We start from the raw sequence: 72,089 nt of genomic DNA on the forward strand, positions 1-72,089 counted from the left end.
GGAGATGGGCCCAACAATTGGGTCTGCTTGTCCTTCATGACCTCAGGGACAGTGACATGTTAGTACCAAAGGGGCAAGGTGTTTATGGTGCATGGACCTAATCTATATTTCTTTATTTGCTTGTTCAAAGTTTTGCAATTTCATTCGTGATAGTGATCCACAAAATTGCACTGTAGACAATAAAAATAAACAAGCGCATTTAAATATGGGAAAGCTCTCAACCATAGGCTGACTTGATGTCACATGTCATAGGCATCTTATTGTGGTAAAAGCAACACCTTGATGCAAAGGTGGTACAGGGAGAAGCGATGAAGAAGCATTTAGACCATGGTGATATATCAGAGTAATTAAGCTCCGACCAAGTTTTTCCTTGTGTCTACCATGGTCATTAAATAAATTTTTTATTATGGAAAACATGTTGTTCAGTTTCAACCATGGTCATTAAATTATGAATATGATATTATATAATTTCAGAATGTTTTTGAAACTTGTTAGTATAGTTTATTGTCACAGAAATTATTATTTTTTTCCTTGTGTATTTGTGCTCACCCTAGCTTAAATTTCTGGTTCCCTCCCAAAATCCAAGCATTACAAATTAACTCTCTCTCTCTTTGATTACTCGTTAAGACCTGATCTGTTCTGGATGCTATCTTAGTCCTTCTCAAAGTTTGAATAAATTGCCAAAATCCTGGACAACTATTTACTATCAAAATGCTAAGAAAGTCTAAGATGTGGATATGAATGGAAAAACCAAGTTGTTGGTCCCAAGACTGAAAAGGTACACCCCAAAAGTCATTGTTCAGTTTTTTTTTTATGCTGCATGGTATCGGACCTGTATCGTTTGGTCAGTTGAATCGACCAATACTGATTTCCAAGTGAATCATGCTGAATCGACCAAAAAATAATTAAAAAAAATATTATCTGTCAATCAGAACTTGGCACATATTATGTCAAAATGATAAGGATCGGTACTCTGGGTACAGTTGTGATCACAAGATCTCATATGTAATATCTATTGAAGGCAAGTTATATTGCAAAGATCACCCATGATTTGATCTTTGTTGCTTCGCAGGCTCATCTAGTCTCATTTGGCAAGATTGTATATTCAATTATAAATTCATTATTTTCATATCAATCCCTATTATCAAGGGATTTGCCATTCTTTTTTATATATGTAAATGTTTATATTCAAATGAAATTATCCAATTTTCCCTGAGCCATTAGCTTTTTTATGGTATCAAAGCAAAGAACCGAGTCAACATTCTTCATTGCCTTTATTGACCTATTCTTCCTTTAACACTGACATGGTTATCATATTCACCTCTCTCATGGGTGACAACTACTTTACTTAGAAATGAGCGATGAGAATAATGCTGAATGCGAAAAACAAGCTTGTATTCATGGATGGTTTGTTGCTTTAGCCTAAAGTCACCTCTAACAAGTACCTATTGTGGAATCGATGCAATGACATGGTGTTATCCTGGATTCTCAATGCAGTCTCAAAAAACATTGCAAATAACATTATTTATGCGGACCTTGCAAGTGAGGCATAGAAGGATATTGCAGTGAGATTTTTTTGAGGCAATTCTACTCATATTTATCAACTTAAAAAATTGATATGTAATTTACGCCACGATCAATCTTCTTTGGCCATATACTTCAATACTTTAAAAACTTATTGAGAGAAATTGAGCTCATATTCTACAATTCTAACTTACACGTGTAGTGCGTTCAAGAAGTATAGTGAATGTCGACAGAAGGAGAAGGTGTTTGAATTCCTCATGGGCCTTAATGAATACTTCTCTAAGATTCGTAGTAACGTTTTGGCCATAAACCCTTTGCCTAATGTGAACCGAATATATTCGTTGGTAAGTCAAGCAGAGACTTAGCATCTCTTGACACCATCCACAAATGAAGTTTTTAACTCAGCAACATTAATATCAAAAGACATTGGACAACGCACTGGTCACCTTGATGATAATCAAGGCATTGGGAGGGGTCGTGGATGACCTTGATGTGATTATTGTGGCATGCTTGGACAGCCTTGTAGGCTATTCGGTCAGTCATTTAAAGAGTCAAGTTGTCACTGAAAAGATGAGTAGTCGGGCAAATATTGTAAATCATAAAGAAGATGCCAACATAAGCCATAAACCAACCCAACCATATTAATGGGTCGTCAGCCTTGTCACAACTAAGTAAGGATCAATTTAATCAGATAGCTGAATGACTCAATCTAGACTCTAAACTGGCTTCCACTAACCTTGCAAGTGATACATCATGCTTATTCTTTTTCCTCTTCATCACATTTTCCTTGGATTATTGATATAGGGGCATCAAATTATATGACTCCTCACTTAAATTCTTTGTTTGATATCTAATATGTGTCCAAAGAAAAACTCATTAGACTACTTAATGGTCATACTATCTAGGTATCCCATTTTTGAAAAACCCAACTATCACCAGATCTGACCCTTAACAATGTTCTTCACATTTCTCATTTTCATTATAATTTGTTATATGTAGGAAAACTAATTGAATCATTGGATTATGCTGTCGTGTTTTTTTTCAAATTTTGCATTTTTGAGGACCGTTCGACGAAGAGGCTGATTGGAGCGGGTAAGCTTCACAATGGGCTCTACTATGTTGACCCTCTCTTTCAACTTAGTTGTGCCCTTCATGCTACCCAACCACCAAACACCCAAGTTTGACATATGAGACTTGGGCATCCATCTTATGATCAAACTATACATTTATCTAAAAAACTTGGTGAATTATCTACTTATTTTAATCATTTGTATGATGTGTATCATAGAGCTAAGTAGACTCGACTTTCTTTTCAAATAAGTTTTAATAGGAGCAGTGAACAATTTTCTCTTGTGCATTGTGATATATGGAGACCCTACAAAATACAATCACACAGGTGCACATTTTTTTTCACTCTTGTCGATGACTTCTCACGATGCACATGTGTCTTTCTTATGCGATATAAGTAAAAAACATTTTTTTTGACAAAATTATGTGTCATTGTCAAAACTCAATATAAAAGCCAAGTGCATCACATTCGATCTGACAATGGTGTTGAATTCTTGTCATAAGATATGCAAGATTTTTTTTCACTAGAATGAGATTGATCACCAACGGTCATGTGTGAGAACCCCCCGACAAAATGGTAGGGGTGTAATGAAAGCATCATCACCTCTTTGAGGTTGCACGTGCTTTACGATTCCAGGCCAACTTACTTATAGATTTTTGGGAAGAGTGCATTCTCACAGCCACACATTTGATCAATCACATCCCTACCCCTATTTTGCAAAACAAGACTACACATGAGGTTCTTTTCAAAAGTAAACCCAAATGTGATCATTTGCGAGTATTTGGGTGTTTATGTTATGCTCCAAATTTAGGACCCATCAAAAACAAACTTTTTTCAAGGTATAAAAAATGTGTTCATTGGACATCCATATAATCAGCGTGGATATTGCCTTTATGATCTGGACACTCATAAATTTTTTCTAGCCAAGATGTTTTATTTTATGAAAATGAATTTCCTTTCCTTACCAAACCTCCTCACATAACACCTGTTATACCTAACCTGATTGAGGATATATTCACCAATCCCACACCTTCATTAGCCACTGAAAATGATTGAACACCCACTACCTCCAAATCCATATATATCTCTAGAACCTGATACCACTGCACACTCAATAACTTCAGATTCATATCCAAATCTAAATACCCCTCCCAAAATCATTTCCAACACTCGACAATCGACCAAGACCCATACCCGCCCCACATACTTACTTAATTACATATGTTCATCAGCAATGGTGCTTAAGCAAGCATTACCCATGCCTTATGGTCATGCCTCTTCGGGTAAATTCTATTCCATCCAAAACTTTCTTTGCCTTTCTATTTTTTTTGGCTTTTCTTTTCGCTATTTTAAATGATGTTGAACCTAACAACTATAGTGAAGCCACTAAACATCCGCATTGACAAGAAGCTATGTTCAAAGAGATCCAAGCTTTAGAAGCAAATGACACTTGGATTGTTGTCCCAATAGCACTAGATAAAAGACTTATTGGATGTAAATGAGTTTATAAGGTCAAGCATAAATCTGACCCATCTGGTCGCCAAAGAATACACCCAAGTTAAAGGATTTGATTATCATGAGACGTTTGCACTGGTTGCCAAACTCACCACCATGTGTTGCCTGCTCACTCTTTCCTCGATTTACCAATTGGACGTTAACAATGTATTTTTACACAGGGATCTTCACGAGGAAGTTTATATGGATTTGCCACTGAGATACAACTATGAGAGGAGGCATCATCATGTCTGCAAATTAAATAAATCAATTTATGAATTAAAACAATCATCCAAAAATTGCTTCAATAAACTCATATTTGTGCTCAAAGAAGTTGACTTTATACATGCATCATCCGATTACACCATTTTTACCAAGAAAGTGGGATAAAAAACTATAGTCATCTTAATATATGTAGATGACATTATTGTGGCAGGGAATGATGGCTATACCATATCTTGGGTCAAACGTTTTTTGAATTCCTGATTTGAGCTTAAAGATATAGATTGATTAAAATATTTTTTGAGAATTGAAGTGGTTAGAGCGCCATTAAGAATCTTCTTGAGCCAAAAGAAATATGTACTCGATATACTATCTGATGCAGGACTTGTGGGTAAAAAATGAGTTGATTTTTTGATGGATCAAAAGTTGAAGTTGAATGCACAAGATGGAGAACTTGTTTAAGATCCTACTCACTACAAGAGACTAGTAAGGTGTCTAATATACCTAATAGTGACTCGACCAAACATTGTCTACTTGGTTCACATATTAAGCCAGTTCATGTAGGAGCCCAGAGTGCCATATTACAATGTTGTTGTTCTGGTTTTAAGGTACTTAAAATCATCTTAGGGTCATGAAATTTTGCTACCCACCAAAAGTGAAATTAAGTTATCAAACTTGGATTGAGCTAGTTGCCCAATGTCTCGAAGATCTATAACTGACACTACAAGAAAAGTGTGGATTAGTGACAAACACTATCCACCGCTAATCCATTGCTAAACAGTTTAGCGACGAATTAACGATGGATAGCGTCCGTCGCATAATCCTGGTCGCTAATTAGTGATAGAACTTATCCGTCGCTAATTTATGACAGATTAGCGACAGACATGATCCGTCACAAGTTTGTCGCTATTTTAAATTAGCGACGAATATTATCTGTCGCTAATCCGCCACTAAAATTAAAAAAAAAAAACTAAAAAAAAATTGCTCCCTTCTCGGCGGTATTCCGACAGCAATAGGCCAGACTTGTACCACACCACACATGCATTGCACCCGAGCGGCCCGGCCTGCCACTGCGGGGTCTTTTGCACAGAACCGACATGCTCTCCATTACGCTCTTCGGTTTTGCACAATGCAGTGGCTGGTAAGCCAGGAGCCCGTCCTCCTCAACGACACCATCCACGCCAACATTGCCTACGACAAGCACGACTCTGTCTCTGAAGATGAGATCGTCGCTGCCGCGGAGGCGGTGAACGCTCACCGATTGATCTCGACGCTCCCACAGGGCTACAACACCTGCGTGGGCGAGCGCGACGTCCAGCTCTTCGGCGGGTAGAAGCAGAGGATTGCCATCACCAGAGCCATCATCAAGGACCCCAAGATCCTCCTCCTCGATGAGGCCACCTCCACGCTCGACGCAGAGTCAGAGCGCGTAGTCCAAGAGGTACTGGACAAAGTGATGGTGAGCAGGTCAACCGTCGCCATCACCCACCGCCTCTCTATGATCAGAGGCGCTGACGTGATCGTTGTGGCAAAGAATAGAGCGATTGCTGAGGAGGGTAGCCACAAGACGCTCGTTGGCGTCAAGGATGGACTCTTCTTCCTCGCGTTCCTCCTCCACGAAGTCGTCATCGTTCGAGAAGTCATCGGTTTAAATTTTGAATGGGAAGAGAAGGAAAATTTTGCGCCTTAGATGAGACATTTTAAATCGAAAATTAGCGACAGAATTAGCGAGGGATTTTTTTTCTCGCTAATTTCGTCGCTAATTAGCATTTTTCTTGTAGTGGTTGGCGACAAAAAAGTTCTGTCGCTAATTTCATCGCTCATTAGCGACGGAATTACGAGGGAGATATTTTTGTCGCTAATTTAGCAAATATTTTGAATGTTATCGACAAATAGTTTTCTCTCGCTAATTCGTCGCAAATGTCCATCGCTAATTCACGTTTTTCTTGTAGTGTGTTTACCTTACTATGTTATGCACTAATTCAATTTCATGAACAAGTAAGAAACAACCCATCATTTCGAGATCTTCTACCAAAGCAGAATACCGATCCATGGTAGCGGCAACATGCGAGTTAGTTTCGTGGAAAGCACTTCTAGCAGATTTTGGAATCATTTACAAAAGCCTAATGATATTGTATTGCCATAATCAATCCGCCATCCACATTGCGGCAAACCCAATATTTCATGAGCAAACCAAGCATATCGAACTATATTGTCATCTTGTTCATAAAAAAGTGCAATCAAGAATCATATGCACTAAATATATTTTTACAAAATTATAACTTGAAAACATGTTTACAAAAGCCCTTAGATGAGATTAGTTTCAAATTCTCACAAGCAAGCTGTGAGCTCCTCAGCTTGAGGGGAGAGTGTCAAAGTCATAAGAATCGGTATTTTGGGTAAAACTGTGATCACAACTAAGATCACACATGATTTGAATCATGTGTGATATCTGGTGAAGGCAAGTTATATTGCAAAGATCACGCATGATCAAATCATGGGTGATCTTAGTAGGCTTAGCAAATCTCATTTGACAAGATTGTATATTCTGTTGTAAATTCATTGTTTTCATATCAATCCCTATCATCAAGGGATTTGCCATTCTTTGTTGTATATATGTAAATGTTTACATTCAAATGAAATTATTGAATTTTCCCTAAGCCATCGGCTTCTTTATATTAAAGCTATTAAAATAATATTGAAAATTAATTTTAAGTCATTTTTTATATTTTATTAAAAATAATCTATTCAGGTCAGTATCATAGCGATTTTCTGGCGATACTTAGGCCGATAGGCACCGATACTGACAAAACTGCCTACAACCATGGAACCATTAATAGACGGCAAGCATAATGGCAAGAGAAATAGATGATGTAGTGAATGACATTGACTACTAAGGTCCAGCAAATGCTGTTTGAGATTTGTCAAGTATCAGAACAATATCTGTGGATCTGTTTTTCAAGATATGTCGAGCTTGCGATCACTTTTTTTTGGATTTTTTTTTAAAATTTATTTGCAAAAGGTTTGCTATTTTCCTATAATTGTAACTTCATTGTTTTCCTAAAAATCAAAGAGAAAATCAGGTTGTTGCAAGATTTCCCCATGACTACCGGTGGTCAAGGTTCTATTCTCATGGTTGTCTCCTCTCTGCGCAAGCCAACACCCAGAAATTTCAATGGCTTTTAGACCATTTATCTTTCAAACCATCCTAGACTCCTTTAAAAAATGTATTTGCATGCATTTTTCACTTAATCCAAACTTATAGATGTGTTTATCATTACTTATTCACTAAAAACCATGCTTTGGTTCAAATCAATTTAATAAGAATTCTTAATTTTTAGTTAATTGATTTTTTTGTGTAATATGAGCCATTAATTTTTTAGCTAAAAACACATCTAATCATGAAAAATGTTTAAACTAATACATATTTTTCACTAAATAAAATATAGAGATCACATCTATGAGTTTAGATTAAGAAAAAAACACACATGCCATCATGGTTTTGTAAAGGAATCTAGGATGGCCTGAGACTCTGAAAGCTACACATTTCCCCTTGTCTCAAATTAAGCATAAAAAATATATAATATTTTAAAACTATAAAATGGAACACCAAGGAGTTTTTTGTGCATTATTTGTCACACCAAAAGATATCCAATTCCTGTTAATACGATCTCCGATGACCCACAATGCTTATGGGCACATAAACAATTGGGAGCTAGACTCCTACCACATTGTAAGTTTGGAACTTTTTATTCATTCTTTACTGAAAAAAACAGGGGAGAGCAGTTGGATATCCGGCAGGAAGCTTTAATGGTTTTAATTTGTCCCTTTCTCTTGGATGGTAAAAAAAAAAGCTCTGCAAAAAAAAGAATTAAATTTCAAACTACAAAGGCACTTTGGAAATTACCTATATCTTGATCTGTACAAGCATCCTAAGATGTTAGTCTGCCTCTATTCAAAGAATACTTACAATGGCAATTTCAATATAAAACAATCTGTCACAGGGACACGCCATTTTGGCCACGTGACCCTGGAGACATGAACCGGTCATGTTATGACATACTGACATAATTCTCACATGTATATACATTGTTTTAATATATTATATTACTTTTAAAATTATTATAATTATATATTTTTTAGAAGACACTTTATATATTGATATATTCAAAAGATAGGCTTTTATTATTAGATAATTAAAAGAATCCCTGTCCTCAAGTCCTATTTTTTTTTTTAAATTCATGAATTCGCATCTCAAACTCGTGTCATAGGGTGGTACACATATCTTGGTGACATAAATGACAAATCAAAGCTTGAAACTTTGAAGACACCGTGGGCTCCAAAACAGAGCAGGCAGACCAAGGTCGGAGTAAATCTACATTGCATCTGGTCTTGATTCTTAAAGCCGAGTTTAAACTTTTATGACGAACCAAGTCTGATGGAACTGTACCAGCCTCAGACCACTCTTGTCTTATAGCACCGGTTTCTTGCAAACAAAGGAGTGAACTCACATGGGATGGTTTTGGTGGATCCATAGCTCCAAATTTGTGCAGCTAATGACGACAATGGATGCAGTGCAAATGGATGATCATCCAAAATTTCAGGTATTCATGGACAACAAAGACAGATACACACTAAAAAAGTTGTGTACCTTTTTGCATGCTCATAGAATCTGTGGGTTTGGGTGCATCAACAACTATGATTAATACCAGCATGGTTTTCAATATTCATAATGAGGCATTGCATTTCAAGCATCATGGTTATTACCGATGAATTCCAAGTGGGAGGATGAGTTTCCCTTTCAACACTAAAAAAACCACAAGTTGCCAGACAAACATAGTGACTAAAAGTGAAAAAGAATACTCCTTGTGGCCATTTCTTTCATTGATAACAGAGAGATGGATTATAACCATACTGTGGTTGACAAGGATGCCAAAAAGGCATAAGTACATGCTATCTAATGGTAATTGGACGAACATGAGCAAAAGAAACATGGTATAGAGAAATGGATCAATCTGATGCTGGATTAAGAATTTGAACTACATGGGCTATAAAAAAAGTAACCATCATCAAAATAACCATGCAGCATCGATAATTTCAAGAATCCACCATATCTCAATCATAAAAAAAATTGATCCCTCTTTCCTCTGGCTTGGACAGTCAAAACTTCAGGCCAGACCAAATTGCAGTTAAGCTCTCCTCAATTCTTCACGGGAGGTGCTTTGGATGACCATCTTAAAGTCTCGAACATTGCTATGCATGGGGTCACTGGCACAATGCGAAACCGTGATAACTGATCATTGATGACAGACACTGATTGTGGACCACTAAGTTGTTGCAGTTGGATGGAAGATGAGCTTACTCTTTGAATGTCTTCTAATTCTAAGTTCATTCAGATGCCAAGGCAAGTACCTCTGATCGTTGGATGCCAGGCTGGGGAGGTACATGAAAATGACATCATCAGTTTGATTGTGAAAGACAATAATACTTCAAAACTAGACTGTGGCATGCAAAAGCTTAGTGAGTCGATGCTTACAGGAATGTGGAAACTCAATAGAGGCCCCAAAACTTCCACCAGAAGGTCCCCACCACTCCCCAAATCACAGCAGTAACAAACCCCAGCTTGAAAACATCCGGAAGCTCCACATATCCCGCTAGAGATGGGAAAAGAAAAGTTTTAGTTTTAAATTACAGGACCAATTGCAGAAATACAATTTACATCGTTCAAGGATCAGCTAATTTTTGCTATAAAAATTATATTTATAGGGAACATACAAGTTAATACAATTTTACAAAGCCAAACAGGGGGATGAGGAAGGAAACACTTCCAGTGCAGTGAAGGCTACTAATTGTTGCATCTAGGCCAGACCCATGTGGACTTATAACCAGAACTGACTATAGTGATAGATAAACTTGGTATGGTTCAGAACTAATGAGGTGTATATATATGTATACCTAATGGTCATTTCGCCATTACCTACAAACGCCTCTTTTTTTTGTTTTTCATGAAACTAAGCCTTGCAGATGCGATCTACATGTTTCACTTAGTGGGAATCAGCAGGATTTTATAAGGCTTCAATGGCCTACAATGTGATACTTTCCTGGGTCATAAAATTGTGTTTTTTCATCAAAAAATTGTTATCCAAAAGCCAGTTCCCACTATTTTGAACATGATGAATCCATCCATGAGGTCAGATTGGATCAAAACAACCTACACATGGGAGATCAAGAGACGTTTGTACGTAATGGAGTCATTACAAAATATTATCCCTATATATAGGGTAAATATTTGGTGCCTTTGAAGGCACCAAATTATATGGAACTATTGAGCTAAAAATCATAGGTTCAAGCTTTATCAACTCAATCTGACCACATAGTTGTGTTAAGGAAGGTTTGTTTGCTAAGGATCAAGCCTTGGATCGTGTTATTTTGATCCAAAAATATGATTTTTGAGTCATAAAATTTTGGTGCTTTGTAGACCGTTCATTTTTAAGCTCTTAAAAAACCTGCTTGTGTTACAAGCATATGATTCAAAACTCATTTTCCACTAAAAAAAACTATAGATCACATCCATAATATTTAATTTACAAAAAAAAAACTTATGTTTTTCAGCTTAATAGTTTCATATAATTTGGTGCCTTCAAAGGCACCAAATATTAACCCACACACACACACACACACACACACACATATATATATATATATATGGGTTAAGATTTGCTATAGTCGTTTGTATGTGCAAATGAACTAGCAAATGGGGTGGAACCCCCTTGTTTGGCTTTTTTGTCGGAACTGGCTTTTGGATCGCCAGAATCCGACCTGTATACAGGTTTTTCCAGCGATCCAAAAATCAATGGCTATGAAGGCATCAATATTGTCCGACTCATAAAAACATGTTTTCCGGTGAAAAACATAATCCAAGAGTTGATTCCTACTAAATTGAGCATGTTGAACACATCTATGAGGTTAGATTGTGTCAAAACAACTTGCATCATGAGATTCAAACTAGATTTTAGGTACCATCGGTTGTACTTGTACCAAATATAAACCCTATATATATATATATTCAAGTCGGTCAGACATGGGTCATACCTTATACACAGTCCAAGGCATGCCAGGTTGTGATAGTCTTGGGTTACCAAACTATGGGCAGCAGGGCTACGCCCACCCCCACCCACAGGCCAAACTCTTACAAGTGTGGTGAGGGGTTCGAAAGCATGACTTCTTTTGATGAAACAGGTCTAACCACCCCAGCCCAATTTTGTGGGGCTTTTTAATAACTTTTATTACAGGAAAGTAATTGACAGAATGGATCTTGATTGAATGAACTAACACATGACTTAGACATGGCTCAGGTTTCATTTGAAGGGTCTAGATTGTTAAATTGTAATCCATAAGACAATGTATTTTATAATATATATTTTATATGTATAAAAGAAGATACATATATACATATATTTCATATATATGTACATGTATCCATCTACTTATATATACAACAACAACAACTACGCCTTCATCCCAAAACAATTGGGGTCAGCGATATGAACCAAAAAAGAAATTCATTTTGGGTCTTCCACATGAATCCTTTTCCTCCAATCATTTCTATCCAATGCCAGGTCCTCGGTGAGGTTCAAAGCATTCATATCCTTTCCTATCATCTCCATCCAAGTCTTCCTAGGCCTACCCCGACCTCTTTTAACTAATATATTTTCCCATTTCTCCAACCTTCTAACTGGAGCATCATTAGGCCTTCGCCGAATATGTCCAAACCACCGTAAACGATTCTCTCGCATCTTATTTTCAATGGGTGCAACACCTACCTTCTTACGTATCTCCTCGTTCCGAATCTTATCTTTTATTGTATTTCCACACATCCATCTAAGCATCCGCATCTCAGCTACACTCATTTTTTGAATATGATGTCTCTTGGCAGCCCAACATCCCGTACCATAAAGTAAAGCGGGTCTAATAGTCGTCCTATAAAACTTTCCCTTCAACCGCAATGGCATTCTACGATCGCACAGCACTCCAGTAGCACTTTTCCATTTCATCCACCCAACCTTTATCCTATGATTTACATCTCCATCAATTTCTCCATACTTTTGAATGATGGATCCCAAATATTTGAAATAATCATTCACCGGTATATCTTGCTCACCAAGCTTCACTACACTCCCATCACTACTTCGTTGCTTACTAAACCGACATTCCATATATTCAGTCTTACTCTTACTCAACTTAAAACCTCTAGCTTCCAATGTCTGTCTCCATAATTCTAACTTAGCATTAACCACAGCTCTAGACTCATCAATCAAAACAATATCATCAGCAAACAACATACACCACGGTACATTTTCTTGAATTGATCTCGTAAGCTCATCCATCACTATCGCAAATAGGAAAGGGCTTAAAGCAGATCCTTGATGTAACCCAACCGTTATCGGAAAATTGGTTGTCACCCCTCCACAAGTGCGGACATTGGTTACTACTCCTTCATACATATCTTTAATTATACTAATGTACTTGAGAGAAACACCTTTCTTCATCATTGTCCACCAGAGAACGTCCCTAGGTACTCTATCGTATGCCTTCTCTAAATCAATAAAAACCATATGCAAATCTTTGTTTCTCTCTCTATATCTTTCAATAAGTTGTCTAAGAAGATGTATAGCTTCCATAGTTGATCTTCCAGGCATAAAACCAAATTGATTCTCCGATATCGTGACAACCTTCCTCAACCTAGACTCAATCACCCTCTCCCAAAGTTTCATAGTATGGCTCATGAGTTTTATACCCCGATAGTTTGTGCAATCTTGTATATCACCCTTATTCTTATATAAAGGCACCAAAGTACTCTTCCTCCACTCATTAGGCATCTTATTTGTTCGCCAAATCAAATTAAAAAGATTTGTCAACCATTCTAAACCTTTCTCTCCCAAGCATTTCCAAGCCTCGATAGGTATACCATCTGGGCCAACTGCCCTTCTTGATTTCATTTTCTTCAAAGCCTCTACAATTTCTTTCTTTTGAATCTTGCGCATGAAGTCACGATTTATCTCATGAAAAGGAATGGAGAAGTCTCCAAGATCTTGAGCATGACTATCATTAAATAGCTTATCAAAATAATCTTTCCATCTCTCCTTAATCTCCTCATCTTTGACTAAAACCCTTTGCGTTTCATCTTTGATACATCTAACCATACCCAAATCCTTCGATTTCCTATCTCTCATCTTTGCAAGCCTATAAATATCCTTCTCGCCTTCTTTGGTATCCAACTTGTCATAAACCTCTTTATATACCTTAGCCCTCGCGTTTCGAACAACTTTTTTAGCTTCCTTCTTTGCTATCATATACTTCTCCAAATTCTCATTATCACGACTCTTACTTAGATTTCTATAACACTCTCTTTTAACCTTAATAGCTAATTTGACATCCTTGTTCCACCATGATGTATCCTTACCTAGTGGTGCACCGCCTTTAGACTCACCCAATACCTCCTTAGCCACTTTTCTCATGCCACCCGCTATCTTATTCCACATTGATTCTGAATCCTCCTCGAGACACCAATCAGCTTCCTTAACTACCTGCTCTACAAACATTCCTTGTTTAGCTCCTTTCAGTGCCCACCACTTAATTCTAGGATCTATCCTATGTCTATCCCTTTTGCGACATTGTCTAATTCTAAGATCTAAAATTAAGACTCTATGTTGTGTAGCTACACTCTCTCCTGGTATAACCTTACAATCGATGCAACAACCCCTATCTCTCTTTCTAAGTAGGAAAAAATCTATCTGACTCATATTAACCCCACTTTTAAATGTTACTAGGTGAGACTCCTTCTTCCTAAACCAAGTGTTTGCTAAGATCAAATCATAGGACAAACAAAAAATCTAAAATTCTTTCTCCACTTTCATTTCTTTCTCCTATACCATAGCCTCCATGGATACTCTCAAATCCATCCCTACTAATGCCTACATGTCCATTAAGGTCACCGCCGATGAAAAGCTTTTCTCCATAAGATATCCCTTGTACTACTCCATCTAAATCTTCCCAAAATTGATGTTTAATGGAATCATCTAAACCTACTTGAGGTGTATAAACACTAACAATATTAATAATATCCGTACCTAATACTAATCTAATAAGTAAAATTCTATCACCCTTCCTACAGACCTCAATTACATTATCTATAAACTGACGACTCATAACAATCCCTACTCCATTCCTATTCCTATTTATTCCTGTATACCAAATCTTATATCCCCAAGGTTCTATCACTTTTGCTTTCTCACCTACCCATTTGGTCTCTTGAAGACATAAAATATCAATCTTTCTCCTACACATAACATCTACTAACTCTACCAACTTACCAGTTAAAGACCCTATGTTCCAAGTGGCTAACCTAATTTTATGGTCTTGGACTAACTTATTTACCCCCACCCATCCAACAAAGTGAGGGAACCCTTGCCTATGTGACCCCACACCCGGGTGTCGGTGTGACGCGTCGCTTCTGGGCGACGACCTAGCAACCCTTGCCCATTTATCACTGCCTCCGGGCCTAGAGAGTACAGCGCGTCGCTCAGTAGGGAACGCCCCACGAAATTCTCATATTGGTTCATTTTCATAGGGTTTGACAAAGTTTTTATGCTGGCTGTCACAGGCCTACCGCAACCCTCCTCCTTTATCCGGGCTTGGGACCGGCGGTGTATAACTAAACAGTTATACACAGGCGGAGTTATCCATCTACTTATATATATAATATATATTTCTTTCTTGTATTAGCTGTAGGAGTATTTTAGTCATTTTACGCATATTCATGTCGTTGAATATGATTGTAATTCTTCCTTTTAATTTTTTTTATTTTTGTAACTTTTTATTTTTATTTTATCCTTTTTTTATGTACTATTTCTGTACACAGTCAGTAGAACAGTCAGCCACTGTTGTACACAGGTAAGAATACGAGACGTTGGGCTGACTCCCAACGACTCTAATTAGAGCTGTTGGGAATCAGCCCAACAACTCTTATGAGTTGCTAAAGCTTATAAATAAGGGCTGTAAGCCCATTGTAAAGGGGGAATTTCAGTAAGGAGTTGTCTCCTTAAGCTTATAAACACTGTGCATTTATTGCACTTCTTTTGTGGTGTAAAACTTATAAACACTACATTTATTGCATTTCTTTTATGGTGTAAAGCTTACAAACATTGTGCATTTATTTTGTGTCTTGAGTATTTGAATTATCAAGTTATTTGAAAACTTGATTGTTTACAAGGATTCTTCACATGGTATCATAGCAAGGTTGGAGAAAGAAAGATCGTGTGGATTCTCAATTTTTTGGGTGCCTTGAAAAGTGTGCTCTTGATTTTTTGGTGATTGGAGTGGATCCTCTTGTTCATCCAATATTTTAGAAGACTCTTCTATCAAGAAAGGTCTAAAAATCCTTTGTGGTATGTATTCTTTTTCATTATCTCTCCTCTCTAATGGGTGAAAAAGACTCATTTTTCTCTCGGCTTCAAACTCAATGGGTCCAACTATCACGTTTGGGCCAGAAACATGGAAGCTCATATTAAAGGAAAAGGGTTTTGGGGCTATGTCAAAGGCTCGATTCCCGAACCGGAGCCAAAGATAACCTGGATGGAGAAAGGAGAAATAAAAATCCTTAAAGGCGAAGAAAGAGCCAAGGCTCTTGAAGACTACACCAAAAATCATGAAGAATGGGAGATGAGAAATTTTAAAATCCTCTCATGGATTTTCTCATCCATAGAAACAAGAATTAACGTCGATATTATTAAGTTTAAGAAGACTTTTCAAGCGTGAGAGTACCTTGAGAAGATGTACACCTCTATGGACTTGTCCCATAAATATTACCTCCAAAAGAGGGCGCTAACTCTTCATCAAGGAGAAATGACTATAAGAGAGTATTTTGCCGAACTCTCTTCCATTTGGGATGAGCTTGCTATGCTCGAACCCAAGTGGAGTGGAGAAGCCATAGAGCTTCGTCATAAACAATTGGAAGAAGATAAATTTTTTGAATGGGCTTAGGCCTGAATTCGAACAAATCCGGTCTTCTCTTTTATCCGCCTTCACTTCCCCCTCTCTTGAAGATGTAATTACTAAACTAAGTGGGGAAGAGACTCGTATGGGTATAAGAAAGAACAACCCAAGTGTTCTAGCTACACCTTCCAATAATGAAGAAAATGAAAAAGTTAATGTCGTCTAAAGACCGGGGAGCAACTTAAGGACTTACAAGCCTCATCACTTCAAGAATCAAAACTCAAGTGGTCAAAGAGGGAAGAAGGATTATAGCAAGCTTTTATGCCATTTTCGTAAGGAAACAGGGCATATCAAGCCTATTTGCCTTAAGTGAAAAAAGTTACTTGCCATGGCTACTACATCCCAACCTCAAAAGGAAGAGTGCTCGTCATCTTCAAATGGAGCTCTCTCATTGCAACAAATGGTTGTTGCACTTCAACCTCTTCTAAAAGGGGCTATTTCCGGAGCCGCCATGTCAACATCTGTAAGACCTACTATATCAATTCTCTTCAAATTCTAAAGAACCTGTTTTGTAATGTTGTCCAACAAAAGGATATTAATGTGTGACACAAGAGACTTGGACATCCAAATATTGCAAACATTTCTCATTTACCTTTTGTTAAAAGTCTATGTAAAAGTGATTTCACTTGTAACGACTGTATTCTTGGGAAAATGAAAAAATTGCCTTTTTGTCAAAGATCTATGTTTACAACAAGACCTTTTAAAATTATCCATTCGGATGTATGGAGACCGACACCCGTCCTATCAAAAGGAGGCTTTGCATATTATGTCATTTTTGTTGACGACTACACGAGATATTGTTGAATTTATTTTCTTAAACACAAATATAAAGTTTTCTTAATTTTTAAAATCTATCATATGATGATTAAAAATCAATTTAATGGGAATCTAAAAATTTTTAGAACTGACTCTGGTGGAGAATACCTTTCAAGTGAATTAAAAAATTATCTTGAAAGTCATGGTATTCTTCACCAAAGATCTTGTCCGAAAACCCCTCAACAAAATGGATTAGCCGAAAGGAAGCATAGACATATAATAGAGACAACTCGAACATTATTTGTTTCTCAAAACATCTCAAAAGGTTTTTGGGCTGAAGTGGCTTTAGCATCTGTCTATCTTATAAATCGACTACCTTCTAAAAACTTAAACAATATCTCACCTTTTGAAAAATTGTATACCAAAGAACCCGACTATAGTCGGTTGAGAATTTTCGGTTGTAAATGCTTCGTTCTTACTGACAAGAACGACAAACTTTCACCAAAAGCCATTGCCTGCACTTTTCTTGGATATTCCGAAACCCCAAAAGGGTTTCGTTGTTATGATATTAAGAATGACAAGCTATATGTTTTCAGAAATGTGAGTTTTCTGGAAAATGTTAATGGTTTTGAAAAGAGTGAACCCTTTGAAGAAAACATGGATTACTCTTTTTTATTTGAAATGTTAGAACATGATGATGACAGTGATCATAGTGATGACGATTTTATTCATAATGATGTCAATGACAAAGAAAATGACTCTTCTCATCCACCTATCTCTCAACATTGAAATGAAAGAGCATTGAGAGATCCTATAACATATACCCATAGAGATAGAAACAATTTTAGGAGTGCAATTGAAAAATTCAGTGAACCTAGTGGGTCCAATTCAATAAATAATAAAAACCTACGAAGATCTGAGAGAAGTAGAAAGATGCCTTGTAGGTTTATTTCATATGATTCGTTTACTCCTAAACATATAGCATGCCTTAACGCTATTCATTCCTATATAGAACCCAGAAACTTCGAAGAAGCCAAAAAGAATGATGAATGACTGAAAGCAATGGAATGTGAGCTTTCTGCTCTCAACAGGGCAAAGACTTGAGAGTTCCAAGATCTTCCTAAGGGTAAGAAAACAATAGGGTGTAGATGGGTATTTAAGGTAAAAACTAAGAGCGATGGATCTCTTGAGAGATATAAGACTCGATTAGTTGCAAAGAGATATAGTCAAGAATATATGATTGACTATGAAGAAACTTTTGCCCCTGTGACCCGAATGGTTACTGTCCGATGTCTCATTACCGTTGCCTCAATCAACAAATGAAACATCTATCAAATGGATGTTAAAAATGCCTTCTTAAATGATGATATGAATGAAGAGGTATATATGGATGCTCCACCAGAAATGGAGACTCCCAAAGGGAAAGTGCTCCGCCTTCGAAAAACACTTTATGGTTTAAAATAAGCCCCCAAGGCTTTGTACAATAGATTTAACTCCGCAATGTTAGAAAATGATTTTTCTTCCTGTTTCACTAACACTGCCTTATTTGTTAGAAAAACCAATGCAGGGATTGTCATTCTGCTCTTATATGTGGATGATATGCTTATAACCGGAAGTGATTCTAAAGGGGTTAAAAGCATAAAATCAATTTTGAAGGACAAATTTGAAATGTCTGATTTGAGATTTCTAACTTATTTTTTGGGTATTGAAGTAGCATACTCTCATAGAGGGTATTTTTTATCTCAAACTAAGCTTGCCTCTGAGATTATTGACAGGTCAAGTATTACTGATGATAAGGTTTGTGAAACTCCTGCTATAGTAGGAGCCAAAATGAAGATTGATGATGGTATTCCTCTCTCCGATCCCACCCCCTACAGACAGCTTGTGGGATCTTTGATGTATCTGAGTATTATTAGACCAGATATCTCTCATACAGTTCATACTGCAAGTCAGTTCCAACATGCACCAACATCAGTTCATATGAGTGCCATCTTGCGGATTGTGAGATACATAGAGGGCACACTAAACAAGGGAGTATTCTTATCCTCTTCTTCTGAATTAAAATTAATTGCTTATACTGACTTTGACTAGGGAGGTGACCCAAATAACCGTCACTCCACCACTGGTTTTTGTGTGTTTTTAGGAGATTCGCTGATTTCATGGAGATGTAAGAAGCAACAAAAAATGTTTCTATCCTCAACAGAAGCTGAATATCGTGCCATGACGACTACTACCATGGAGATTGTATGGATTCATCAGCTACTAGAAGATATGAGGATTAATGTAGAAGAGCCCACCAAGCTATGCTGTGATAACAAGAGTGCAATTTATATTGCCAAAAACCACACATTTCATGAGCGGACCAAACACATCGAGATGGACTGCCACTATGTCCGAGAAGCATATCTGAAAGGAGTCATAGATCTTCCATATGCAACTTTAGAATATCAACTGACAAATTTCTTCACCAAATCGTTGTGCTCTCCGCGATTCAACTTCCTTCTTGGCAAACTTTCGGTCATTATGCCCTAAGTTTGAGGGGGGGTGTTAAATTGTAATCCATAAAACAATGTATTTTATAATATATATTTTATATGTATAAAAGAAGATACATATACATATATATTGCATATATATGTACATGTATCCATCTACTTATATATATATAATATATATTTCTTTCTTGTATTAGCTGTAGGGGTATTTTAGTTATTTTACGCATATTCATGTCGTTAAATATGATTGTAATTCTTCCTTTTAATTTTTCTTATTTTTTGTAACTTTTTCTTTTTATTTTATCCTTTTTTTATGTACTATTTCTGTACACACACAGGTAAGAATAAGAGACGTTGGGCTGACTCCCAACGGCTCTAATTCGAACTGTTGGGAATCAGCCCAACAACTCTTATGAGTTGCTAAAGCTTATAAATAAGGGCTGTAAGCCCATTGTAAAGGGGGAATTTCAGTAAGGAGTTGTCTCCTTAAGCTTATAAACACTGTGCATTTATTGCACTTCTTTTGTGGTGTAAAGCTTATAAACACTATGCATTTATTGCATTTCTTTTGTGGTGTAAAGCTTATAAACACTGTGCATTTATTTTGTGTCTTTAGTATTTGAATTATCAAGTTATTTGAAAACTTGATTGTTTGCAAGGATTCTTCACATAGATCTGAGGTTATCATAAGGCCAGGTATCCAGCCCATACCTTATCAACTGTCGATCCTAAGCAAAGTGGCATCAGGTTAAAATTATGGCCAAGCAAAAACTCTAGAATAGAATTGAGGAAGTAAACTTGGAAACACAGGTCAACAAAGCCATGTTGCAGAAGAAAAATTCAAATTTAGAATAGTTGAAGAATGAATGCTGGATGCAGGAAACCATCATACCTCCAAAATATACAGCGGCTTGCCCACTACTATAATGTGTCAGTGTGCCAAAGAGGTTAGTGTTATAGGCCAATGCAAGAGCTGCCAGGACACTAGGTACCCCTGATGCCAAGTGCATGGCCAAAAATGCAGAATATAAGGCACCCAAATGACCCATCCGGCTTGCAAATAGATAGCGTATGATGAAGTAAGCAGCCTGAAGAGCACAGAATGCAGCAGGCCAGCTCAATGAGAAGACCTGAAGTGATTTTGCCACACAATTTGACATCCATGACACGATGCCAAGATTTTTTAGCTGACCAGCCATTCCGACAAGGACAGCAAACCAAGCCAACATGTCCCAAGCTGATTTCTCCGTCAAGCAGTCATCCCAATTCAGCACCCCAAGAAGCAAAAGGACAGACAAACCAAGCATTGCAGCCACAACCTAGATACACCAATAGACTCTCTGCACATACAGCAAACAGTGTCAGCTCCACTGTATTCAACAAGGCACACATCAGACAACCAGCTGCTCATATCTAACATGTACTGGTAAATTTCAAATGTTCCACCATGTAAGAGCAATCTTTTCTTAAATAACCTATTGGCACACATTCAATGGCTGGAATAGCACCTGTCCCATATGAGTGTAGATAACAACCACATAATAACAGAAAGTACAGATGACACACATTGAATACAAGCACAAACTAGAATAGACAAAATAATTGTTCCCATTGATTTTCTGGTTTCAATTTATGACTGATTATGAGGCTTGGGAATATCAACAAACATGAGCATGGGTCAGATATCTGACAGACCAAAATCTGTTTAGTTAGACATCAGATGGCCCTTTCAGATCCAAGGTGATAAATGGCAGGGTCTGATAGAAGGTCTTCAAATCCATGGCCAATTAAAAGACCAAAAGATCAAATTCTGTTAAGGTATTAATCCAAATAAGACTGTTTTACAGTTAAATTTTACATCTGATAAGGTATGGTCATAAGTGGATTTGGTATGACAAGGGCTCTGGCAATCTGATTCCAAGTGTGAATCTGTATCCAAATATGCAAATAGCCAATTAGAGACTTGGTTATACCTATATATGGACCCAATCTGAGCCATTAACATCCCTGATGAGGTTAAAAGAAAAGAAATGTTAGCTTGAACTTAGTGGATCCATTGATGAAGAAATACCTTTAGACTTATAGGCTGCTTTGGAAAGCAATCTTTCGGCATAAAAGCCAGCAATTAAGAACCCTTTATCACAAAAGAACGAGACGAATATGAACCCAATATTGTAGAATGAAAATATGAAATGGTCTCTAAATGAAAAAGCAAATGGGTTTAGGGGAGGGCTTAGCATGAAACCAATAAATTGAAATCTTTCAGTCATAGGGCACAACCCTTTAACACATTTGTGTAAAAGAAAAAAAAGAAGGAACGGGTCAAACACTGTTTCAATGGGAAGAACTAATAGGTAATAGTGGGACTTCTAGCTATTCAGCTATAAAGACACTTGAATTAAGCAGGAAATGTAACAGTTCAATCCAGAGGTGCGCAAAAATAGAGAATGGAAGATAAAGGCAGGTTTATAAGTTCCCACCCCAAGAACATGCACAAATATGCACCAGTGGTTTCATTATCTTAAATATAAGTATTCTTAAACTTCTATGCTTGTCAAGCCATGATGGATGAACTCTAGTGGTAGCATTACTATTAACTGGTTGTCGTCCAAGACTAATTTATGATGCAGCACGTAATGGTACTCGGGAAATGCAGATCAGCTAGAAGGTTCGACCAGATGAGAAGGTGAAACCAATTGGCACTTTGTTGAACTATTAATTAACAGCCACACAATATGCTCATTTGTGCGGCAATGAGTAACGGGATGGAGGAAAACTGTTAGGTTGCACAAGGTCAAAACACTAGAGTTGATTCTTCCTACTGCACCCCATGTCTTACCAATAAATGGTTGAACGCTAAATGGACAAGCAACAGGGTGGAGGAAAACCATTAGGTTGCACAAAGTGAAAACACTAGAGTTGATTCTTCCAACTGCAACCCATGCCTTACCAATCAATGCTTGTCCACTGAATAGACACGTACAATTTATTGTCATAAGCTTGGTGAGTTTAGTATAAATCCTCTAACTGTCCAGGCGGAACTGATGCCAGTGTGCACACAACCAAGACCAAGATGGAATAACGAGAACCAATGTTGTGAAAATTCTATTGAATTTTATCATATTATCCTAGGCCCCCTATGTCAAACAAAGAGGTGTCTTATATTGATGCATATTTTATTATACAGGGGTTGGAATGTAGATTATTATACACTATGCCCCATGTTCTATAAGTCAAACCTTTCTTAAAATTTGTTGGAACTGAATGTTTTCCAAAAACTTCTGACAAAAAAAATGACCACCATCACTAGATTTTGATATCTATGCAAGGCTGCTCTAGCCACATTTTCACCCAAACACAGAAAACAAGATTGGCCCCCTTCTTTTATGGTTTATGGGTGGTTGTACTTTATGTATTAGAAACTGTTCAGGGTGAGAACTAGACCATAGATTTGGAGATAACCCCATGAGACATAATGGAAAATGCTGTTGGACACCCATAAGAAGGCATCCGTCCAAATTTTGGAATATTCTGCCAGATATACCACAAAGTGAAATGAGACAGATAAAGCATGAGGTTCCAGATTATGGATGAAAATATCTAAAGGATTTCAAGTTGGCTCTCCAAAAAGTCCAAGAACCTGTTCCTTTCTTCTTTCTTTTTATTTTCTATGATGAAAGTATGGTTGTTGTTTGTTTAAGACCATAGGGCTGGGTAACAGACTGGCTCTGCCTGGTTTATTGGATGGGCTGACCAGCCCATTGACAGGTTAGGCCTTGTCAAGTCCAGCCTAGGCCTAAGCCCGGTTCAGGCCAGGCCAAGGGTTAAAACCCCGGCCCAGGAAGGCAAGCCACCTGCTCTTTTAAAGGAGAGCTGCAAGGCTGACTGGCCGGGCTGAGGTCCAAAATGGCAGCCCAAGCCCCGCCCAGTGCCCACCCTTAACTATGTTCATCAATTATATAATGACCAGAAGAACAAGCAACATAACATAATAAAATTCATTGTGGCACATAAATAAGCATTTACTAATAAAGCAAGACTATAAGAAGGAACACCTCATGCAACCGGGATTTCTTCCTCTTCCCTGATTTGCAAATAAAAGATGCCATATGCTAGCACGAAATGCCAGCAAAAAGTGTGAAACATTTGATTTGCTTCAGAAGTTTTGAAGTTATGATCACAAAGAATTCCATATTCCATTACATTATTCTTGAATAATTTTTGAAGCAGAAATAACAGAAACATTCTGTGCTTACAGGCATATCTTGAACCCACTTCAAAAGGAAAAGTAAGAGGAGGGGTGGGGTGGGGGAGCAGCAGTGTTTGGTTGGCAAAACTTGCATATGCAGTAACAAGCTCATAATGTCTTGCCAGCCTTGTGTTGCAAGGGACATACTATTTTTCGAAAAGGTGAAGGAACAGAAATCAATAAGAAAAAACTTGGACACATGGTCGTTGTCTCACTGATGTATTGATCATCAAGATACCATAGTGATAAAGCATTAATTAGTCAGAACTAGACCATCCTGAAGGACAACTTACTAAAGCGCTTTATCAAATATAATAAATAAAAGAAGACTAAGCTTGTCATTTGCTATTTCAGCAATATTCAAGAACAATAAATAAGAATAAACCAGAAATATATAAAGCATATGTAAATACTTCTCCAACACCCGGCATCCATGGCATAAGCTGACTAAGAAAAGTGTGCTTACCCAAATATCCACAGTGAGACTGCAAGGACCATTGTGCCAACCATCACCCATTCATTTCTTGTAACAGGTCCCATCTCCTTCAGCTTCTTTTCTGCTAGAGCAGGTGCATCAGGAGTATCTTTGGTTCCAGGCAGAAAGATTTTGTAAAGCAAATAAGGAGTAGCCAGGAGACACACAATTGCAGGTAAACTTGCAGCTTTAAACCAGGAAACCCATGGACTGGCAATTTTAACACCAAGTTCTTCAGCCAATCTCAAACATAGTAGGTTTTGTGCCGCAGCAGTTAAGAAGAGAGCACTTAAATTTCCAGCAGACTATAAAGCACAAACAAGTGTCAAGCAACCAAATGAGTACCACATTAACAAACATAAAGGTTGTACATGACAAGAAAGATTAAAAGACTAAGGATAAACTGAACCTCTAACAAAATATCAGCTATGGAATTCCATAAATGCCATTTAGCATCATGAACCTTCCTCCCAAACACTCACTTTACCAAAAGCAATGAAACTGAGTACTTTTTAAGAAACAATTCACACAACACTTTTCCTAAAAAGAAAAATCACACTCAACTTGGCATATGTTCAATCTGCATTAACTTGAAGCTCCATGCAGCTCTGTTATTCGTTTTCTCTTAAATAAAATAAAGCAAAAGAAAAGAAAGATATAAAATGGCAACAGGAGTGTATAGCATGTTCAAGTGCCTAGATATATCAACTAGTCCAACCAGCAAAGGATATCCACAACTTGGGGTCTGGATGACTTAAAGGTATTGCAGATGCAAACTTTCCAACTATTGCAGTTCAATGTCAGTATTTTGAGAAACATTTAAGTTGATGCACCCCAGTAGAAGTATTTACGGGAAATCCCAGCATAAATAATTGGATAATCAATCAAATACCAGAATGAGACAAAATAAATCCATAAAGTACTGCAACAAGATCTTTGTTATTCACATGATTGTTAAAATGTACTCATCAATTATTGTAATTAGATATATTTTATATATATAAAAGATGATACATATACATATATGGTATATATGTATATGTATCTTCCTATTTATATATATAAAATATATATATTCCTATATTAGCCGAAGGGGTAGTTTAGTCATTTTACGCATATTCCATTTTGGAATATGATTGTATTTTCTCTTTTATTTTAATTTTTCATTTTATTTTTTCTAAATTTATTTTTTGTGGTTTGCGCCACATTGTAGGGCTCCCCAAAGAGTCGTTGGGGAGCCCCCAACAGTCACAAATGTGACCGTTGGGGGCTCCCAACGACTTCTTTGGGAGCCCCCAATGTGGCTCCTCAAAGGCTTATAAATAGGGGCTTTCCCCCATGTATTTGTTACTTGTTGGAGGAGCTTTTGCTCCATTGTAATGGGTGTTACACCCTTCTTCTCTTCAATAATATTAACTTATGCCTTATAGGCATTTTTGCCCCTTTTGTGGGTTTATGTGTTAGCACATTATGCGCTTGTGGTTTTCCCTTTAGTGGGTATATCCGCACTTCATGTGCATGTGTATTGGTTCATTATTGAACCTAATGTATTCAAAGCCGTTTTCTTACATGGTATCAGAGCAAGGTTGGGATCGAGTTGCTCTTTGTTGCATTGGGAAGCGTGCTATTCAAGAAATTTTAAAGAAGAATGGTGAAGTTCTCGTTTCTCTCTTTTGCTTCTTAAAATTATTTGGTATGCATTATATTTCTTTAAGTATTGTGCATTATGAAGAATTAGATATGTTTTTGCATATGTGTTTCTCTCTTTTGCTTCTTAAAATTATTTGGTATGCATTATATTTCTTTAAGTATTGTGCATTATAAAGAATTAGATATGTTTTTGCATATGTATTCTCCTTGTCATTATGAGTTTGGATTCTTAACATTCCATTGAACTTTTTATATTATTCTCTTTCGTATGTCTTTTCTTGAAAAATAAGTTTTTTAAAGAAAGTTATGTTAGAAGTAAAATGTTTGTGAGATATGTAGCATTGCTCACATACTCTCATCATAATTATTTCATATTAAAGGTATGTGTTTACCCTCTAAAATGTCCTATATGAGGCTTTTCATAATATCACATGTCTTTGAAAAATGATGTTTTATTTTCCTACCTAATGAGTTCTTTTTCATACGAGCAATGTTTGATTAAGAAGGCATTTTATAATACCGGTTGAATTAAGTTTTAAAAATGATCTCATAAAATATGGTTATTCTCTTTACATTCTTCAATTCAATTTCAAGAATATGCTTTATTATAAAATTTATGGTCTTCATTAATGTTGCATACTTATTACATTAGGAGTTTGTTATAATCTATTAAGTTATATAATATTATGAATTTTTGTTTATAGATTTATGCCATAACGCAATCCTATTATTCTTTTTGGGATTTTCTCCACTTTAATAAAGTTTTCCCTCTTCCTTTCGTATGTACCTTCATTTGGGGATTTTTTTTTTTGTTGGATCTCTCTTCGAGAGGCCTTTTGATCCTTGTGAATCTTCTTATGAGTATATACTCTTTGAGAAGATTTCATGATTGCTATAAGCTTCTTTTTAAATAACAATATTGGTTTTTATGAGACTTCTTAAATATTATCATCTTTATGAAAGCTTGAGAGTCTCAAGCATTTGCTCCTTTTTATGAAATACATGCATTATTGCATGTTTGTTACTTTTACGCTTTTTTGCGTATTTTGTTCAAGTGTTGAGAGAGTGTCTTCGTGCACTTCTTTTATAAAGTATTTATGCTTGTATGTGTATTGTCTCTTCATAGACATTTTCACATGGTACTCTCTTTTCAATAAAGAGATGTTTATATTGCCTTCTTTAGGGCTTGTTTTTTTGTCCCTTAATGGACTTGTGAGATTGTTTCTTTTATCGTTATAAGTGCTTTCGCAATACCTTGTTACATGTTGTCCTAAATTTGCTCATTTAAGATTATTGCTATTCTACATCTTGGTATGCATATAATTGCAATTTATAAAGGCTTGATTTGATTCTTGGATTATTTCAAATCCGTTCTCACACATAACATTGCTCATATATTTCATGTGTTTATTAAGTCTTTTTGATAATGATCATGATTGAACATAATTTCGTGTTTATGCAAAATTATTGTTATAAGGCATATTGTTGTGATTAATTATGTTGGACCTTTGAATCAACCCTTTTTGTAAAATCACATATTTGGAAAATGATTTCCCTAAGAGTTCATTGCCTTTTTATGGCATTTATCTTCTATCCATCACAAGTTATATGATGCATCAATCATTTTTTATGGCCTTATTGTTATATTAGAGATTATTGTTGAGGTGAGTTATGAGCACCTTGTGTTATGTCATTTTAGATTGTCCACTTGCCATATTATAGATGGTTGTTGAGGTGAGTTATGGGCACCTTGGGACTCTAGAATGATTTGTTATATGATCTCTAATTATGAGTGTGTTACTCGTTTTCTTTTGGCCATTGATCTTATGGATGCTCTTATCTATACATAAATGTGATGGATATATGGTGTTTGGAACCTTAAATGTTTTAAGGCATATTAAATTCAAGGGTTTTGGGACTATTGCTCAACCTTTTGTTTCTTATGAATCTTATGAGTGCATTTGCACATTTATGAGTTTGTGTTTTGTGCTTTTTGTGCACAAGTGTTTTAAGTGTTCTTGTTGTGCGTATGTGCACGTATCTATTTTCAAAATATTGTCCAAGGTTTTATTTATATGTTTGTCATTACAAGTTTTATTGCCTCAAAAGTCTTCTCCTCTTATACCTTTTATCTAAGTGTCATCATATGTAGACAAGAATTTTATTACACCTTTGTGTGTTGGTAGCCCTTTGTTGGTTTTGTTCTCTTGGTCTAGTAGTTAAACACACTTGCCTTGAGTGTTATTATATGTAGACAAAACACGTTGATTCACACCATGGTGTGTGATTTTAGTCCATGTTGGCATTTGTGTCCTTCTTCTAGTCGCTGAGATGTATGCCCATGGTTGACTTCTTTCACTCATTTCAAGTGTCATTTTATGTAGACAAGAGATGTATTGTGTTTTAGCCAAGGTTTTAAAACCCGTGACTCGGAACTCGACTCGTTCTTTATTGACTCGTGAATCGGCGGGTCAACTCGGTGACTCGGACCGGGTTTTGTTAACTTTTGATTTTAAAAGAAAAACAATATATAATTTGTCTCAAACCATGTTTTTCAGTAAACATATAGTCTAAAGAGTTGACAATAAAAAATTGCAAGTTCATAGTAGAAAAAGTACAAACTTCTTCATAACAAGGTCACATGGAAAGATCAAGTTACATGAAGAAACTTCTTCATAACAAGCATGTCTTTGGTATTCAATGAAGGCCCCATGTAACTGAGTCTAGAAACATACTTAAACTCAAGTTTCTAAATAGAATGGTTTAGGAATTTCAGCTAAACTTCTCCAGAAGACACTCTAGCTTTTGTTAGCTTTCCTTTGATCCTTTCTAGTGATCTCACCTCATTGAGAACAGCAACACATCATCTTGCATAAAAAGCCAGATTGAATTAGTTGCAACAAGGTAAAACAACAATAAGAAAATGAATCACCAGAAGAAATTCCAATTATGACCAAGGGAAATGCTGTCACATGGATACATGTACAAGCATACTGTACAAGATCAGCACAACTGGTATGATATAGGTGTTTCTGTCAAAAAATAAGGATGACAGGGTACAGATTGTTATGCACAGGTGTGATACAGACTTTGTACAAAAATGTATTTTTATATATAATGAAGGATATGATATGTGTTCATAAAACAACACTCAAAGGCACCCAACACCAGAACATGAAGTACAAGCACCGATACGTGTATGCTTCACTTTTTTGTTAGATCTTTGAATCATTTTTTTGCCAATATGTTTAATCAACACATAAAGATTGATAGATTATTGTATCTTTGAACTGGTTTGTCTTGTAATTTATTATTTATTATTAAACTGTTATTTTGAAATACCCAAAAAATCAAATTTCAAATATCCCAGAACTCGGCCGAGTCAGACCGAGTCAGGCCGAGTCAGACTGAGTCAGGCCGAGTCATGGCCGAGTCAAGGCAAACCGAGTTTACCCTGCTGGGTTGACTCGCTGGAGGGCCGAGCCGAGCCGAGTCAACCGAGTCACCGAGTTGACTCGGCGAGTTTTAAAACCATGGTTTTAGCCCATGGTTGGCTTAATAGTCTTGTTCTATTAGCTAAACATACTTGATCTTGAGTGTATTTTTACGTAGACAAGAGATGTTTTTGGTCCATGTTGGCGTGTATTCTCTTGTTCTTGTCGTTGATGCACTCATTTCAAGTATTATTACATGTAGACAAGAGGTTCTTTTACACACCTTTGTGTGTCTTTGGCCTTTAAAAACATTATATTTATGTTATTGATCTAGTAGCTTATACAGTTGATTTATGGGTTTTGGAGGACTAATGAGGTAGTTGCTTGTAGTGAATGAACTATTGTTGAAATTTGCAAAATTTCATTCATAACTTGTGTTTTAAGATATTCTAGTGAATCATATCATTGATATGCATATTTGGAAACCAATTTAATATTTTGACATTTAATCTACATATTAAGTGCTTATGGTTTTGGCCACCTTTGTATTTAATATGCAAAATGAATTTTTATAATTGCAATCATTTGAGTGAGATGTTCCTAAATGTGTAAGGTTCCCTACTAAAATAGAGAAATGTGTAGATTATGCATTGCAAAATGCATATGGTTCCCTCAAAATGATTGAATTAATTCATACCTCTTTATAAGCTTCTTATGAAGCCTTTTATGAGTGAAATATATTTTTCCACCTCTCTTGTGTGTTTGACCACTTTTGTGGTCTATTTTGCCCATTAGTGGCATCTTGTATATGTGAGTGCTTCCGTGCTTACTCTTGGAGATTTTGTCTCTCTTGTTTGGCACTTCATTATGAGCTTCTTATGGGGTCCCATGGAGGACCATTGCTTTATTCCCTATTGTGAGGTTGTGTTTTGACCATTTTTAGAGCTTGTGAAAGCATTATGCATTCTTGTAATTCGTTTCCTCTCTCTCTTTAACATGATATATGTTTTTGAAATATGAGTTTTCTAAATTTTCTTTTCATGCTAAAGTAATTATCCTATCATGTGCTTCAAATTACTATGCATAAGTTATATTTTTGCACCATTGTTTTGTGGGTGGGTCATCCGATATGGTTTTGATTAATTCATCTTGTTAGGAATGCTCCATTTTAGTAAAGTGCAAAGATATTTTTTACTTGTTTTTTTTTGTTGTTATTCCACTGGATCTTGAAGATGGGATAAAAAGAAGCACCCTGGATAGATCGGGAAATGTGTTCACCATTAGAAGACAATTGGAGGAAGACATTTGCAAATTTCAATGGCATCCTCACCGAAGCCTCTTGGAGTCTTGCAACTTTTTTCAATCTTTTCGTTTCCCCACGTAAAGTTTGAGGGGGGGTGTTAAAATGTACTCATCAATTATTGTAATTAGATATTATATATATATATAAAAGATGATACATATACATATATGGTATATATGTATATGTATCTTCCTATTTATATATATAAAATATATATTTTCCTATATTAGCCATAGGGGTAGTTTAGTCATTTTACGCATATTCCATTTTGGAATATGATTGTATTTTTTATTTTATTTTTATTTTTCATTTTATTTTTTCTAAATTTATTTTTTGTGATTTGAGCCACATTGGAGGGCTCCCCAAAGAGTCGTTGGGGAGCCCCCAATGTGGCTCCTCAAAGGCTTATAAATAGGGGCTTTCCTCCATGTATTTGTTACTTGTTGGAGGAGCTTCATTGTAATGGGTGTTACACCCTTCTTCTCTTCAATAATATTAACTTATGCCTTATAAGCATTTTTGCCCCTTTTGTGGGTTTATGTGTTAGCACATTATGTGCATGTGTTTTTCCCTTTAGTGGGTATATCCGCACTTCATGTGCATGTGTATTGGTTCATTATTGAACCTAGTGTATTCAAAGTCGTTTCCTTACAATGATCACATGAGAGAACACCAAAAGCAGTCTTGATATTTTACTACGCTTATCAAAATTTTGAGCAAGGAAAACATCATGGTAGTTCACAATGCTAACATCATAATAACTTGGTGTGAACATGAAAAGAAAATCATGAACCACAGTACTCTGCATTTTAGCAAAAACTAGTGACAAAATTGCAATATTTTCAATATACATAAATTATCAAGGAGTTCATAATTTTTTTTTATTTAAGTAGTTTAAGTTCCTTTTTCTGGTGACAATTTCACGATGAAGGAATACCACCTGTTATATTCATCAAGCATTGCATTTCATGGACATTTTAGAGAAAAAAACACATGAATTAATATAATAATGACAAATATAAACTATGAAAAGAATAAAAGTTGAACTTTGCTTGTTAAATCTTGACAAAGGGATGCAATCAATCTCCAAGACAAGAAAAGAAAAAGATCAAGTACAATCCTCAACTCCAGGGAAAATAAAATGATGCCAAGCAATTTGAATTCATGATAAAGATTAGAAATCGCCTTAGTTATGTAGGACAAGATGGTCTCCCTTCACAACAAATGTAGGCATGTTCAACCATGCAACCTAACAGTTTCTAAATAATGACATTTTTAAGGAAAAGGAAGAATTTCATCAAATATGTATTCTGCTTTTTATGCTACCAATGTAAGGCAGGTTCAATCATGCAACTTAACAGTTATTATATAAGGATAATGTTCAAGGAAGTCTTAAACCAAATATGCATTATACTCTTTTCATGCTTCTTTTAAGGAGCAAGAAACAAATAATCTTACTGAAAAATAAGAAGACATTAGGAGAATGAGGTTGTTAAAGAAAAGAAACTTGCTTCTGTTGTCTCTAAAGTTGAGGCACAATAAAGAGTAGCTTCCTCTCTTCTGTTGGAGACGGTGCACTATTCCAATAAGAGAAGAGAAACATCCATACTTCCAAGCCATGTTCTCCAAAACAAGAGGTCAATCTGGCATTGTCAAATAGCTCTGTTTTTTGTGCATTGATGTATGGTTACCTGTTACAAGAACAAAAGTGGAAAAGAGGAATCTGAATTTTGATGTTAAATTCTCAACGAGGAAAATAGATAACCATGGTTTTCAAATCTTTTCCACAACACACAATGATTGGCCATGGCATAACCATGTCTCTTATGTAATCCACAATAGGAAGACAATCTCTTGATACAAACCACTAAAAAAAATCTAGCCCAAGATCCCTAAAGTCCACCACGTGAGAATTGGATAAATCCTCGCATAAGAAGGAACTGGAGGCAGAGGTCAAAAGGAAAAAAGGGAATGACCAAGAGGCTCGAAATCCCACTAAAACTTACTGAGCATCTCTAGATCACAAACCTGGGATCTCATAAAGAAGCAGTAGCATAAAGAGCCTAGTATCACGTGCAGATAGTCTCTACCACGGATCTCATAGATAGGTTCCTCGTTGATTTAGGTTATCTAACTGAGTGCTACCATAAAGTACAACTCAAGACTTTCCTCAAACCTAGAAATAGATTGAGCAGATCATCCACAAAAAAAAAAAAAGAGGAAACTATTTGGAAAATGATAATAAAATAGCATTTTTGCAACCTTTCAGGGTGAAATGAAAATGGTAAGACCCAGTGTAGTATCTTAATAAGAACAAGTGAAGGAAACAAATGCTTAATTGTTTTGAGGTAAGCCAATGATACACGGATATTCCAATTTCCTCTCAAACTATATCCTCAGAACCTTTTTGGGAGAACATTAGCAAATTAGTTGAATCCCACGGTACAAACATACCAATGTGAGAGACATGAGCCTAAAATTTTAACCTTAATTATTGTTCAAATATTGAAATTTCGAGACCAATTTTTTTTGAAAAGTATAAGTAAATCAGATCTTATAATGCAGAAACGATTTAAAAAAATGGTTAAGACTTTGGGCGAGGTTACACTAAAGATAACAATCAAATCAAAATGTACGGGATATACACATTTCAAACTACGTACAATATAAGACTAAAATATGAAAAGTTTTAATTTCATTTCAAATCAGAGTATAAAAACAATAATTCAGTCTTTACATGATCAAGTACTCAAAATGAAAAGATCATGTCTACTAAGATCGCAAGGTAAGAGTGGACCTTCGAGGATGCAGCTCGACTAATCATTCGCTCCAACTACTCATCATACTTTACCTGCATTATCTGTCCACCATAAAACGGGGTTAGACTCGCTAAAGTCTGGTAAAGCAACCCAAACTCAAACTTAAAGAAAACATATCAAGCATTTAAAGATAAAGACATGATATATTATTCATCAATCGTCAAGTGATAAACAAGGGAACTGTAAAAGTATCTTCAACAAGATACTAAAGTCAAAGGAACGATATAAATGTGCAAGCATACACACACCAAGAACACTTGGAACACTTGTGCACCAAAAGCACAAAATACGAAATCACAAAAGTGCAAATGCACTCATAAGTTTTATAAACACTAAAATGGTTGGGCAATAAATCCCAACAAAACCACTACACAATACAAGAGAGAATGCCCATATTTATAGGGCTAAAGGAGACCTTGGAAGGGGCTTCACATAGTCGTTGGAGCCCCTCCAACGGTCACAAATGTGACCGTTGGAGGGGTCCAACGACTAGTGTGTTGGGCCCCTCCCAAGGTAGGTACAAGGCATTTATTAAATGAAAAAGAAAAATAAAAAGGGAAAAAAGAAATTACAAAACATATTCGAAAAAGAATATGTGTAAAAATGTCTAAACTACCCCTAAGACTAAAGATAGAATTATATATATATTTTACATATATAATAGGTAGATACATATACATATATTATATATATGTATATGTATTACCTTATATATGTAAAATATATATACGAAGTTACAAGATTGAATTACATAATTTAACACCCCCCTCAAACTTAGGGCAGGATGACCGATAGTTTGCCAAGAAGGAAGTTGAACCGCGGAGCACACAAGGCTTTGGTAAAGAAGTTTGCCAACTGATATTCGGACGTAACATAAGGAAGATCAATGACTCCTCGGAGATATGCTTCGCGAACGTAGTGACAGTCCATTTCAATGTGTTTGGTCCGCTCATGGAATGTGTGGTTTTTCGCAATGTAGATTGCGCTCTTGTTGTCGCAACACAGCTTGGTGAGCCCTTCGATTGTGACTCCCATGTCTTCAAGCAATTGATGAATCCAAACAATCTCCATGGTAGTAGTTGCCATGGCACGATATTCAGCTTCTGTTGAGGAGAGTGACACATTTTGTTGCTTCTTGCATCTCCATGAGATCAGTGAGTCACCTAAGAATACACAAAAACCAGTAGTGGAGTGACGGTTATTTGGGTCACCTCCCCAATCAGAATCAGTATAAGCGATTAATTTTAAATCGGAAGAAGATGATAGAAAAACTCCCTTGTTTAGAGTACCCTTTATGTATCTTACGACTCGTAAGATGGCACTCATGTGAACGGATGTAGGCGCATGCTGAAACTGACTTGCAGTATGGACTGCATGGGATATATCTGGTCTGGTAATACTCAGATACATCAGAGATCCTACAAGCTGTCTGTAGGGTGTAGGATCCAAAAGTGGAACCCCATCATCAATTTTCATCTTTGCTCCTACTACCGCAGGAGTTTCGCAAAGCTTCTCATCTGTAATACCTGACCTGTCAATGATCTCAGATGCAAGCTTAGTTTGAGATAAGAAATATCCTCTAAGAGAGTATGCTACTTCAATTCCCAAAAAATAAGTTAGAAAACCCAAGTCAGACATTTCAAATTTATCTTTTAAGATAGATTTTATACTCTTAACCCCGTTAGAGTCACTCCCAGTGATGAGCATGTCATCAACATACAGAAGTAAAATAACAATCCCTGTATTGGATTTTCTAACAAACAGAGCAGTGTCAGTAAAACAAGAGAAAAAACCATTCTCAATCATAACAGAGTTAAATCTATCATACCAAGCCTTGGGGGCTTGTTTTAGTCCATAGAGAGCTTTTTGAAGACGAAGTACCTTTCCCTTAGGAGCCTCCATTCCAGGAGGAGCATCCATATAAACTTCTTCACTTAAATTACCATTTAAAAAGGCATTTTTAACATCCATTTGATAGATGTTCCATTTGTTGATAGAGGCAACGGTTATCAGGCATCGGACAGTGACCATACGGGCTACAGGAGCAAAAGTTTCTTCATAGTCAATACCATATTCTTGACTATATCCTTTTGCAACCAAGCGAGCTTTATACCTTTCAAGGGATCTATCACTTTTAGTTTTTACTTTAAAAACCCATCTGCATCCTATTGTTTTCTTACCTTTAGGAAGATGTTGAAACTCCCAAGTTTTGGCTCTTCTCAGAGTCTCAAGTTCACTGTCCATTGCATTAATCCATTCAGGGCACTTTCGGGCTTCTTCAAAGTTTCTAGGTTCTATATAGGAGTGAATGGCACTAAGGCAGGCTCTATATCTTGGTGAAAAAGAGTCATAGGAGATGAACCTAGAAGGAGGCCTTCTACTTCTTTCGGTTCTACGAGGGATTATTTCATTCTGTGAGCCACTGAGACTGGCATTACTATATCTGTCAAGAGCACTCCTAAAGTTGTTTTGATCTCTATGAGTGTATGTGATAGGGTCTCTAGGTAAGTCAATATGTTGATGTGATGAAGAAGGCAAGGAGGAGTTTTCCTCGGTTTCAAATTCATTTGGGTTACTTTGATCTGTCTCATTATCACTAGTATCATCGTCTTTATTCAGTAAATCGAATAAAAAGGAGTAATCCATATTTTCATTTTGAGGGTTACTATGTTCGAACCCACTAACATTTTCCAAAAAACTCACATTTCTGGAAACATACAATTTATCACTTTTAATATCATAACAACGAAACCCCTTTTGGGTTTCGGAATAGCCAAGAAAGGCACAAGGAATGGCTTTAGGAGAAAGTTTGTCATTCTTATTAGTAAGAACAAAACATTTACACCCAAAGACCCTTAACCTGCTATAATCAGGTTCCTTATCGTACAGTTTTTCAAAGGGAGAAATTTTGTTTAAATTCTTCGATGGGAGTCTGTTTATGAGATAGACAGAAGTAAGGGCTGCCTCAGCCCAGAGATTTTTTGGAATGTTTTGAGAAATAAGTAAAGTCCTGGTTGTTTCAATGATGTGCCTGTGCTTTCGCTCGGCTAACCCATTTTGTTGAGGGGTTTTCGGGCAAGATTTTTGGTGAAGAATACCAAAGTTTTCAAGATAACTTTTAAATTCATTTGAAAGGTATTCTCCTCCAGAGTCAGACCTAAAAAATTTTAAACATCTATTGAATTGATTTGAAATCATTGTGTGAAAACTTTTAAAGGTTGAGAAAACTTCATGTTTATGTTTAAGGAAATAAATCCAACAAAACCTAGTGTAGTCATTTACAAAGATCACATAATATGAAAATCCTCCTTTAGACATTACCGGAGCCGGTCCCCATACATCGGAATGGACAATTTCAAATGGTTTTGTCGTGAACATGGATCTTTGAGGAAAAGGCAAACATTTCATTTTCCCAAGAATGCATTCATTACACAAAAAGTCACTTTTACAAAGATGTTTAACAAAAGGTAAATAAGAGATTTTAACAATATTGGGATGACCCAATCTCTTATGCCATACATGAATGTCTTTGTTTTGGACGACGTTGTAAAATTGACTCTTATGAACTTGAAGAAAATCTACGTAGTAGAGGTCTCCTCTTCTAGAGCCTTCCCCAATCAATCTCTCGGACTGGCGATCCTGTATCCAACATTTATTAGAAGAGAATTTTACATCGCAACCATGGTCCGAGAGTTGGGAGACGGAAAGAAGATTTAAGTTAAGGTTTGGGATAAAACGAATTTTTGGAACAAAGAAGTCTTGTTTTTCAAAATTACCTACTCCTTTAATCTCAAGAGATGTTCTGTCCGCGGTTGAGACAAAAGATGGAAAAGAATTTTTAGAGAAATTTGAAAGAGAGCAAGAGCTAGGGGTCATGTGAAAGGATGCCCCGGAATCTAAAAGCCAAGATGTCTTACCGGGGGAAGAGGATGACATAGCGGCTCCGGAAGTGCCTCCCTTGAGAAGAGGTTGGAGTGCTTCTACAATTTGTTGAAGAGAAAGAGACTCATTTGATGAAGAAGGTCGTTCTTCAACTTGGGATGCCATAGCCGTTGCAATCAATTTCTTTCATTTAGGACACAAAGGTTTGATATGTCCGGGTTCTTTACAATAGTAGCAAGTCACTTTGCTATAGTCTCTTTTGCCATATCGATCATTTCCTCCTTGACCTTGATTCTTGAAATGAGGAGGTCTATAGGTTTTCATGTTGTTTCCCGGTCTTGACACGACATTAGCCATTTCACCATCTTCTTGAGTAGAGGAAGCAACAAGAATGCTAGAATTATTTTTGCCAATCCCCATACGGGTTTCTTCACCACTTAGCTTGGTGATAACATCTTCAAGCGAGGGAGATGTGAAAGCGGAGAGAAGAGAGGACCGAACTTGTTCAAATTCGGGTCTAAGGCCATTTAAAAAATTGAAGAACCGGTCTTCCTCAAGTTGTTTGTGCCTTAATTCGATTGCCTCACCACTCCACTTAGGTTCAAGAATTGCGAGTTCGTCCCAAATAGCGGATAATTCGGCAAAGTACTCCCGAATGGTCATGTCATTTTGTTGGAGAGTCAAAGCCCTCTTTTGGAGAAAGTACTTGTGGGATAAATCTCTTGAGGTGTACATTTTCTCAAGATATACCCAAGCTTCGGAAGCCCTTTTAAATTTGATGATGTTGGCATTTATCTTGGTCTCAACGGATGAGAAAATCCAAGATAAGATCTTGAAGTTCTTCATTTCCCAATCATCATGTTTTTTAGAATACTCTTCAAGGGCCTTTTGTCTTTCATCCCCTTCGAGGATCTTGATATCCCCTCCTTCAACAATGGTAATTTTAGGCTCCGGTTCCGGTATGGATCCATGGACGTAACCCCAAAGGCCCTTTCCTTTAATATGAGCTTCCATATTACCGGCCCAAACATGATAGTTTGAGCCATTAAGCTTAAACCCAAGAGAGAAATGAGAGTCTTTTTCACCCATTAGAGAGGAAAGAAGCCAAGGAATAATACGTACCTCAATTACTTTTCGCGTCTTCCTTGATACAAGAGACTCCTAAAATATTGCTCGAAGAAGGTGATCCTCTTTGATTTCAAAAAACTTGAAGGCACGCTTTTCGAGGAATGCTAGAGAGGTCGAATCGCAATTCTCCTTTTTCAACAAAGCTCTGATACCATGTAAAAGTATCTTCAACAAGATACTAAAGTCAAAGGAACGATATAAATGTGCAAGCATACACACACCAAGAACACTTGGAACACTTGTGCACCAAAAGCACAAAATACGAAATCACAAAAGTGCAAATGCACTCATAAGTTTTATAAACACTAAAATGGTTGGGCAATAAATCCCAACAAAACCACTACACAATACAAGAGAGAATGCCCATATTTATAGGGCTAAAGGAGACCTTGGAAGGGGCTCCACATAGTCGTTGGAGCCCCTCCAACGGTCACAAATGTGACCGTTGGAGGGGTCCAACGACTAGTGTGTTGGGCCCCTCCCAAGGTAGGTACAAGGCATTTATTAAATGAAAAAGAAAAATAAAAAGGGAAAAAAGAAATTACAAAACATATTCGAAAAAGAATATGTGTAAAAATGTCTAAACTACCCCTAAGACTAAAGATAAAATTATATATATATTTTACATATATAATAGGTAGATACATATACATATATTATATATATGTATATGTATTACCTTATATATGTAAAATATATATACGAAGTTACAAGATTGAATTACATAATTTAACAGGAACAACGTCCTATGAGTCATTCATTTAAAGCATTCGAACATAAAACATTTAAAAGTATTTCATCACTTAATATTCTATTCAACCTTAACTCACATAATAAATCATAATCTATATGCATTCTAGTCATACAAGTAATCACATAAATATATATATGAATCTAAGATATTTAGATCATTGCATCATTTTCATATGCATTCATAATTCTTATAAACAATAAGTCAAATCATATTTGACCATTCAAGCGTTAAACATACGCACATACCTTCTAAGTAATTTAGTTAGATATTCATGATACACATCAATCATGATACATATGTATGATTTATTCACTCAAACAATCATAATGCAATCATTTGCAATGAAACTATGTAGGCGTGATGTATCATTCACCTAATAAGTCAAAACTAATCATTTGTAGGCTTAATGTGTCATTCAGCTATACGCTAACATAAGCGTCATAATCATAACCTCATATCAAGATCTAAAATCAACAAGGATCTGATTATCATATATGAGTTTAATATATAATCATGCTACAACAGAAAAGCCAAATCTATAGAGTCATAACTGACTGTCTCAATCAACTCAGAAGATCATTACAATTCATCATAACATTTCATTTAATCATATAAATATTCATAAGATCTGTGCCGGATTGGTCTGAGAAATCTACAACCTCACAAGGAGTTACCGCCCTAAACGGATGATCTATCTGGTCTTAGACAATGTACTTCCTCACAGGAATATACCGTCTTCGCGGGCTACCCGCTCTTTAACAATGCACTTCCTCACAGAAATTTACCGCTCTAGTCGGATTACCTGATCTGGTCATGCACACTCTCACAGAGAATCCTTTGGGAACAATTCTTCAACGGGTACCATATCCAGTGAAAACTATTATGATACATGCATTAATACAATTGACCACTCTTAAAGTCGATAGCTACCAACACGGGCATAAGCATGTATACAATCAATATGCATCACATCATATGACACTTAAATCATAAAATCACACATTTAACCAATAAGGTTCCATGAATCATAGTTCACTATTGAATTTAAACATTTATCGCATGCATTTATAATTTCATATTGCGTGGTATTTAAATCATATCATACAAAAACATATTATCCTACACATCATATCATCGCCACAAGGAACATTGCATTTCATAAATTAAACCTCGAAGCATGCATAAACAAAATATAAGTTCTATGCATACATACATGAACATGCACATTTCATAGTACAAAACAACTAAACCTCAACATATATAACTCCTACATAGTTTAAGTTATGCACACAGGATTCAAGTCATATATGCATTATTTCACCACATGAATCAATATACACACAGCAAGCATTTCATGCATAATGTGTCTAACACATTATATATATATATATATATATATATATATATATATATATATATATATATATATATATATATATATATATATATATATCATTCACACAAATTAGACCCGCTTTACTATATGGTACGGAATGTTGGGCTGCCAAGAGATATCATATTCAAAAAATGAGTGTAGCTGAGATGCGTATGCTTAGATGGATGTGTGGAAATACAATAAAAGATAAGATTCGAAACGAGGAGATACGTAAGAAGGTAGGCGTTGCATCCATTGAAAATAAGATGAGAGAGAATCGTTTACGGTGGTTTGGACATATTCGGCGAAGGCCTAATGATGCTCCAGTTAAAAGGATGGAGAAATGAGAAAATATATTAGTTAAAAGAGGTTGGGGTAGGCCTAAGAAGACTTGGGTGGAGATGATAGGAAAGGATATGAATGCTTTGAACCTCACCGAGGACATGGCATTGGATAAAAATGATTGGAGGAGAAGGAATCATGTGGAAGACCCAGAATGATTTTCTTTTTTGGTTCATATCGCCGACCCCAATTGTTTTGGGAGGAAGGCGTAGTTGTTGTTTGTTGTTGTTCACACAAATCATGTTTCGTTCATGAGAGCATGAGACATATCAGTTCATGCATAAGGGTATTTGCATAATCCTATCATGAACATGATTATATCGCATATGCTTTCATGCATGATTACACAATTATTATTTCACACTAGCATTCAATATAGTCATGTCAAACAGATCAATTTATGCAACATTCATTCACACAAATGCATGCTTAAACATGTACCTGCAACAAACACACTCCATATTCTGCTATCTCAAATCATGATGAGCATGATCTTTGAACTACAACAAGAAAATCACTTCTATTCCTATACATTCAAATAATGCTCAGCATGATCTCTGAACTATAATCACAACAGTCTTAAATATCCACAACTAAGTGGTGTCTGTGAGCATAACTTGTATTTGCAATTCAGTGAAGTATTTAGCATAACATCATGCTTACACAATTAGTGCCTAAACATGCTCTCTACAAGTTCAGTTAAAAAAACTAAATTTAATAATGTGAAGAACAACAAATCGAAACCCTTAAGACTGAGGGGTTCAAAATCCGCAAAAATCGCTCAAGCAACGATGCACTGAACACTTGGTGTGGGGTCGAAAATGTCAAAAGCTCTAAAAATATGAAATCCTCAAAAATCCAAAAAGATAGGGTGAACCACCAATAAATATGAACTGCATAGCAGAAAACGCTGCATACACCAACATTTCTATCTCACCAAATTTGGTTACTGCAAAACATAGATTAAATATTTTAAATAGTACTTTGATTAAAATAACCAAAATGCCCTTTGATTAAAAATTAAGATTTTTAACTTCTAAATTCATTTAGTAAATTCTAAAATTCAATGATATCACACCAATATTTTACAAAACTCTTAAAAACATATTTTTGATCAGAAGTAATATAATTGATTGTTAAATATCTAAAATAGTTTTTAAAATACCAATTTTACCCTTATTAGCCAGAAATGAGTAATTGAGCATTTAAACACCAATAAATGAGATTTAAACAATAGAAACACATTTATAACTCGAAGATAAAGATGAATTATTTATTTATTAATAATATACAGATCATGTTACAAACTAAAAAGTTAACAATTATTGAATTCAGCCACTATTTTGGCTCACAAGGCATGTTATGTTTCTCTAAAGGATTTTGTCTTAAAATGATGCAAATGTATGCCACTCCTGGTTCATATCCTGAACCTTTTAGTTCAGATTGCCATCAAGACCATCCTCAGCAGTAAGAAAATGATCTAAATATGCAAATTTTAAAGGAAAAAGAAGTACAACCATCCCCATTTCACGTTCGAATTTTTGAAATTTAATAGATAGGCGGCTCCTAGCAAAATCTCGAGAGCAGTCATTGTTGAAATTTAACTCAAATTCATCAATGCATCCATTCAACCGAAGCCTACAATCTTCAATTCCAAAAGGATCGGGAAAAGAGGGAGAAAACCGTAACCTGGAGTTGTGATTGGACCAAATAGGATCCCAATTTCCTCGAGGACCGATCCCCCGGCGCGCTCTCCGCGGAGAGCGACAGCGACTTGATGATCGGAAGGAAGACCCTGCCGGCCCTCTCCGTCGTGCTCGGCATCACCGGCGCGATCAGCGTCTGGCTGATCGTGAGCCCGTACGACAGCCCGAGCGTGATGTGGCCGAGCCACTTGACGAAGTAGGTGTCGATGCGGTCGCCGAGTCCCGTCTTCACGAAGCCGCGGGAGAAGAAGAAAGAGATGACGATGAGCCAGATGACCTCGCTGGTGAAGGCGCCGAACGCCGCCGAGAAGGGGAGCGTCCCGGTGGCGACGGATGCAATGAGGCCGAGGAACGCCAACGCTCTGAAGGGGAGCGGGCCGAGGACCAGCCCGGCGATCGTCGAGAGGAAGGTCGCCAGGAGATGCCACGCCTGCGGCGATACCTCCACCGGCTTCGGCACGGCGAACCGGACGGCAAGCCCGATCGCCACGGAGAACACGAGCGGCACGAGCTTCGCGCCCTGTACCTCCGGAGGCGGAGGAGGAGAATCGGTACCACTATCGGAAGCGGAGATCCGAGATCGGCCGGGCGGGGAGCTCCGCGACGCCGGAATTGGAGTTTGCAGAGGGAGGGGAGGAGTCTGGTCTGCCACAATGGCGTGAACCAAAGTGGGACCCACGGGGATAAAGTGCGCTATGCCACGTGTAAAATGACCTGCGGAGTAATTGCAGGTACGGTCAGAGTCCGTTTCATGGCCCACACAGGAGCAAACGAAAAAGATGGGATATGTACCTGCAGAATCCGGATCCGAAGTACAGGATACCGGATCTGGTTATAGTTTTATAGGAGTTCGGATTCCTGATTTTTTTTTTTTGAGAAGGAATCGTCCAAGCTAAGGATGGTACGAACCATTCAAACTACCTTCATACATCAATTGTAAAAGTAGTTTTTGCAAATTTGACAATATGGATGTGATCTCCATGGTTGATAACATAAGAACCAACCCTTGGTTAAAATGTCTTAAGGACAAGCTTAAGATTCAGAATCTTAAACTTCAGTTACTGAAAAATGAATGATCTAACATTTAGCTGATATAAATACGCTCTGCTATTTTGCATCCAGCACTGCCTTCTATTGCAGCTTTTTGGCTGCGTCTGTGTTTGAAGTATTTGTTTTCTTTGTTCTTGGCAGTTCTATTCTCTTGGCTTATTAGATTTGTATGCATTTCACTGATGGGGGCACTCTATGAAAATGCTTCCCTTTATTTATCTTGAACAGAAACATGACATATGTCTATGTGAATTTTGGCTTGCAGATACCGCGAGATATAGGGGTTAGAACGATGAGGCTGATGACCAACAACCCTGCAAAATACATTGGACTGAAGGGTTATGGTTTGACCATTGTAGGCCGAATCCTTTTATTATGCCCAATAACAACAGAAAACCAGAGATATCTGGAGACAAAGCGTAAGAAGATGGAGCATGTATATGATTCTGAATTCAGCAGCCGTCTAAATGGTTCCCCCCAAGGCAAAAGGTGTCAACAGTGGTGCATCTTCCAGATATGACTAGTCACTCAGATATTGTTGTATTTCTGTCTTCCATTCTTGTTTTGGGGTGGTTATACCTTGATCATAACGTGTGCAATTTCTTAAAGTGAATAAAGTTATTTGTTTCATTTTTTTCCCTTGACAAGATGATTAATTGCTAATGGACCTGACAAACTTAGAATGGTTTACTCGAGTAAAGTTAAATGGAACTTACAAAATAAGTTTATTTTTTGGAAGAACATGAGCTAAGGTGTCTAATTCTTATTAATATTCTTATAAAATGTGGATGAATTAGGTAAACCAGGCTTGTGATCGGCTCGTAACAAGCTTGGGCGGCTGGGCTCGTGAGCCCAAGCAAGGGTGCACCCGTAACAATCCAAGCCCGAACAGCCCAATCTTGGCTCTTTTACCAGCCCTATCTGCAATACATATATAACTTTTATCCAATCAATCTGTCATGCGATATTTTGGCTGATAGATGAACTCAGCTCTACCCATCAACAACATGCACTGCTCTGCTGTTAGGCTTGATCATCGGATCCCTCGAGTTGAGAAAGTGCCTTCCATGTCGATCACTCTTCCCATACCATAGTAATTACTCTTGCTTGGTCAGGCCTTGTTTTGAAAGCTCCAATATGCATTAACATAAAAATAAAAGGGAAAAAAGCAAAGGAACAATGCATTTTGAGGATGAACAGGAGCTTCGAGAACACCACCTTGTAAACTTTGTTATATCTCTGACTGCATTTTCAGTTTCTTAAGATGTTTATAGTCCTGCAAATTGCAAATCACTTCTTACTCGATGACAAGTTCCTAAGTGAACATTAAGAAATCAATGGACACATGTACTGTCTCTAGCAGATGAAAAATTGACTTGAAAAGAGCACCAATTTTCTGTTTGGTTAGGGTGGCAGGTTTCAATAGCATATTCATGCTTCTGTCCAATTCAAAATTGCTTTCCACGAGCCCTTCTATTACAAAAAAATCCTTTATGAGCCAACTGCATCTGCAACTTATCAAAGAAGCAGAGCCCTTCTATTACAAAAAAATTCTTTATGAGCTAATTGCATCTACAACTTACCAAAGAAGCAGACAATAGCTTGTTAAATAAACAGTCAGAATTAGTAGTACTTTGTTAGAACCGAAATTCCTACGGAGATCGATCCTATGGATCAACAAGCACAGAACGCAAGGCACAGCTCTGGAAGAAGATGCGCATGTGAACAGGGGCACTACGGAGGAGGAAGGTGTGTGTGTTGGGCAGGGCGACACGTGCAGGCATGCTGTCCAGGAAGGTTGGGCACGGTGCGGGCAGGCCGGGTAGCAGCTGAGGGGGTGGCGTGTCCGGGCAGGTGGTCACGCTGCAGGGAGGGACAGAGAGATGTCTCTCCCGGGCAGCACACTGGTGCGTGAAGGTGAGGTCAACAGCAGGGAGGAGGGTGGCGAAGGCAGCAGTCGGAAGGGAGAAAAGTGTTTCGATGAACAAACAGGCGAGGAAGAAGAATATTCCTTCAAAAGGCATGCACTCACATGATCACAAACAAAGTATAGAGAAAAATATTAATAAACTTCATTAAAAAATATGTAAACTAAGTACATCAATTATTGACTTTACAAAGAGCAAGACAGTAAAAATACAAGCACAGTCCCACCCTAGATGGGATTCTACCAGAGTTCTAGCCAGGATAGGATTCCAAGCTGGGCTGGTTTTCCTGAAATGGATCTTGAGGCTGGGCGGGTCCTCCTAATCAGATCCTGACTGGAGCGGATCTTCTAGGTCAGACCTTGAGCAGGAAAGGGTATGTACTTAAACAACTTCAAGAATTAGTATTGAAACGATACGATCATTACCAAAACTATCAATGATCCTCTTCAATTGATATTCATCGGACTTAGAAGAACACACCAATATTTTGAAAGACCAGTGTCTTGAATTTGTGTTTCATGAAGTTTTGTGGAGCGAGATTAGATGGTAGAATAAATAGGAATGAGCATCAGAAAAAACAAAAACAAAAACAAATCACAAATCTATTATCATTCGAATTATAAATTTATTGCTGTTAATACCTCGCATCCAATAATTCACAAGTGTAGGAACTAGACAGTGAGACCATGCCCTGTAAGAAATTAAGAAAACAGAGAACAATTGAAGAACGTATACATTTCAGTTTCCACAAAGGTAATCAAACAGCAGCATATCGGCAGTTTTCAGAACTAACTTCTAAGCGGTTGGATTAAGGATGCAGCCATCCCAAACTTTGGTAGGTCATCCCTACGGAGATCTCTCAATCTCCACCCTCTGTTCCACCTTAGTACAATGCCTACACTCGCCACTCAAGCATAGGCTAACAGCCCAATACCATGTCGTGTTGGATCATCATCATTCAGATTCTTCTCTTGACATTCAATGTCTCTGAATTCTCTGAGCACCACCATCTGTCATTGGACTGTAAAAAAGGAACCTGCCTGATCTCCAACTCAAGTGGGAGCTTCACTCACTGTCGATATGTGAAGAGCCGAGGAGAATCCTTGAAATTCAGATTCAATGGAGCTTCATTATTCATACTTATAAGATTGACTTTCGTCTCTGCGAACCTTGCATGTGACTGAGAGTTTGAGAGCTTTCATCAGATCCACTTTCTTATTAGCCTTACCGATTCGGTCCAAGCAATGGATTTCATAGAGGAGTTCTTTTATCATATGGCAAGAACATAATATTTATAACTGTGCATCACCTAAGCAAGTATGTTCGTTTCAAACCATTATCTCATCTTGATGCTGCCAATGAAGTAGCTCAAAATTCTCTTGGAAAGTGAGTTCAAGCACCACAGGATGCTTATGGCTATTGTCAATCACTGCGACCCAATCTTTACAAGTAAATTATGGTAATAATTATTTCAATACAAGGCACCCCAGCTATAAATAATCTCGTGTACTGTCCACAAACAAATGGTTAAATGTGAGGTTGTCAACCTCTGCCTCCAAAAAATTATTCATAGAGTTATAGGGGACCAACCAAAGTAAAGGGTGAAATGACCTTCCAATTCTGCCTTGAGGATTAAACTCTTATGAAGCTCTGTATGGAGTATGGGCAGTCCCCTCCTACTATCACCTCATATGCACCTGGAGACTCATGTCAATGCGGTGGATAAACTACTCTGTGATAGAGATATTATTAGTCTATTACATAAGAACTCGCAGCAGTCTGAAAATCATTGAAACAACTAGCACATGCCCATCACACTGAACATGGATTTCAAGTGGGTGATTCGATCTACTTGCAACTTCGACCTCACCAATGAAGTTCAGTTGCTTACTGCATCTGTTTAAAGCTTCTCGTTTTCTTTCATGACACTAATAAAGGCTATCCAAGTGTCAATGCAACTCTACTGCCTGTTCAGTGATGGTCATTGATTCCAATGCTACCAAGGTAGATGAGTACCAAATTTGTGTTCTCCATCGTCCACAAGATTAAAACTGCAAACAACATGCAACAGTTATCCATGAATGAGCAAAAGATGAATTTTTTTAACAAGATCAAAACTGACCTTGCGTTGATGAATGCTCTCAACAGCTTCTGGAATGAAGAAATCTTCTGAAGTGAGTCCAAAACCGCTGTTTTCTGTATAAAAGAAGTCGTCACTGTAAGCAATTATTTGGTGTCATCTGTTACAAGTGCCATAGAAAAAAATGGTCTCTAACCCAGTAGATACATCTGCAACCAATTTGTCTACAGAAAAAAAAATTACAAAGTATGCTGATTGGGCAAAACAAAACATACATGTGAAGTTGGATAGTGACAGAAAAGAACACAAAAGGATGATGTTGCCGTTGTTGGAAAGGGCCATGAGAGAGGCGATGAAATCGACCAATTTGGCAACAACATCCCCACAATGATGTTTTTGAAATCCATCGATTTTTAATGTCCTCGCTCCTCCCAACTCCACCCTGGCATCCGTCTCCCCTCCCAAAACTGTGATACCAAGCGACAGAAATGGCAGGGATTCCATGAATCCGCCATTGCCACTCCCAACAATGGCTCCTAAACAGAGCCTTACTGTTGTATAAAATCTTGTTCCAACTCACCATGCAGTTATTTCCTAACCTGATAGTTAGTGGGTCCAAGATTGTGTTTCCTGTGCTACTTTTGACCTCCGCAGAATTAGGCTGCTTTTGATTTGAGTTTGCTGAGGTTTCTCACTTATAGTTCTTCTCATCATTCATTGAATAATAATGGTAAGAACTCACATTCTCAACAAGCAATTCAGTTATTAACAGAAACAAAAAGCATTGGGCTTTGCCAATGGACCTCAACGACAACATTCTCATAGCCCTCAGATGTGTTATTCAGCAAACATAGAGCCACACCATCTAGCATAGGCACTGGGCATAAACAATGGAAACATAGTTCAGAAAGAATACCTGGAGGCTTCATATATGTTGCTGCCCCAGTTCTGGCAAATGAAATTGGAATAGATTTCTCCATGGACCACAATCAGCGATCAGGCCCTTCTCATGCATTACACGAAGCAATTGGAGAACCGGTTCTGGCTTTAATGATGTAGAGAGATATCCACCAAGTTCAGTGACTATTGCTTTCAACTTCATTGGGGAACTGCCTCTGACCCATTCAATATGCTCAATTGCCATCTCAAGATGCCCTGCCTCAACCAAATTTTTTAGCAAAACGGCATGCCAATCTGAGTCCTTCATATCACAAGGTGCGAGCTCACATATAACTTTCGAAGCTGTGACAAAGTTACCTGTTTGGAGGATACAAAATCCATACTTAAAGATCTAGCTAACAGAGCACCAGCACACAAAATAGATCACCCAACCTCTACAAAGAATTTCAAAAGCAGAAAACATCCAACTATATGAACTAAACTTAAACAGCAATTTAAAACCCACAAAATTAGATCACCCAACCTCTAATTCAAACAAGTTCAAAAATAGAAAACATCCAAGTATATGAACTAAGCTTAAACAACAATTTAAAACTTTAACTGTACCGGCCTTGCAGAGAGAATGTATTAATGTGCTCAAGGTTGACCCACCAAGCACAACATCCTGTTTCAGCGACTTGCTGAAGATCTCAACTGCATCATCCATCTTCGATTCTCGACAGAGCCCTTTGATAAGTGCTGAATACGTAATTTTATTTGGCAAAACGTTTCTTGTTAACATGTGATCTAAGAGACGGTGCGCGACATCAACTTCACCAGCATCGGAGAACTTTCTAATGAGTATGTTATAGGTCTGCAAATCACCCGGGCAACCCATTGCAAACATCTCATCCCATAGCCGCCGAGCCGGTCGTAACATGTCTTCTCTACAGCAAGCTTCCATCACAGTATTATAAGTGACTACATCAGGGGAGTGGCCATCTCTTCTCATCTCTCTCAGCACTCCATAGGCCTCCTTCACCTTACCAGCCGAGCACAAGAAAAAAACCATGACATTGTAACTTTGAGTATCAGAGAAGTAACCTTTCAACCCCAATAGTTTAAAAACATCCCACATTTCATCTATCTTGCCACACCTAGAGAGGCTCTGGCTCAAATTCTTGAGAGTATCAATGGATGGGAATCGATCATTCGCCAACATAGATTTGCAAAATCCAATAGCTGCATCAGGATCGATACCAGCTAACGAACTGATGAGTTCATTATAGACATCATCATCGATCGGGAAATTCCCATCTAGAAGCGCTTCCGCCAGTTCCTTAGCTTCGAGAATTCTTCGCTCCACGATCAAAGAAAGGATGAATTCTTTGTACTCGTGAAGTCTAGGTGCAACACTCAACTTCCTTTTCTGTTTAAGAGCCTTCTGAGCTTCCTCCAAACAACCCAACTTCCTCAAAGACTCGATCACAACGCTGTACGCGATGAAATCCGGCTTACAACCTCTCTTCCTCAATTCCTCCAACACCCACCATCCCTCCGTAGTTCTAGACGCACGACACAGCCCGTCGGCGACCAACACCGCGACGATCGACCCCTTAACACCCCGAATTTCCCCGTTTTCGATCCCATCGAGCAATTCCAACATCCTCTCAATCTCAACGCTCCTGCAGAGCCTCCCAATGAACACCCCAAACCCCAATTCCGTGAAACCCATCCTCCCGAAACGCATCCTCTCGAACAATTTCTCGGCCAAATCGAGGTGCCCATCAGAAGAAAGGGCGCCGAGAAGCAAGTTGCAGACGCGCCCATCGATCTCTCGAAACCTCTCGACGGCCATAAACGTCGAAAACGCGAGATGGGTCTTCCCGCAAACCAACTGAGATCGTATAATCGAGGAATACGAAGGCGGGTCCAACTCAAACCGCTGGACTCTGAGCTTCGCGAAGAGTTTTTCGATGGAAGCGTGCTGTTTCGAACGAGAGAGAACGGAGAGGAGAGATTGGTATGTCTGCAGGGTGTGAGAGAAGCCCGGTTGCTGAGCGGCCCAATCGAAGAAGCCGAGAGCGAGGGGGTGGTGGTCGAGCAGGCCGGGGAGGATGACGCGGGAGACGAGAGAAGGTGTGAGGACGCGCCGGCAGCCGAGGTTGTGGAGGGTCTGCTCCAAGGAGGGACCCCATCTGGCCGTCTTCTTCCCGTTGCTCGCTGCCAGGATCGCTCTGCAGAGCCTTGCAGCATCACCGCTCAGGGAACTCATGGAGATGGGACGCCCAATTTGGTGGAAATGGGGGCACCGTTGATTATACGTAATGTTGGAGGATCTAAGGGAGATCACGAGTTTATTCCCATCGGCTTAATTTTCATCATTTTTTGAACATAATTCCCAGCTTCTTTCATGAGAACATAATCGGTAAAACCTGATTTATGTGAAATCAGTGCCACAATTCCTGTTCTCCGAAGAATACCAGTACCAGCGAGAGATTTCTGATATACTGAAAATATGGGTTTCTCGAAAAAATGTTTACTTACGTCTGGAAGCTTGAAAAAAAAATCACAGGAAGAGAAAATTTTGCCTCTGAAAAGTTTTGATATGGTAACTTTTTAAAATGAATTTTTTTTGCTTGCTTGTGTAGCATGAAAATAATAGAGTCAAAAATGTGAGAAAAATGAGAGAGAGAGAGCCTAAAGTAATTCAACATTACTATTCATGAAGATCAACAAAATGTTGAACTCATGAACTGAACAAGAACAAAAGCCAAAACAAATAAAGAAAGCACAAGAGAAAAGAACATCGATAGATAAAATGGGCTCACGCCGGAGCCGCTTGCCCAGATTGCGACAAAGGATAGGTAGCATCAGCAGGAGGGAGTGAAAGATCACTAAGATGCATACGCAAGATCACATAAACATCTACCAAGATTTTATGCCCCAGGTTTTGAATGTTAACTGGAATATGACGAAAATGAGTATCGTTTTGCGCCATCCAAACAAACCACCAAGAAGTAAGCAACCACGTCCGCCAAATGAACCTCCACCTCTTGCTGCGCCTAATACAAACCGGCCCCAAGATCAGATCTAGCGCAAAGGACTCCTCCTTAACAAATACTTTTGGATGCCTCCAGGTCCTGCTAAAGATTTTCATAAATATTGGGCAAGACCAGAACAAGTGAAACATAGATTCTTCTGCAGCTTGACAAAGCACGCACCAACTCGGGAGTTGAATGCCCCACTTCTTTAAATTACTGTGGGTCTGGATCCTATCGTGCAAAATTAACCAAGCCAGGACTCGAGAACGGGAGGAAGGACCCTTCGCCTAAAGCACATCCTCGAGCAACCAATCAGCCCCTGGCGGTAGCAACGATCTATAGACTTTTTTGGTGAGAAACTCTCTGCTTGGTGCCAACGCCCACTGCAACCACTGACCAAAATTTCCAGAGACCTTAAAATGGTCTCTAAAGCAGGCTAAAGCCCTCAACCACGATTTACGCAAGTGCGAGAGCGCCAAACCTCAGGTTCCCAAACGAACCAGAATAAGAGCTGGATCCCCATATTTAGCAAGAAGCAAACTAGCACAAGGGTTATCCAGTTGGTGGGCCAACCAACATTGTTTGGCGACAAGAACAATGCTTCGCAGTCTGGGCACCGGAATGCCTAAACCACCCATACGCCGAGGTAGGACCACCGAACGCCAACCAATCAAGTGATGCTTACCTTTGAGTTTACACCCAGACCATAGAAAGCCTACCAGCAAGCGCGTCAGCTGCTTCTCTACTCCCACAGGAATCACAAACAGAGGCATGAAAAATTCTGGAATAGTTGAAAGAACATGTCTGACTAAGGTTAGACGTCCAGCGCTAGAGAGATAAGACGACTGCCACGAAAGCAATTTGCGCTTCACTTTTTGAAGTGTCGGAGCCCAAGCAGTTGAAGAGAGGGGCTTCACTTATAACGGCAAGCCAAGGTACATAATAGGCAAGTCCAAAGTAGTGCAATTAAAAATTCTCTTTCCAGCTGCAAGCATATTGGCATTAACATTGAACATGGTAAGAGAGAGAGAGAGAGAGAGAGAGAGAGAGAGAGATGTGGTTTGAGCATGAGAAAGAGAAAGAGAGAGAGAGAACTGGAATTGGTGGTGGGTGGGAGGAAGATGAAGATTGAGCAAGTTCTTCTTGCGGCAGCTTATAGAATGAGATGTGTTGTCGGTAAATGGTTGCCTTAATGCAAAAAAATGATAAGAAAAATTCTTTCACTCCTTTAGGTGATTTTTTTTTTTAAATCACACTTTTAAAAAAACTTTTCTTCCAAAAAAATTCTTTGGTTTAGAACGGTTGTCAATTTTCTTTTTTATTGCATTTTTTCTATTATTTTTTTTTTGCTTCCAAACAAGCTCATATTGGGCCTGCTTGTTTCATTGTCAGGAGATTGGAATGAAAAATAACACTTTTCTCATGCTTGGGGCCCACAGAGCTGCTAGCATGGGATGGTAGGATGTAGGGATGGCAGTGGGTCGGGGACAATGAGGCCCCGCCTCGCCTCGCCTCATTTGGACCGGGGATGAAGGGCATGAAACGGGAAGGGAGACGGGGATGAACGCTAAAATCTATCCTCGTGCGGGGATGGAGGCAGGCATAGACTTACACTTTTCTCCACCCTGCCCCGTCCCTGTCTCAATCCCCGCCTTTCCCCACTCCGCCCTGTTCTCAATCCTTTAAAGAATGACTATAGACTGAGGGGAAACAACGCCCCGCCCCGCCTCACCCCGTTTGGACCGGGGATGTAGGACATAAAACGGGGATGGAGGCGGGGGTGGAGGTTAAAATCCATCCCCGTGTCGGGATGGAGGTTTAAATTTTGAAACGAGGCGGGGGTGAAGACCTTGTCCCCCGCCATCCCTAGTAGGATGAGAATGTGGCTGAAAATGACAAAAATAGTTGCCAGCTCAACATATTCCTATCCCTCAATGCTACAACTTGTTTAATTCCAAGGTGAGAAAAGACTCAATTTTTTTTGCCAACTCAGCCTTTTCTCACTTTATTGGAATGAAACAAACAGGCTTAGGGTGGTTGGCTTCACATAGTAAAAAAATGACAGAAAGCCAAATCGCCCAAAAGACCCCCTTGGGCAGAAAATGCTTTCCAGGAGTGAGGGGGAGAGATGCGATGCGAGTTTCCTTTGAAACCCATTATTTTAGGAGAAAACAGGTGGGCCCCGATCACTCTATTCCTCCTGGTGTTCGTTTCAACCCAGTTAGGAAAGAGTGCCACTTTCATGAGAAAGGGACCTTTTGCATGGAAGTGGGTGTGAAACAATCAGACCTTAGGGACTTTTGTTTCATTCCAATGAATAGGAAGTCATTTTCATGGGAAAAGGTATGAGTTTTTAAAAACTCTTAGACAGTTTAGCCTTTCAATAAAGTCATTTTATATGGGAGAAGGTATGAAGGTTTTTCCACATGAAAAAAAGAAAGGTGGTAGAAAAGTTAGGCACTTGTGCCATCATGACACTTTTTTCATGTTTGAAAATAAGAAAGATGTAGGAAAAGTGAAGGTAAAGAGTTTTTATAAAAAGTATACTTTTTTTATAGAAAACATTCCTCCATGGGTGAAAGAATATTTCCTACCAAAGGAAAATTGCATTTGGAGCTGTCTCTCTCATTTTCATCTTCCGCCCACCCACCGGCTATTGTGACCTCTCCAAGGTCCCTTGACTCTCTTAGTTTGCCTTCATCAAGCATGTCACCCTTCTCTCAGGCAATCGTCCTCGCGTTGCTGATGTCTCTGTTCAGCAGGGTTCGTCACTCGTCCATGGGTTGGACTCAGCCCAACATCCCTGCCCTGCATCTCCCTGACATCAACCTGCAATCGAGCCAACTGAGGTCCAACCTCAATGCTCGTGACATCCTCATCGACGGCATCTCGATGCTACAAGACCTTGAGGCCACCCAACAACTCTTGAACGACTTCTCCTATCTTTTTGGTCAATTGCAGATGGGGCTCAGCCGTGGGAGGTGCCAATGCCTCCTCGAACTCGGCCCGCTCATTCAGGTGAAAGACGATCACCCATCAACACGAGCAACGTCTTCTCGCAGAAACTCGTAGAGCCTAAACTCAACAGTCACTCCCTCCTACAATCGTCCTTTGGATTTGTCATTAAGCCAGATCTCGTCGCCTTGCAGCATCAATGCCTTTAGGAGAATGATCACCAGAGAAGGGAAGGTGTTGTCCGTCCTGGTGGGTTGACGACGAATCGAAGATAGCAGCGGTGGTAGAGAAGCTCCACTACCCCTCCTCTCTTTCATTTTTTAAAGATTTTTCTCATGTTATACAAACAAGTGATTTTTTTTATTTTAAACAATTATCATATTCAAAGTTCTCATAGGCAAAATGTTCTTTTTCTATGAGAATTTTTCTTGCTTCCAAACGTGCCCTGGGTATATATTTCATCCATGGTGGGAAAGAGATGACCTCATTTTTTCATGAAAAATGAAACAAACTGTAATAACTCACATTTTTTCTCTAATTTTAAATTTAATAATAATATTTTTGATGACTGGAATTAAAACAATATATATAATATATATTAATATATAGTGGTTGACATTAAAGTGGATCTTGATATAGATCTTGAACCCATTGTCAAGATCCATGATCCATTTATGACATGGATCTTAGACTCATTGCCAAAATTCATAATCTATTTACGCTAAGGTAAATTAATTTTTAGTTTTTTAAACTAAAAATTTTATTAGCAATAAGATAATTAGAAAGTAATATATATATATATATATATATATATATATATATATATATATATAAGAAAATCTTGAGTTAGAAAGACTTCTATAAGAAAATAAAAGACTTTCTATTCCAAAATAACATAGGATGTCCTCGCTAGGGAGTTCCTCTTGATTTATAAAAACTCCATATGGGCCCTCTCTAAAAACCCTATATGGGCCCTCACTCAGAGAGGAGAGACAACTCTCTCTCTCTCTCTATCTGCGGCTACCTCCTATTGAACACTTCCCCTTTGCATTCCTCTTCTCCACCACCACGTCCCTACCTATTCCTCCCTTGAGATGTCGAGCACCACCATCTCGTTATCTACCGTACCTCCCCTGAGACGTCAAGCATCTGGATCCCCTCCTACTCTCGCAGTCCAACCATTCCCTCTATCTCTCATTTGTTGAGAAACTATGTTTTGATGATACATGATAAATATGATATGCTTTCATAATGCATATATATGATACATGATAAAAATGATATGCTTTCATGAGATATGATAAATATGATATGTTTTTATATTTGAAACTCAATATGTTATATTATGACTGAATATGATGTGCTATATATTTAACGTGTATTTGATGCAAGGTTATTTCACTTAAGAAGAGTGAAAACAACTTTATCAAGTGCAATAATTTGATGCAATCATACTACTCTAAAGCAAAAGCTTGATGAGCCAAAGAGATGCATTAAAGATTATCCAAGAAGATCAGCTACTTCAAGATGAAGATTTTCTTTTTCTTTAGAGTCATATGTAACAGAACCTTCAGAAGCATGCATATTTCACATTAGCCTATATGCTTTAAAATCATACAAGCCATTCATTTACAAAAAGAAAAGCTTTCATAAAAAAAATACGTTATGTACATTGGAGTATTTCAAAAATACCTTTTTGAAACAAATCATTGTACTTCATACAAGCATTTATGAAAAAAACATTTTTGACAAGATATAAAAGCTCATGATTTCAAAAGCATTTATGTAAGAAAAGACAAAATGCATACACAAACATTTACATAAGAAATTTTGGTTCATAATACATAAACATTTATATAAGAAAAGACAAATTGTGAAAAGATGTATTGGTTTATAATACACAATCATCTATTTGAGAAATGGCTATTTATAATATAAGTATTACTCAAGCATTTATTGAACTTCAAATCATTCATTTTAGAAATGACGATTTGAGAAAATAAATATTATTTTATTAAAATAAGAAATGACCATTTATTTTTTTAAGCATTAAATATAATTTCAAAAAACACTCACTCAAAAAGTGACGACTTATATTTGAAGTCATCATTCTTTTAGTAAGCATTAAATGGTACTTCAAAAGCATTTACTCAAGAAATGACCATTTGTAAAATAAAGTACTAAACAAACATTTATTGTACTTACATACATTTGAATAAAGAAGTAACAATTTGTAATAAAATAATTAATGTACTATAAATCATTTAATTGAGTAAAGACAAATTACAATATAAATTACATTTCTAAGTACTTCAACGTTCAATGTACTACAAAACATTTATTTAAGAAAAAACCTATTACAAATTAAATCTCATTTTTAATTACACCAATGTATATTGTACCTCAATACATTTAATTTAGAAACGACGACATGAAGAAACCATCATTATTTAAATACACCAAAAATTTATTACTTAACAGTTATTTAATTTATGGAATGACAATTTTTTGAAAAAGCAATATAGTACACATATTATTTCACACCTTTCTTACAAAAGTTGTTTTTGAGATGTCCTGACATCTCACATAACAAAAGGACAATTATTTCAAAGCATTTCAAAAAGCAACGACTACTTTTTTAAGGTCTATATATATACTAACAAAATAATATTTCACAAGATACATGTGAGCTTTCAAAGAGAATTATTCCTACTCGACACACTGAAAAAGAGCTTAGAAAAAGAAAGAGAAAAAGAAAGAAAAAGAAAGAGAAAAAGACAAGAAAAACTCTCTGACAAAAGAATCAAGTGTGTGAAGAAAAAGAAAAAGAACATTTTGTTCTCCTTAAAGATTATTCTGCAGTGAGAACAATCTGAGAGAATCTTCATACATGCATTCACACTCTGCATATCATTATGAAGGTTCTATAGGAAAGTGTTGTAACTTTCTGTTTTCTGTTGTATCCCTACTCTGTTGAGAGAAGTAGACCTTTGAGGAAGAGAGTGTTTCCCTTCTCTGTTGAGAGAAGTAGACCCCCGAGGAAGAGGGTGTTGTACTATTTATCCTGTAACACAAATTTTATAGTGAAAGGCTCAAGTGTTTTACTTGGAGACTGAATGTAGGTCAGTAACTCGGACGAACTAGTATAAATCTTATGTTTATTGTGTTGTGCCTAATTTTCTTATTTTTTATATATCGATCTGCAATGAATTTCACTATTCACCCCCCCTCTAGTGGAATTTCATCTTTCACCCACTCAACCCCAGAAAATCCCTGTTCACTTGTGATAAACTGTGCAATACCTGCCACATCTGCCATCGCCCCTCTACCATCGCCCTGTCGACTACCGTCGTCAAGCACCCTTAAAGCGCGGTCTTCCCGTCAGCAGGTGCCTCTCTGCATCAGGCGTCGACAACAACCGTCACCCACTACCCCAGTTCTTTGGAGATTTAGGGGTTGCATCGCCTTCGCTCACTCACTGTGCTCCAGCCCTATGTCGACCTCCGGTTGCAACCGTCCACCACGCTTTCGACAACCAGGTGCTCTCTCTCTCTCTCTCTCTCCTTCCATACTATGAAAACCTACCCACAACCTAAAATCCACCAGAAAATCGCTCCACCCATGACTTGAAACCCACCAGAAATTCGTCGGAATACTATCCGACTTCGTGGCACCCTCCGGTGGCGTCCAACCCCATTCTACCATTCAACATCCCAAATCATATTATCCTCTCTCATGAGTCACTCATCGCGCATTTTCTAGGGTCTTGCTTCCGATCACTCTTTGGGAGTAAATGAGTGGGCCCTCCATATCATTCAGGATGCTCTTAATGATTAGGGCCCAACATTTGTCTTCCGACGATGGGGTTTCAATGTTGGCCTGCTATTCAGACTCAAGTATCAATTATTTTTCAATCTCTCAGAGGTATTCGGTTCATGTTTGGATGCGAGTTCTCTATATATCTCGGACGTTAGAAAATTTATCCGAGCTGTTAGGAGGGAGCCTCTCGAAGCATGTTCTTCCATGGCACTGCTTGACCTGCCTTTCTTTTTTCAGAAGCTTTCGTGTTGGGTCGCTGATTGGGGCTGACAGCAGACCCCGTCTCCATGGAAAATCTCCTTCTATGCTTTTCGCACAAGATCTCAGTTGCATCGTGCTAGACCAAGGGATTGGTGGTGCGCAACATGTTTCTCTCTGAATTTTCAGAAACGCTTTGATTGCCATAGGTGTGGTTCCTCTTTTCTTGCTTGTCGTCATCCTATTTGGAAGCAAAGGTGAATAAATGTTTCTCATCACTATTCAATCAAGAAGCCTCTTGACTCCCTCAATTCTTCTGTGTTGGGGAGCTACTTCGTTCGTCAGAGTTCTAAGCGGCCTCCGCGACGTACTTCCTTCTCACCATGGGTGCAGATTGAAGATCTTCAGGAGCCTAAAATTTCTTTTCATGCCATCAAGATTGGGACTATCTGGGTCCTGGTCCAACTTTCGCATGCTTTGCCCAGACAGTTCACTAGAAAATCCTTTTCGACTTCGGTTTCGGCTAAATCATCACTATCTCTAGCGTACGATGGCAAACCCCTCACGACTGTTCGACTCCTCGTATCCCGCTTCCAACAGCCACCGAACGCGCTGTTTGGGGGGGGGGGGGGCGAGAAATCTGGTACAACTAATTTTGATTATTATCTGTTGGTAACCAGTCCATCATTATTCTCCATGCACATGCCCATTATGAATTCTTTGTCAGTGACTCTGTGTTTTACACGACTAGCGCCCCTTCTTGAGGTAGATTGGCGATGCAGTTGGACAGTTATGCAAAAGGTGAGAAAAAGTCATTTTTGCTCTCGTCCTTCATTATTTTTTCAACCAGGCGTTTTGATTATATGGTGGTTCACATTATGTCATTTAATGCTCACTCTACTTAGGCTCACAAATGTATGATTATTGGCCTATCAGTTCCTTTTCTTTTTCGCCTGTCGTCACTGAGGCAACTACTACTGCCCCAGACATCACTGATTCCGTGTGTAATTCTTTGGGGTGTGTGGCTCTCCCTTCCGCTCCACTCCTTCATCAGCAGCGCCCCCTATGTCGCCTTTGGGTGTTGAGGTTGAAGAGGCAACCTAGATGCTTGATATCTCTCTCTCCTCGTCACAACTGCTTCATATAACTGTCAATATGGTATCTACTATTTCGACAGTCTCTACTATCTTATGCGACTCCCTAGATCCTTCACATGGTGCTGTCTCTGGGTTCTTCGAGGGCTACTGAGTGTGTGGGAGTTGTTCGACACGTTAACAATAGTAGTAGAAGTAGGAGCAACCCCTTTAATGTTACGACTTTTGATGGCAGGTCTCCACGAAGGTCGGTGATGCCACACACTCTCCAGATTTTCTCTAATTGTGTGTCATGAAGTCCCTCTGTTGGAATATCAGAGGCTTGAATTGCCCCGCCAAGCGTATGTTTCTAGCTAATTGGGTTAGACAGAAAAAGCCCAACCTGATTGCTATTTGTGAAACCAAGATGAATGATGTTTCTCGTTTTGTTGCCTCTGGTATATGGACGAGTGTTGACTATTTTTTTAAGCCTGCTGTCAGCCATGCTAGTGGTATCCTTATTTTGGGGAAGCAGTCTTTACAAATTTTCCAGCTGAACATGGGTCTTTTTTCATTGTCCATTGCCTTCACTTTGCAAGATTGTGACAGAAGAGTCGTGGTCACTGTTGTGTATGGCCCTAATCACGCCGTCATGAGGCCTATTTTTTGGAATGACTTAAATAGGATCATCGTCTCAAACAAGGAGTATCATTTTCTAATGAAGGATTTTAATTACCTTTTGTCTATCCATGATTCTAATAACCTCGTTCTTCCTAATCCATGTAGGTGAGCCTTCTAAGATTTCGTTTATCGGCATCACCTTTACCCTATTCCTTTTATCGAGAAGCATTTCTCTTGGTCGAATAGGCATATTCGCCCATATTGCAGAGTTCTTGACAAGGTTTTTGTTACTCCTAATCTGCTGGATCTCATTCCTGATGTCAGGTGTGTTGCTAGCTCTTTCTATCTCGGATCATGGTCAGTTAATCACTCTTTAGAGGGATGATTTTAAATTTGCCAGGAGTTTTGTGTTTGAACAATGGTGGCTCCAGGAACCAGACTTTCAAACGGTTAGTTCTGACTCTTGAAACAAGCCCTCAAATGAGCAGTGGACGACTATCCAGTGTCATGAAAAGTTGTCTCATCTCGCTAAGGATATCAAGGCTTGGCTCCATAGTTGAGATGTGGTTAAATTCTAATAAATGGCTGCTTGAGAGCAAGAGATTTCGATGTTGTATCAAACTATGTCTTCCCCGGAGTCTCTCTCTGATTTGCACCTGCAGAGTTTGCAGGCTAGATCCATTGAGTTATCAATGCTTTTGAAAAACTGGAGGGTCAAGGAGGAAATTAGATGAAAGCAACGGGTTAGGGTGAAATAGCTTGCGACTGGAGACGGTAATACTAAATTTTTTCACTCATATGCTTCACATCATCATAGGAGGAATGCCGTTCCATCAATCACCATTGAGAGTGTTCCTTACGTTAATCAACACGTTATTTCATTTGTCACTCAGTATTTTAAAGATTTATACTCTGTTTCGCTTACCGTGGAGGGTGTCATTGGTCCTATTTCTGTTGGGTTGATTCAACAAGATCAAGCCAGATCTATACAAATGAAGTTCTCTGAAGATGAGATTTTTAGAGCCATCAAAGGTTTGTCGGGGTGGAAAGCTCCAGGTTTTGATGGGTTTCATAAGGATTTCTTCAGAATTTTTTGGTCTTATGTCAAGCCTGATGTTATTAACATGTTTGATGAGTTCTATCGCAACTCCAGATTGCCTATTCAAACCCACTTGGCTATTATATCTTTAATTCCGAAAGATGCTGCTGCCACTGATATCTCTAGGTTTCGCCCAATTTCTGTTATGAGTGCCCTCTATCGGATGATCACCAATATGTTGGCTAATAGGTTGAAGGTCGTGGCTCACCAAATATTTTTGAACTCTCAGTTTACTTTTATCCATAATAAGAGGATTCACCATTCTTTCATTTTGGCCTCTGAAGTCATTCACTCCTTACATCTTAGTGGTCATCTCTTAAATTAAATTTTCATAAAGCCTTTGATTATGTGCATTGACCCTTCTTATTTCAAATGTTATCTAATTTTGGCATTGGTAGTCAATTTTCTTGGTGGATGAGGGAATTTGTCGCTAATGCTCATGCCATGATTAAGATTAACGACATTAGAGGTGGACATATCAAGTTGGGTCATGGATTACGGCAAGGCTGCCCTCTCTCGCCTTTATATTTCAATGTCGTTGTTGAGAGCCTCGTGGTGTTGCTTAAGCATGCTGCGGAGAAGCGCCTGATAGATCCTTTAGATGTTCTAGATTTTTCAGACCATATTCTTATTTATGCTGATGATATGATTATTTTTGGGCGAGCAAACGTTGAGCAGATGCTTAGATTCAAACTTATTCTTCAGTTTGTTTTCTCTTTTTTTTGGCTTTCTCAAATGCTCACTTACTATATTCAATGTTGAGTCTTCTATGCTTGAAGCGGGGCAACAAATTTTTAATCGTGCGATCTCTGAGTTGCCGATGATGTATTTTGGCTTGCCGTTACAAGTGAAGCGCTTCTCCTCCGCTGCTTGGGCTCCAACTATTCAAAAAATGAAAACAAACTTTTTTCGTAGCAGGCGTCTTATCTCTCCATCGCTGACCGTCTGACTTTAATCAGACATGTTCTTTCCTCTATCCCTAAATTTTTCATGTCAATGTTTATGATGCCCGTGGGTGTGGAGAAGTAGATTTGTGGCTTAATGACAAATTTCTTTTGGTCTGGGTGTCAACTCCAGGGTAAGTGCCATTTGGTTGGTTGGTGAACGATGGTGTTACCTAGGCGTATGACTGACTTAGCTGTTTTTACGCCCAGACAGAGGAGTATTGCTCTTGTGGCCAAGCAATGCTGGTTGGCCTATCAACCGGGTTCTCCATGTGCTCGTTTGCTTTATGCTAAATATGGTGCTCCTAATTTATTTCTTCTTCGTCATGGAAATCGGGGGTTGGCGATCTCGCACTTGTGTAGCATGTGGCTGAGAGCCTTATCGTTCTTCAGAAATCGAATTAGGGATGTAGAAAATTACGATCAGTGGTCACAATGGGCGATTGTGCCAAATGGTGTGTTCTACACCTACAAAGTGTATAGATCGTTGCTCCCCTCGGGGGCTGATTGGTTCCCTGAGTGCGTGTTATGGACTAAGGGCTCTTCCCTAAGATCTCAGGTCTTGGTATGGTTAATTTTGCATGATAGGGTTCAGACTCACAATTATTTAAAGAGGTTGGGTTTTCAGTTATCTAGCTGGTGTATGCTTTGTCAAGTTGCTGAAGAAACTACCTTTTATTTATTCTGGTCCTGCTCAATCTTCGTGGTCCGCTTTAATAGGACGTGGAGATCTCTAGACGTGATTGTCAAAGAGGAGTCTTTTGCAATTGATCTGCTCCTGGGCCCTGTTCAGATTAGACGATGCAAGCGGTGGAAGCTGATATGAAAGACGTGGTTGCTTACTACTTGGTGGTTTATTTGGATGGCTCCCAATGATGCTATTTTTCGATAAATTCTGATCGTCCTTAATAATCTTGTACATAAAATCCTGGTTGATGTATATGCGATTCTGCGTATGCATCTTAGAGACCCCCCCTTCCATTTGATCAACGTTCACTCATCGGTGGTGTCTTCTAGCTTTGTTGTCTGTTGCTATCTGTATGTAGTTTCTTTTTCTTTAGCGTTTTATTTTTTTATTTTTTATTTCTGTTTTCTTTCTTTTTCGGTTCATGAGTTCAATATTTTATTGATCTTCGTGAGTGGTAATGTTGATCTTCTTTCGGTTCAATATCAATTTTGAGGGAAAGGGCTAAACAGAAAAAAAAAAAAGGTGAATTGTGAGAGAGAAAGATAGATCTTCTCCCGTGATTCCTCCTTCCTTTAGCGAATATGCAGTAAGTACGTGATTCTCTACTAATCTGATAGATAAGAATTGTATGTAGGTTTAAGGAAATAAGGATTTAAAACCCAAATCTGTATTTGAATGAATCGTTCTTGGGTAGTGGGCTTTGCCATTAAAAAATTTATAAATTTTGTTCGTTACATCAAGAGTAGACCCATGTATATTTTTCTTTGGATTTAATGAGCTGTCCAGGTTGTGTATTAATCTAGTCATATGGGTCATGTGTTTTTGGGTTTTAATAACCCAAACTGGTTATTTGTTTAGAAAAAATCTTAGCATGAATCGTACATGAGTGTGGGAGTTTGTTTAATGGAGTGTGGGAGTTTGTTTAATGGTTGAGTCTGGTTACACATGTGTAATGTTGTCAGCGTAAATAGATTTTTTTTATATAGGTTATAGAAAATTTGATATGTAATGTCCCTGTCCAGATTTATTGCATGTACCGTTTAATTAAAACTGTGATTTTTTTTTTTATGATTTGCATGTTTAGTTATTTAATGCCTGAATTTTTGGAGGATGTGTGGTGTATGCACACAAGCAAATTAGGTTAGTGGTGTGTGCTGTGCACACACATGCAAATCTGATTTCTTTTGGTGTGTGTGTCGTATGCATACAATCTAAGGAACTTGATCAGATACCTTAACGGGTACAAGTTTTTAAGATCCTCATTTGGTTCTAATTTTGGGTTCTGCCTGTATCGCTTTTTTTTTTTAGGAATGAAGCATGCACTGATGGTTTTTTTTTTTGTTCATGCATCGATCTTCGGTTGAAGATTCATGTGTAGACTGGTTTTTAGCATACTCGTGTTAATCGTAAGAACAAAATTTGGTAACTTACTTAGGCTGATGAGCATATACAGTGTTCAGTTTATATGCATTGACTTATATATACCATGTATAGTTTTATGTGTGCATCGAATTTTAGGATTAGATGCAGTTTCTACCCACTCATAAATCTGTTTGGAAGGTTCAGGTGGACTGGACCTCAATTGATTTGAGGCTTCATGTGGACCGAACCTCAATCGATTTGAGGGTTCAGTGAAGGGTAATTCTATAATTTGGATTTTAGTGAGGCATAGATTTGTCTGAACACCCTGTCAAGTGGGTCGGGGCTGATCAGATTCAATATATATATATATATATATATATATATATATATATATATATATATATATATAGATAGATAGATAGAAAAATGATTTGAACCTTTATTTTTGCCAAGGATGTGAGTATGAGTTTCATTTGAAGTCAAATTTGATTTGTTAAATCTAAATTTAATTAAGGAAAAAATTGAATTTAGATGGTTATAAAAGTTTGGTTTTTGTCGTTATTAATTGAATGTTTCTCGGCTAGCATTATAAATCTGATTGTTTGTTTATGATGTGCATGAAATTTGAGCAATGAATATGCATTGGTATTATGTTTTAGGTGAAAACACTATGAATACAAATTGATATTTCTCTAATTGTGTATGATTTTATTGACTAAAGATGTATAATGTTATTTAATTATATTAAATTATGTAGTGGTTATGTGTAAACCACAAATAAGCTTTTGGAGGACAGGAGCATGTGTTGCTCATGCAATAATAAGTTATAAATGCATTGCAAAATTATATTGTATGACTTTTGAATTAATTACACTATTGAATTTGATAGGGTAAGGGCTTGAAATTATTATTGCATGTTGATTTGTATAACTGTTTTTATGTAAAAAATTCTTAATTGATTAAGAATGGTAAAATAGACCAAACAATGTAATATTTTTCTTTCTTGGTGGCCCTCTAAAAGGGTGAGAACTTTGAATGATAGTTATGGAGAATCGTGAGGATACTAACGCCATGTGCATTATTTTTTCTCAAGAACCCAATGTGTGGTTCATATACTCAGCTATGGTTGTAAGGAACTTTCGTCATATTGCCTGGGGGTGTTGTTGTTAGAGCCAACTATAGTTATTGGTATACCGAGAAAGTGACATCAATAGATGTTGATTTTTTTGTTATTCCGATATTAGGTGATGATTTTTAATGTTATGATTGATGGTGATGATTCTTGATATCGATCGAAGGGCATATGTAGAACTCAGTTAATAAAATACAAATTGTATGTTAAGATACCATTGAGAACTGTCTTAAACCTTAAAAATTTAACTCATTTTGAGTATCCGCAGGTTTTATATAAGTGAGAATTTAATTATGTACATTAAGTAGAAACATACATGCAAAAACAATAGTGATAATTAAAGTTAAAAAGTCATTCATGCATGTTGCATTGATTCATGCATCACTAAGTAGCTAATTTAACATGAGATTGTTGGTTGCTTGAATTGAAATGCTTATCTTTGCAAGCTCATTCTGAATATGTAATGTTTGTTGAGCTCTCTTAAACTTATATTTGATTTGATTTGTATTAATTTTCTTAATATTGGATTTCGAAACAGTCTCTTACGAGAACTTCAGTGCTTATCCCATTTTTTTTTAGGTATTGAAGCACACTGATGGAGGGACTCGCTTGCTGAAGGGAGCAAGGGTTATGATACGGTGACCCAAATTTTGACTGTTTTGAAAAGTTTTTACTTTTGGATAAACATGTTAAATCGTAAATAAAGATTATTTTATTAAATTAAATTCAATATAAATTCATGGTTTGATTTATTATAGGTATAAAATGTATGTTGGGTTGTGTATATTAAATCTTTAATGTGCTTCGAGTCCCTGAGATACCTTTTCGCAATATTTTAAAATTATTTTATTCATAAAAAAAAATTCACAAAATTTAAAAAGTTAGTTTGAGATTGTTACACAAATTAACCCTTAATATAAGCAAGTGGTAAGCATACTCTTACCAGTAAACAATAAGAAACATACACAAAATAAATTTTGCCAATCATATTGGATCATTCCTGCCAACAAATTGGAGAACGAATGTAAAGCCTATTTTGAACGCTTGTCCAATCTTGAAGTACTTGTGAAGTGGAGAAAATGTTGTCCACTTCTTTTTTTTACCACTTTGCGAAAATTCTGTCGAATATGCTAATTATGTGTAAATTGCTAGATCATTCATTTTAGGTAACCTATTTACAACCATGCAAACTTGTTATAAAAAAAATATTATTTTTTAATATTAAAAACATAGGAAGTGAAGGGGAAGTGAGAGAAGTGCCAGAGTGAGATAGAAATGTCATGGAAACAAGATAGTTTCGATTTAAGAAATGGAGAGAAAGTGGGTTTGTCATTAAAGAGAATCAAGTTTCTCATATTGTGGAAGTGGATTTCAAATTGGTTTTCCTTCTTTAGAAGAAACATGCAGTTTCTTACTTTCGAAGCATGCTTTGAGGGAAGCTGGCTTCCTCATGTAGCAAGAAAGTCCTGTAACTATGGTCCAACCACTGTAGAAATCTATAAATTCATTTGATTGTGCGAAGGGATCTTATTAAGAATAAATGCCTAAACAAGTTTTTGCTTGTATAGAAAATAAATTTTATTTAAAAAAAATTGTTACAATCATTTGTATGTACAAACACCCTAGGATCTCATGGTGCAAGTTGTTTTGGCTCAATCTGGCCTTATAGATGAGCTCGACATGATTCATTTGTTAGGGATCAATAATTGCATTGGATCATACTCATGTGTCAAAATCTGGCAATCTAAAGGCAAGTAAAGGGTTCAAAATTGCAAAAAAAAAATAAAAAAAATTAAAATTTGCTAAGTCGTTTGTTCACACAAATGATTGTAGCAAACATATTCTCATATAAAAAGGGATGAGATAAGTGAATGGTTAGTTGACACTATCATAATCAAGGAGTTGTTGGTTAGGGGGGGGGGGGGGATTGATTAAAATGTTGTTGAGATCACTCTTCCAGTCACCTTCAAAATTTGATTAAATATTTGCTACTGTTCCTCCACCTATTGAACTATAGCATGAATCCCTATTCATCCTATTACTAGGGTTTCATCACTTCAGCTTGCTGTTCAACTACTTTTTGATGTTTTCTCATTGCACTACCATTTAAAACCTTTTCCTTTTGGATGATCACCTTTCCAGTCTGGTATTGGTTCTTGATTGGGTGTTCCACTAGGTGGCATCTCAATTTATTTAACTCTGAACCTGTCTTTATCAAAGTTTTCTCAATCATGATGCCTGGTGGGTCCTACTCTAATCCCCATGTTATATACGTGATTGATTGTGTGGCAACAGTCACCGTGAACTTCCAAAAACAAATTATTACAGTTGTTATCTGCAAACATTTTAGATTTGGATCCCATATTAAACCTAAAAAGATTTTATTGTCTGTGAATAATTACTGACTTTTTGGGATCAAATGTGACACCTCATTTACCAACTTGTCTGGTAGGAGCAGTGGGTGCACGTTGTAAGTTCAAATCCCAATGGTATGGTTGTATATTTGGTGAGGGGTCAGACTAACCCAGCTTGCCTATCTAAAAAAATGCGACACTTGATAGGACTTATTCAAAAGTCTTAGGCTTTCATAGTGAGAAGTTAGCCCAATGGCAAATGTGCCATTGATGATTTGACTCTATCATAAGATCTTGTGTCATAAGCACAAGGGGTTTGGTGCAGTGGAAAGGGCCTTGGCCATTAGACAGGTAGTCAGTGTTCTATTTTCATGAACACCAGCCCATTGCATCAATGAGAGCGAGGGATAAGCCCTTGCACAGCCCAAGCTTGACAACTCTTTGGGGCTAAGGGTGCACCATGGGTTTACACTGTCGTGATATTGACTGAGTGCGGAAGGCTTAGCCAGTGCACCTAGGTTTCTGATTCAGAAGGTGGTTTTAGAATCCTACATGAAAAAAAAAAAACTTGGGCTGTCAAATTGACTGCTTGAAGTTGGCAAACCTTTGTTCAAGTGGTACAAGTCATGATTTAGAACATGGTCAGCTTTATGGTTCCTACCTGACCCGACAGTGTCATCCATAAAGTCCATTATGTGAGTCCAATCCAACTTTATAAAGTTGGGTCTGGTCCAACTTTATCTAGTTGGGTTGGTCCAATCAGAACCATTGGGAATGCTGCTTTTGGAAGCTCTTGTGTGGCACTAAAGCATTTCATGCAAAGGTAGGCTTGACATCACTTGAAACATGCATGGACAACTTTGCGAGCCTCAAAGTTTCTATTAATAATACAATTAAAAGTTTTTATTTATTTTTAACGATGAAGAACCCACTTAGGATTGAGTCACGTTGGGCCAAACCCAGAAAGTGAAAATTGGTCAAACAATCACACCTCTAGTAAACTCACGAGCATGCCCTCTAATGGATCGACCTTGAGACATTTGGGGCCTCCAAACTCTTGACCCCCTACCCAAAGCAGTAAAAAGTTCTATTTTTTTTTAAGAAATAATATATAAACATGCACTTCATCAACTTTGATTCATTTCATGAGGACCAACATACCCAGTAAATTGAAGTATCCAGGCTATAGTTTCATAGGGTTTTTGATAGGGGATTGTAGGGCATCAAAACCAAAGGTGAGATATGCACGAATTTTGAATAGAAATCTCGGTGAGTCAACCCTACTCTTGCTTAACAGTCCAAAGATAGGGTGTCCATGGATATATATAACCTTCAAGCCAGCTCAGGAATGCTTAAAATAGCCATTTATTTCATAATTCCCCACTCACTTCTTTACAGCATAATTAAGGTTGAATAATATAAATATATAGCTGTACACTCCTTGATGAGACATGGCAAGATGTGGACAGGTGAAAAGCCAGGGGTCAGGCATGAAATGGAGGAAAGATCAGGTATAATGTGATTGCACACCAGCTGGGGTTAGGGAGACCCCCACCAGTTATTATTCAATGTACCACTCGAGTTTGAACCTGCATCGTCCCACCACGAGGAGACGTACACTGACAGCTCCTACCAACCACACAGAGCCCCGTTGGTGTGATTGCACACTTTTGATGTGCTTACACCTGATCACCCACCACCTTTCGGATTCAGGCTATCAGTTGTGTGTAGGGGCATTAGATAGAAAGGTGTCCAAGGTCTCTTGGATGTCGCACGTCTATCAAGAGAATGATATGTACCCAAAATTGTACTAATTTTTTTTTGCAATTGATGTTGTTCATCTAGTAAATGGATGGCATCAAATTTTTTTTTTTTGGGGGGGCTCATCTAGGTGATTCCATTCTGTTTGATTGGTTTTGGGTGCCATTCATCTTTTAGATGGACGGTTGGCCGGTTTTCTGTCTAAGGTTTCTTGGACATGATCCCCTCTTCAACAACCAGATGGAGGATGATCAAGTGCAGCGGTACACCCAAAGTGTGCAATCACATGAAATGTAAGTCCCGCCTAGGGCTGCAAATTGCCATGAACCTAGCTTGGACACAATTGGTGTTTATGGTATATTAGGATGCATTTGAATGCACCCAAAGATTCAAAAGACATACACATGTACCAAGGTCAGATCTGGAGTAGGGCTCAGATTTGTGATCCTCAAAATAACATAGATCCACGGTTTGCTAGTTCGATTGGGCAGGTGGTTGGCTGCGTATCAGAATTGAGGGGGATGGAATAAGGTGATATGGTGGTTTTCAATCTCCATTTTTCATCTTGGCGGATCAAGGATACAAAAATCTCCTCCATTTAAAAGAATTTTGAGGGATTTGGCATTGGGTGTGAAACACTTGAAAATCTCCTTCATCTTTAGGATATAGTCTAACGATGGAGGGTGATCATGCAGCAGCGCCTTAAAAGTGTGCAATTACATTGCACCTGATCCTCTCTCTCATTGACCCATAAGATAACAATCACCATAAACAAAAGAAAAGGAAAGGAGAAAGGAGAAAATTAGTAACGAGGAGAGGAAAGGCCCAAGAGGTGTATCCCTTAAGCAATAATAATGGTCCACCACATGCATGCACGTGCACGTGCTCCTCCTTTTCATTGGAAGCACGTGCGAGCCAATTAAGCATTTGAGAGAGCCAATCCCCTTGGAAAAGCTCTTAAATTACGCACCACAATCTTTCACTTATTCTTAAACAACCAACCTTTGTGCTGGACCTTTACAATTCGAATCCACAACCACAATTGATTCTCTCTCATCCCCACTATCGCTTCTTTACACTGTAAAAATGAATGAAATTCTCTCCTTGTACTTATCAACATCCCATGGGTGACCTGCGAGGAATCCCCTTCCTTCGTCTCTCTCTCCTCGAATCCAGTGGCGGCTGATCTTTCCGGTGGCCGGAGAATGAGTCCCCAGAGTGCGAACATGTCGGCGGCGATTGTATCGGGTGTCGGCTGCTGGATATCCCGGCGATCTTCAATACAAAAGTGCAATGAAAATGAATGCTTGCTAGAGACATGCACCAAATATGAAGGCAAGCATTGGTGGTGGGTGAATCAATGAGAGAGGTTGTGGGGACAATGGTAGAGAGAGAGAGAGAGAGAGGTTTTGAGTGATTACTTTGCAACCGAGGGAGCAGTAATCGAAGGAGTCAAGGAGGCTTCTCTCGCAGGTCCTGCAGGCATTGGGGACGCTCCCCTTGGTGGGCCTCAGCTGGGGCCTCTCCTTCAGGAATACGACCCTCGCGCTGTTGATCACGTAGGTCTGCACCCCGGATACGTCCAACACCTTCTGGATCTCGGACACCCGAATCACGTTGTGGTATGATGACCGTCTGATCTGCATTGCCCATGTCCTATAATACCAACCTCTTGTTCCATTGGACAAAAGAAAAAGGAAAAAAGCCTTCTCTGAATATCTAGAAAAGTGGGATAAGTTGGGATATTCCATTTTGGAACACAATGCAATATCCCAACTTATCTCACTTTTCTAGATAAATGAGTGCCTCAAAATTGTGACAGAGAGAGAGAGGTTGGGACATTGCATTTTGGAGAAAAATGCAATGCAATATCCCAACTTATCCCACTTTTTTAGATAATTGGGTGTCTCAAAACACTTAGAGAGAGGGAGAGAGGTTGGGACATTGCATTTTGGAGCAAAATGCAATATCCCAACTTAACCCACTTTTCTATATAATTGGGTGTCTCAAAACACTTGGAGAGAGAGAGAGGTTGGGTTATTGCATTTTGGAGTACAATGCAATATCCCAAAACATTGAGAGAGAGAGAGAGAGAGAGAGAGAGAGAGAGAGAGACCTGAATGACATGGTGGCCACGGTGGGAGATGAGGCAAGAGGAGCAGAATGCGCCATTCATGCAGCCCAGGCAATACATGTTGCTGGGCTCCCCATGGAAATTGCAACTGGAAAAGAAGGTGGTCTCAAGGAGAGGCTTCAACCATGGAGGCCATGACCCCTGGTTGCCTGAGTCTTCTTCTTGGCTTCCACCCTTCGCCCACTCCCCATTCATGGTTGAGAAATGATGGAATATGTGTGTGAACAACAATGACAA

General features: G+C 38.0%; 1 protein-coding gene and 1 pseudogene across 1 annotated transcript; both read right to left on the reverse strand.

Annotated features, from left to right (window-relative positions):
• Positions 1-9,859: 9,859 nt before the first annotated feature.
• Positions 9,860-43,713, reverse strand: LOC149816393 (dicarboxylate transporter 2.1, chloroplastic-like; annotated as a pseudogene).
• Positions 43,714-46,314: 2,601 nt separating this feature from the next.
• LOC149816394 (Tetratricopeptide repeat (TPR)-like superfamily protein) lies at positions 46,315-50,953 on the reverse strand. The gene is made up of 4 exons (XM_089986763.1): positions 49,296-50,953; positions 48,706-49,046; positions 47,832-47,905; positions 46,315-47,760 (listed from the first exon to the last, which is right to left on the reverse strand). Exons 1-2 carry the CDS (start codon positions 50,941-50,943, stop codon positions 48,715-48,717), a joined length of 1,980 nt encoding a protein of 659 aa, XP_089842889.1. The 5' UTR covers positions 50,944-50,953; the 3' UTR covers positions 46,315-47,760; positions 47,832-47,905; positions 48,706-48,714.
• Positions 50,954-72,089: the final 21,136 nt, after the last annotated feature.

The sequence above is a fragment of the Nuphar pumila genome, chromosome 14 (genome assembly GCF_984573655.1).
Source record: "Nuphar pumila chromosome 14, dmNupPumi1.hap1.1, whole genome shotgun sequence".
Classification (NCBI taxonomy): domain Eukaryota; kingdom Viridiplantae; phylum Streptophyta; class Magnoliopsida; order Nymphaeales; family Nymphaeaceae; genus Nuphar; species Nuphar pumila.

What these genes read in the sequence shown, in the direction of transcription:
- LOC149816394 (XM_089986763.1), bottom strand. Translation starts at nt 50,943, where the DNA reads ATGAGTTCCCTGAGCGGTGATGCTGCAAGGCTCTGCAGAGCGATCCTG. An exon ending in ACATTCTCTCTGCAAGGCCG is followed by an intron (nt 49,047 to 49,295) that starts GTACAGTTAAAG and finishes TCCTCCAAACAG; the next exon opens with GTAACTTTGTCACAGCTTCG.